At 48.1% G+C, this 72,089-nt stretch overlaps 1 long non-coding RNA gene across 1 annotated transcript; it reads left to right on the top strand.

Annotated features, from left to right (window-relative positions):
- The first annotated feature begins 17,606 nt into the window (after positions 1 to 17,606).
- On the top strand, positions 17,607 to 37,692 carry LOC131915907 (uncharacterized). The gene is made up of 3 exons (XR_009380469.1): positions 17,607 to 17,695; positions 32,446 to 32,512; positions 37,348 to 37,692. It is a non-coding gene; the product is annotated as an uncharacterized LOC131915907 (long non-coding RNA).
- The last annotated feature ends 34,397 nt before the right edge of the window (positions 37,693 to 72,089 follow it).

The following is a 72,089-nucleotide window of genomic DNA, read 5'->3' as shown; positions in this document are numbered from 1 at the left end:
TGACTGTTGGCAGAGGATCTCACACAGCACACTGTGGCCTTCTAAGAGAGAAGATAGGGTGTAAATACCCCAGCCACCATCCCCGTCTCCTCAGACTTACCTGTTTCCTCATCAGGACCTACAGGAGCTACAGGAGAAGGAACAGCTTCCCAGAGGCACAGAGCAGGAGGGCAGAGAGTAGGGGTTGTAAGGGTCTAGACAATCAAAGGAAGCTCTCGGGACCATTGGTGCCCAGGAAAGCTGTTGTTACTTTGAGACTGAACATTTTCCAGGTAAAACATAAGTTTGGAACCCCAGGGATAATGGTATGTTTTTTGGATTGTGTGGAAAGTTAGCCAAGGCATGCCTATATTTTTCTGGCAAACTTGGATGTCTGACATTGTCTTCTGTCTCTCTACATGTTAACCCACTCAAAGTGAATTGTGTCTTGATCCCAAGCTTTCTCTATGGCCATGCTCTTCAATGCAAGAGATAGCCTAAGAGGATTGCCAGCTCCTTCATGTCCCTCACAACTGCCTTGTCTTCACTTATGTTCATTTCATATACACAAATAAAATGTGACATTCTTTAGTATCTTTGGGAGAGTTGCTGACATGTGCTGAGCCCTCCATACCAAGATCTGTACATGCTCTATTCCATGTATATGTATATGCAGTACTACATATAGCCTCATATATCTTCCCATGTTTGTTAAGTCACTTCTAGATTCCCTATAGTACCTAATGTAATATAAATACGCATATATAGTGATTGCACTGTATTATTTAGGAAATAAAAATAGGAAAGAGTCTATACATGTTTGGTAATGATGCTTTTTTTTCATATATTCTTGACATTAGGTTGAATCCATTGATTCAGGAATCATAGATAGAGAGGGATGAGTGTGTCCAGTTAAACTGTGGAACGCCCCCCCCACACACACAATGACATGTTTTATTTGTCTCCATATGCCCAGAACCTGGCACAAGGCTGATATATTGTAGAATACCAATAAGTATTTGTTAAGTTTGTATGTCTCTGTGGTCCTCAGATTCCCAATTAGGTGGCATTTATTAAGCCCTTACTACTTCTCAAGCATTGTCTCGGGCCATTCTCACTTCAGTATTCTAATTTAATATTCCCAATCACTCTAGTTATATCACCTTCACTTTTACGAATAAAGGAACCAAGCTTCTAAGAGACGAAAGAGGCAGAACATGGTTTTAATAAGTTTTCTGGTCGCTTCCCTGCTTAAATGTTAGGTCCTTTTCTGCTCAGAAGCCGTCTCTGGATTGGTCACTGAACAGTTACTTCATGCATATGCATGGGCTGACAGCATGAATGAGCCCCCAGAGCCTCTGTGCATGTATGCTTTGTGCATCTCTGAGCCCATCATTGAGTGTGCTAGCCGGCTGGCAGTTGTAGGCCTACTTTTTAAAGAGCAGTTAAAATAATTTCCGTTAACATAGTTAGACTTGACTGTGGGCTGTGGCGTGATATTTCGATACATGTATACAATGCGGCCTGGCTAAATCAAGGAGTTCCTGTTTCCTTTCCCATCATTATTTTGTTTGAGCCTTTGAGCTTCTCTCCACTAGTTATTCATACACCAGATAATGGATCATTGTGAGGTGCAGCCATCCCCTGCTGCAGAACACTAGCACTTATTCCTCTGTCTCAGTGTCTTTGATGCCCAAACTGCCCATGCCCTCTGATGTGTGCTGCCAACAAGGGCTTTGATAGTGTCCGCCCAACAGAACCCATTATGCAGCATGAGCTTGAGATCAGCGTCAAGGTGGACGCTGGCTCTACATTAGATGCAAGGAGCCTGGCGCTGTCATGGTTGGCTTTCTCCCATTTATTCAGAACACACACACTGCTGGCAGTTTCCTCGGGGAATGGTTGAAATATAATTGTCAGCTGCCTCCCGTGTCAGTGTACTGAAATGGAGCAGCCAACATATTGGCCAGTAACATCCACCTGTCTTAGAAGAAACACACACACACACACACACACACACACACACACACACACTCATGGAGCGGGAAGCGGGGGAACAGGGTAGGTAAGATGGCTGAGCAGGTAAAAGTGCTTGTCATGTAAGCCTGATGACCTTAGTTGGATCCCTAGAGGAAGAGCCAACTCCCAACAATTATTCCCTGACTTCCACACAGGAGCAGTGGCATGCACATACCTGCACTGCACCCCCCCACTAATAATAAACTTAAAAATTTTTAAAGAGAATAAATATTAAAAGTTGGTCCTTATTGTACACAATCCACATGCCCCATATTTGCGTATAGTTTTTTCAACTCTGAACATGGGGAATATTGTTAGTTGTGTTTGGGAGACAATGGACCAGAGGCTTTGGGGTGTTACAGCAGTGGTCCACAGGGCGTACCTGCATGTCTGGCTCTTGTCATCAGATGGGACCAACCCTAGACTCATTGTCTTCTGCCCTGTTTTACTAAGGATTCAGAGAAGGTTTGGACCTGATCTAGAAAAAACGTTTTCCTAACCTTTGGTAGGTGGTGCAGGATTAGAGCAGGGAGACAGGGAGGGGAGAGTCTACTTCTAGGCTGCTCGGTATAACCTAACATGACAAGTGTTTCTTTTTCCTACTAGGCTTTAGGACACTCTCCCTGCACTTTTATGTGACCCTTGTCCCAGACTGCCCCTTATCTTCCTTTCTAGGCAGGAGGCAAGTTAAAGGCAGGTCTGCATCGAATCTTTCTTTGTCCTCTTCCAGGCTCTCAAAGTCCACCACGTATTTACTGAGCTAGCTGAGGAGAAAGCAGCATATCATACATGTTCGGAGCTGTGATTGCTTCTTCTCTGGGACAGTTTAGATGGTGTAGACCATAGGTGAGCGGAGAGGGGTGAGAGAACTTGCCCCAGGCCACGGAGATAGCAAAGGGGGCTGGCTTGAGAGTGGGCCTGCCTCTCTTCTCTAAAGATCTTTCTGCAGCCTCCCACAGGCCAGCAGGTGCTCAGCCAAAGTCAGTAGACGGATAAGGGAAGGACATGCAGAGAAGAGAGGATTGGAAAGTGTGGAATCCAGCCAACTACGAAGAAACAATCAAGTCTTTCCAAGCAGCAAGCTGGTAGAAGATTAAAGGAACGGATCTAGGGTCTCATTTCCTCTCTTCTGAGGTTGCAAGAAGAAAGTCACTCACCCAAGGTCAGAGGGTAAGACGCTTACTCACGGCGTGACTCTTCTACTGGGTGTTGTGAGGGTGGAAGCAGTGTGTGCTCTTCACTGAGACACTAATGTTCTGTGCCGTGAACTTGGACATTTTATATTACAATATGCATACGTGAGTGTGTGCAGTGGAGTTAGGACTCATGTCCACATCCCAGCACTACTGCTTCCTAGTTGCAGGTTTAGGGCAAGATTCCTTACTCAGAGGACTGGAGCAAACAGGCAAGCCCTTAATATGGAAGCCTGACAACCTCAGTGTTTCCCCACATCACTTCATCTCACTACCTCACATTTATGTGGTATTGGAATGGAACCTGGGCCTTGCACATGCTATATTAAGGCTCTACCACTGAGTAACAGTCCCACTCTAACTAATTCATTAGTTAGGAATGAATTTATTTAGTAAGGAAGGGCAGAGAGTGTCTTTTGCTCCTGACCCAACTCCTGACTTGAGCCCCAACACCTGGTGCTATTCAGCAGAGTAGGGTGCTGCAAACTGGAGCCAGATGGGGAGAGCTTAAACCTGCCTCTTCCCGTTGCAGGGTGGGTAGCCTGGAGCAACTTGCCTAACCTCTCTTTGCCTCAGTGTTCTCCTCTGTGAGGTGGGGGAGAACTTGGACCTTTTTCTTAGAGTTCTTAGATGACTGTGGTCCCTTGGAAGGAGATGTGGAACAAGTGTTCAGCAAGTGTGAGTCGTTAGAATGCCATGTTCTTCTGTGGTGTTTTCCTCTGGCTATATGTCATGGTTGTACTGTCCCTTCCCCAGCCTCCCCCACACTCCAGCTGCTGAGCCAGAGAACCCAGATCTGCAGGGCAGCAAGGAAACGCCTCTTCATATTGTCATGATGTCAGGAGGGCTCCTTATCAATAATGGAACAGTTTTTCCAGGAACCCAATCTAGAGAGCGCAGTGTCCTGGCTGCTGCAGGGCCTGGCTGGCTGGTGTTCCAGGAAGACGCTGGGCAGAGAGGAGTGTTATCTGAGGGTGTCTTGCCTACTATGTGGGCAGAGGCGGGGTATGCCTGCCTTGAAACAGGGCTCTTCCATGCTCCCACATCCTGCTACAACAGCCTCAGAAGGACAGCCCTGTACCTAACTCAAGGCAGTTGTTGTGCTCAAGGCAATCATTCTGAGTCCCTTGCTGCTCATTCTCAAGCCTTCAAATCCAGATGACTTTGTTTCAAATGGATCCCCCATCTTCCCCCATCTCAGTACAACAGATCTCTTCCAGGCATGCCTTGGTGTCTAGAACAGTATCACTTTGCTTCCCTGATCTCCATGTAACCTTCTCCCATGTTCCACTTCAACACGCACAGCATGTACACCCACACAGATGCACATGCATGCAGACATATACACACTGTTTTCAAATGTTCAGTCTCACTGCTCTGTCCTCAAGACCTGTGGTCCACGTCTGTCCATCATTATGCTAAGCCCTTCTGGTATTCCTTCATGACCTCTGGCCATGCTGCTCCTGTTTCTACCTGTCCCAGGGTGAGCGAGGTCTAACCTTTGGGCTTTGCACTTGTTTTCTTTGCCGTGGCTGACTCCTACATATCACACAGTTTTCAGGTACTATCACCGCCTCAGAGGAACTTGCCCTGTTAGTCACTTCATCTTTTCATCTCTTCTGCCTGATGGAGCCTGAATATTTTTACCACAAGGCTCATCTCCAGCAGAACCTGCTCGCTTGCTTTCTTAGTCTCTGTCTCAAAGTGAATCCCTTGGGGTTCAGGTCTATCCCTCTTAATTACAGCTATATTCTAGTATCTTTACTAACTCTCGGTATGTGGCAGGAGCCAGCAGGCTGTGTGGTGGAGTGGAGTGTGTGCTGGGCTTCAATCCTGCTCTGAGATCTCAGCTCCACTGCTTCCTGCTGTGTGAGTTTGGGAAGGCTCTCACCTCCTTTCCCTGGGCTCTTAAATGGAGATGGAATCATCCAGATTCCATGAGAGGAAGTCCATGCATGTAGGTGGATTTGGCACCGTGGTGGGGAGGGGCCTCCAAATACATTGGTTATTTTCACACTGAGGCTGAAAGACCCCTTGTGCACCCATGGGAGTTAAAAGTTCACCGCCAAGTCAGAAGTCTAGTCAGACAGTACCCTGCTTTGCACTAAAACGGGACCAGTGCCCAGAGGGTTTGCTGACTTCAGAGTTTTTCTTCGGCGGTGGCTGCCAGGTTGCTCAGAGAGACCATTGCCACTTAACTCGAAGCTCCTCTTCTCCTGCATTCTGCTGTCCATTATACAAACACTTTACAACTGGCTTTATAGGGTCCCCCTCCCTCTCACCAAACCAGAGAGCAACAGATTGGAAGACGTTGCTGCGGTGAACATATGCCTCGCCGGAGAGACTTTATCACAGTATGCTAGGAAAGCTGACAGGAGGAAAAGAGGACACATAGCATGTTTCTCCGGTGTCAGAGCTGGTGGTGATAAGGAAGGTGCAATGTGATGTAACACTGAGAGAGCCGGGAGAATTTGGATTTTATGGTCCTGAACGCCCAGCTATAAAAACACTTTCAGTGTTGGCATTCCTACAGGAAAAATCATTTTCATTATTGTGACTTAAAAGCACTCTCATGTACTCCCCAACCAGTTTTCCCCAGTCCCGTTGAAACAATTTATTTTATAGCTGTGAACTTGAAGTCAGGGTTGCTCTGCCTATAAAACCAGAGAGGACCATCAGCGCTTAGCAGATATGCTCTGTCTGGTTGCCAGAATGCTGTGGGCCATTTTGTCCTTGAGAAAAGCAATGTGGATGGAGCACTTAACACAGTACCCTACCCACAGTTCTAAGCATTAGCTCTTATTCTGACTCTTTTCATATAACACACTTAGTATGATCTGATGCTCAGTGGCATGGATTTGGTTCCAGTGCAGGTGACCTTGAACACAGTCATTTCCACCTACCAGGCCATGCCTGGCTGTACCTTCTAACACAGTAAGAAGCCCCTGATTACATGGAAGGAGGGAACACACATAATAGACGTGAATGCCTGCCACATGCCTCCAAACACCTTACAAGAGTTAAGTCTCATGGCGTTCTTGGAAGGTGGGGTGGATTCTCCCCAACTTGCTGTCTGAGAAACTGAGTCTTAGCATACTGTAGTAATTCATTATAGGAACTATAAATTGGCCAGGCTGGACTGGAGCCCAGATCTGACTCAGGACTGAGATTTTCTATGTTCTGGAGTAGATTCACAAGGCCTGGCCTCTCCATTAGGGGTCTGCAGGACTTATGAGCTCCCCAACTCTACATCTCTTTCACTGGAGAGAACCTTAAGCTGCTGCCTGCTTCTCTGTGTGCATCCCCCGGTGGTGGTCAACCCTGCGCTAGCCCTTTGACTTCCAAGCCTTGGCTCGTCAGGCCTCTCATCTGTAACCCAACCCACGACCCTAACAGAATCCAGTTAAAGGAAGCTCTCTGCTGTCAAGACTGCTTAATATTTCATGGTGTCCTGGATTGCTCTTCTCTGGGGGCAGGCAAGGCTGCTAATGGATCAGCCACAGGCACCAGATGTCCTGGAGCTGGGGACAGATAGATGGCCCAGTGGAGAAGAAAATGGACAGTGGGTACTTCACACTAGGCTTCTTGTGAAGGACACGTCTGTGTATTTACAGTGATCAAATTACAAAATTCTCAATTTAGGTGGATCTTTGAACCTAGATGTCAAGGAAAAGCTACTTTTTATTATCCCTATATCAACTTCCTCCACACAGTCTTTTAAGGAGTATGAACCTGTACACACACACACACACACATACACACACACACATACACACACACACATACATAGAGACACGCACACACACAGGCATGCACGCACACACGCTATAGAAATTGGCCAAGCACCCCAATCTGCTGATGGGAAAACTGAGCCAGAGTTAACCTGAGGAACTCTGGATCACCCGAGGAGGTAATGAAAACTTTCAAATTTGGCCTAGTGTTTTCTGTCCCCACCAAATCTGGCCTAGTGTTCTCTGTCCCCACCTCATAGGTTACTGGAAATAGTTTGGACTACGAAGACAAAGGAAACGCAGTTTTTCTTCTATCATCCACTTACTGCCTATAGCAAGGTCACTGCTCCATCTGAGCCCCAATTTCCATTTTCTGGGTAATTCTTGGGCACTATGATAGCATTGCCACACTGGTTTACTCCTTTAGGATCAGATTGGGTAGGAGCATTGGTGGGGGAGGGGAGATGGCCAAGGGAGATGATAAGGCCCTTCCAGGTCTGTGTCCAGGATCTTGGCCTAGAGAACATAGTCACCATTCCTGAGCCAAGAAATGAGAGACAGACCAGGCCGCTGCAGAAGTGCTGCTTGTCTGTTTTTTAGGAGTTCATCTGCAAAAAAAAAAGCACGCTGTTGGAGGGGGGCACTTGCCAGGGAGGTTACATCCATGAGCCGCAGAATCAGGAGCCAAGGAACCTGAATCCCAAAGGAGGCAGACAAAGAGATCTGAGAAGCATCTAGGTTGCATTAGAACCCCAGCTGTCTGCCTATGGTTTGGAAATGACTTATTTCGTGCCCTCTGTATGCTAGGTACTGAGCTAAGTCCTGGAGGTGTGGAGTGAAGAAGTCAGACACACCCCTGCCCCAGGCCCGTGTTCTAGTTCGGGAAAGAGTTACTGTTTCCAACTAAGAGACACAAATGAGACCCAGGGGCTCTGCAGGAGACAGAAAAGATGGGATAGAGTGAGGGCCATAGTTAACAGGGAGGAGTGATTTTTGCGCTGCTGGACCTGAAGGATGCCATGGGATCAGTAGGAGTCCTGCAGAGACAGCACGGGGCAGCTCTGAAGCAGAGTACCAGCTAGGACATCCCCCACTGAAAGGAGCGGAAATGTCAAACTCGCGATGGCTTCCATAAGAAGGCCACCTTCATCTTACCGAGCTGGGAGTGCTCCCGTGGAAAGGTGGGCAGTGGGAGGACACAGCTCAGCCCTGACATCGTGGTTCTAGGATCCTCTTGTGCCACCGCCCTTCAGACTGGAGCAGCACCCCAAGGCTGAGTCCCTTCATGGTACTGTGGTGTCAAAGGGAAAGAAGAACGTCTTCGGCGCCTTTTGTGAAGGAGTGGATTTCTCCAGTGTTCCTCACCCTCACCAGCCCAGCCCCCAACCACCCACAGATAATGTTCATCTTTGTACTGGTATGGCAACACTATTTCTTTAAGGCTTATCAAGACCAAGCCTTGAGAGCCTGGCTAGTGTGTTTGAGTCATGGTGGGATGCTGAAATTTTCAGCCTCCTGTTAAGAAAGCATGCAACGCTCGCTCCTGGAGTCTGCTGCTTGCTGAGGATGCAGTGCAGCGGAGCACAGGGGCCTCTGACCCTGTCAGCCCACCATGGCGGGTGTGCCATCGTTCCACCCTTTCCCTCCTGCTGATAGAGGAGAGCTGAGACAAAGCCCCCTCAGAGACGCTAGAAGCCAGCCTTGTCCCAACTCCCCTTCAGAACCCAGCTCCATCTTGCTGCCTCTGCGTTAACAGTCTGGAGATAATGGACACCACTTTAGACCACTACACAGGGCCGAGGAAATGTCGTGTCCCTCCCCACCCCCCCACCCCTCGTCTGTCACATGCCGCCAGATGAACCTGCTATTTTAGTTGCAGGCACTAATGCCTCCATCCAAACCTCCTGAGGCAGCAAGGTACAGAATGTTTTGAATCAATTGCCTTCTGTTTTCCTTCCTGTACGTGGGCCTCGGTGCCTGTTTCGGATAAGATTGACTCGAATCCTTCCTGAATTCTGGCAGCCCTGGTTTGGCTTGGAGTTAATTATCTCTAATATGCTGTACAATTCCCTCTGTGCCTTTTATGACATGGAGCCGAGGCATAATTTATCCAAGCCTATCATTGGAGACTTCAAGAGAAAACAAAATATCGTGCAGGCCTTATGAAAGCTGGTTCAGTCAGTCGATTGTTTATTTGCTCGATGTTTGTGAGGAGTTACCTCTGGGTCTTACAACTCATCACCAAGCTAGTGTCCCTCCCCTCCCCCAGCCCCTCTCAGGTTGCCGTGCTCATCATCCAGCCGCAGAGAGGAGGAGAATGCTAAGCTGAGAAGGAAGAATCCCTGGCTGCCCTGGAAATTCTCATTTGCTTCCCTGGATCCTCTCCCCACCCTTTCCCCTCTCTCTGTTCCAGGCTACTGTGTCCTCCGGGCTCCCTGCCAGTTCAGCCAATGGGAGGCCCTGGCATGGGAAGACAGAGGTCGAAGGTTGTTCTCTGTCCTGCCTGGCTGGTGTCACGTGCGTGCCCCTCTCTGTGTCCCTCATGGATCAGTGTCTCTCTCACAGGCTCACTTCCAGCACGCCTTCCTTGGTTTGCCCCTCACCCTCACTGTACTCCTTACGTGTTTTCTTTCTCTAAACCATCTGCAGTGGGACTTCTTCCTCTGGAAGTCTTGTGAGAGGCGATGGGACTGGTCATGGGGTGGGCCTTGGTCACATGACATATCTGCCCACGGTCCACGTCATTTTGCCCTCCCACCCTGTCAGATTCCACTAGTACTGGTTTAGTTTTAGATAAGAAAAAGATAACTTAGAAGAAATCAGACCTTTTCTAGAATCTTCCAAGGGTATGTATTTGCTTCTAATACTCTATTCAAACTCTCCCAGGTTGAAATCAATTATTTGGTTTATTTGATTCCCTTTGAAAGACTTTTGTCCCCTGTAAATCCAAAGGTGAAGTTGTATCAGGTAGCTACAGCAAAGGACCACCAATCTGAAAACAACAGAAACATTCCCTCCCACTTCTGGCAGCCAGAAGTCTCCGGTCAAGGAGGGCCATGTTCCCCCCAACCCCAGTCAATACCTCCTTGCCTCTTGCTGGCTTCTGGTGGCAGTTGCCAATCTTGTGGTTTCTGGGCTGCAACACTGTCTGCCCACTGCCTCAGTTGTCCCAGAGCACCCTGCCTTCGTGTTCACGTGTCTAGGGCTCGTCTTGTCTTATGATACACCAATCAGATTGGATTAAGGGCCCACCTACTCCAGTATGACATTATCTTAACGAATTATGCTCCATGACCAAATAAGCCATACTTGGAGGAGCTGAAGTCCAGGACTTCCAGCAAATGTTTCTGGGAAACACATTTTAACCTATAAAAAGAGTGACTGCTAAAAACTGATAACCATCTTTGTTGGGGAAATCTGACCTCCCTGAACATTATTTAAGAAAAAGAGATCCACAGCTGTAATAAAGCGGGCAGTCTCCTCTTTCTATTTACTTATTTTTAAGGCCACTGAACAACGTTGTTTTCAGAGCAAAGCAATGCTTGTGCAGATTGACCCTGTCAGGGGTGCTGAGAATGGTGATGGGGGAGACTTAGAGCCATGAATGATTCCATACATCCCCGTTCTCATAGGACTAACAGGGCCAGCGGGTGCACAGGGATGCTTTTAAGACCTGCTCATTCTTGCCTTTCTTAGTGACATTTCTTGTTCTGCACCAGCCTGTACACTATATAAGAATAGGAGGGTGCCACGGTGGGGAAAACAGAGAAGATCCTGGGGTCTAAAGAAAGAGGCTTTGAATGCATTCTACAGGGTGACAAGCATCATGAACATGTCTTCCTTCCCTCCCTCCCTCCCTCTCTCCATCCATCCTTCTACTCACCCTTCTCCCCAGCTTTTCCTCCTCTCCTTGACTGGCTCCTGGTATGTACCACATCATGATAGCATATAATCTTTCCAAAGGAAGATTAGGTCTTAGATATTAGCTGAATGGAAACAGAAGTGGGCCCACTGAGGTGTGCGGCTTGGGAGGCTGTGAGAGTACAAGGGACTTTTGTGTCCAGCTATGACATGATGTAGGCACCTAATAAATAAATGCCAACGCATCCCTAGGACCCCAGGGCAGACCCTAGGATGGAGCGGGAAGGAAGGAACCTGAGTTCCTGGTGCCTTTTCAAGACCTCAAAAGCTGGGCCTAGAGACACATGGCTGGAATCCCAGTGCTGGAGGGGCTGAGGCAGGAATATGGTGAGACTGAGGTCAGCCTAGGCTATATCTCCTAAGCCTACAAGAAGAGTCTTCGAGGAGGGGCAAGGCTGATGGGAGCTGTCAGAGCTTGTAGCTTTCCATCAGTATAATGAAACACCCATGATAATCAACTCTACAGAGAGAAGAAGGTTCACTCTGGTTCACGGTTTTGATCAGATGGGCCCGTTGCTAGGAGACTCTGGTGGATGAACCACCTGTCGTTGGCTGTTTACTGCATGGGCAGAAAACAAGAGAGGAAGGAGCCAGAGTCCATAATTCCATTCAAGGTCACAGCGACCCACCCCCAAATAACCAAAGTACCTCCCACTCCTAAAGGTCCCACACTGCCTAGTAATACTGCCACCACCCAAGGGACCCCGATCAGATGGAGGCGTGGACGCTGCTGGACTCCCCTATTGTCACGGTTGTTAACGGAGTGGGCTGGTGAGGAGCGGGTGATAAAGTCTATGAGCTGGGCCTGTGTGAGACTGTGGAGAACGGCAGGGCTTGAGAAGACTAGAAAGCCCATCGATCCAAAAGGACACTGCGGCCCCAGCACCCACGGACTCTAGTTCAGGGTGGCCAGCTACTCTTACTTTTCCCCAAAGAGACTTAGAAGTTGGGGTTTTAGGCACAATCTTCCATTGTAAAATATTGAACATGAGGTTTTTAAATCTCTTGCCAAACAAAGCAGAGGAAAATGACCCCCGCAGAGAGATCACCAGCTGATATCCTGTGTTTCGAATTTTAATGCATACTAAATGTTTACTACTGCTTCCGTCCACAAAATCAAGTGTCCAAACTTTACTGCGTCTGACTCTCTGGTATGGCTACAGGTGGAATGAGGCAGTACCTGCTGGAAGGGAGGGTGTAGATCACCAGACTGGATGCCCTCGGGCAGGGGCTAGGCCTAGGGCTGTGGATCAGGTCTGGGTCACGTGTTAAGACACAAAACTCTGGAGCATGCTACACACTTAAACATTTTTAATTTTTTGCTTCATTTAAGCAGAAGTGTGGGGAATACGTGTGGGAATGGATTTCAAGGGTGTGGGGTAACGGTGGAAGGAACAGAAAACTGGATCAGGCTAAGCCTGTTGATATGGCCCAATGACAGAGATTCTAGCTTTGATATTGTAGCTTGTATAGTTGAAAACGGTGCCAAGCATTTGATTGGTTGGCTGAAGTGTTTGTCAAAAGATGGCCCACTGAGAAGAAGCTAAAGATGCCAGATATCCCTTGGCTTAGAATTGATCAAGGGATTTTAAGGCTCAGGGAAATTGCAATGCTGGAGTAGATTTACTATGAAAACTTAATCCGCCATATGGGTGTGCCCAGAAGACATGCCCCTCACTAATAAGACATAAAATGGTAGGAGGAGCACCTTCACATTTGAAGAGTTTCGTGGCTGTTCTTCTCCTCATGTCAGTTCTTAGGACAGGTGATGCGGCTACTTAATTTAGGACCCTAATTGGGAGAGGTGAGGTTTTTGTTTTGTCTTGTTTTGTTTTGGCTTTTTCAAGACAGGGTTTCTCTGTGTGTAACCCTGGCTGTCCCAGAACTCACTCTGTAAACCAGGCTGACCTTGAACTCTCAGAGCTCCACCTACCTCTGCCTCCCGAGTGCTGGCATTAAAGGCGGAAGCAGCACCTTTAATCCCATGGCCAGGTGTTCTTGACTGAACTTAGAGTCTAGTTTTAGGACTTGGCTAAGCTCCAACCTAGTCCCTCCTCATTCCCGAGCCCCTACGCCTTCCTGTGGCCATGCTCTCTCTCCCTGGCCAGTGTGTCCCCACCACAAAGATAAATGTGTCTCTTTTTTCATGAAGCGGGTGTTGGCAAAGTTGGAAAGCTAGCTGAAGGCTAAAAGAAGGCTAGGTATAAACGTGATCCTGCAAGAAAGGGTGCAAGATTGGGATGGGCCGGGAGGACCAGGTCAGCTCACTGGCTCCTTGACCTTGCAGTTGAGGTCTTTGGTGTGAAACACACCTGCATCCATGGCAAGCTTCTGGAACCAGAGTTGGGGTGACAGAGTAGGAAATCTTGCTCCTCTTTCTAAGCTCATTGTCCACACCTCTACCCAGACCCCTTCAGGAGCCAAGCAGGCACCCTCCTCCAAAACAATCTCTTGTACATACTCATCAGCAAGACCCTTCATACCACCTACCTTCAGAGACCTGCCCGCCACCTCTCTATCCCGATCCATTCTCTCCCCAGCACGACAGCCCTGCTCGGTCTGTACAGCACTTGGCACAGTCTAAAGTCACCTCACCCATTTCTGTGTTCACCCGATTTCTTTGCACCCTGTCCCTATGGAATGTGAGTCTGAAGTCGTGGGGCCCTGTGTCAGCCTTGTCACTGCTGTGTCTCCAGAGCCTCCAGTGGGTCTGACACCTGTCAGTCCTCAGAAACAGTTGTTGAGAACAGATGGAGAGAGGAGGGGACCTCAGTTCTGCTCTGGGTGGTGTCACTGCCTTGCTCTCCATCTCTGGGGTTCATTCTTCTTTCCACACTGGGGGGTGGCACCAACTCAGGAAGTGTCCAGGTGTGCTCTGGGGGTGGCACCAACACAGGAAGTGTCCAGTGTGCTCTGGGGGGTGGCACCAACTCAGAAAGTGTCCAGGTGTGCTCTGGGGAGTGGCACCAACTCAGGAAGTGTCCAGGTGTGCTCTGGGGGGTGGCACCAACTCAGGAAGTGTCCAGGTGTGCTCTGGGGGGTGGCACCAACTCAGAAAGTGTCCAGTGTGCTCTGGGGGGTGGCACCAACTCAGAAAGTGTCCAGGTGTGCTCTGGGGGGACCCTGGAAGGTAAAGGCAGCAGAGTCACGTTCGGGTCTTTGCACTGAAAACAAGAAGACCTCTGGAAAAGACCCAGCTCTGGAGTCCAGGGAGTGGTCCAGAGGCCTGACAGATGCACAAGCCGGAGAGAAATGACTCATTCAGACTTATCAGAGACAGCAGATAAACTTACATACTCTCGGTGACAGACAAGCCACAGGTGTGGAGGCTGCAGCAGCTTTCTGTCTGTCTGTCTGTCTGTCTCTGTCTCTTTCTCTGACACTGATCCCTTCCACTCTGCTGTCGTCTGCACTAGATTAGACAAGACACTTTTTAAAATTTTAATATTCTGGTCAGTCATCCTTGTAATATATAATTAGCTCATATCAATGTATCACTTACAAGAATAATAGTAGATAAAAAATTGCACTCTTAGAACAATGTACACCACAATACTACAGTAAGCTAGAGAATTGCAGAGGACTAAGTAGGGTTAGGGGAAGACAGATTGCATATGCTAAGACCAGGAGGATGGTCAGGATATAAACAAGCCATCTGGTGAGTCCAGTGCTTATCAAAACCACACATATGGTTTCTGAGCCTTCTAGTAGCAAACCATGATAGCGCTTGAAATGTAAAAAGAATACGATGCTGTAATACATATGTACATATATTATTTACACATACCACAAAAAACATACTAATTTCTCAGGAGAAATTGGAACAAAAGATGAAAAATGGCCCATATATTTAATATGAAATAATACTATTTATTTTAAGGAAACAAATATACATGTACATAAATTGTGAGGGGCTAGAGGAGGCTGAGGCAGGAGGATAGTGGACTTTGAGGTCAGCCTAGGCTGCACAATGAGACTCTGTTTTGAAAAAAAAAATTAATGGAAATAAACCAGATCTTTGATCATCAACAATTCTCTATGTGGCAAAATGGCAGCTTTAGTAACTTGAGCTCCTAATACTCATTTAAGTTCTCCAGAATGGATGGATATAAAATTTATATTCAGAAAACAATTGTGATCAGAAAAATCCAATGGGTTGTTTGAAAATATTTTATTATGATAAACTATTTGTACAAATATGATACAATTTATCATTTTAATGATTCTTAAGAGACATAAAGCAAATTCTGAAGTACAGGATGCAGGCCCAGTGCTGAGCACTGAGTGTACTTAATACAGAAATGATATTAAAGGGCTGTATGAATTTGGTCAGCAAAGCAGAAAAGGCTAAGAACCTTGTCATTAACAGTTTAACACTGGAAAACAGGGAGGGAAGAGGCGAGGGCTGATTCTCCTGTTCACTTCCTTATTGCTCATAGCAGAAGACCACATTTAAATCATCTGGGTTTTGACAGATTCTTTCTGTGAAGCTCCAGCTTGAATCCTCCTGCCTCCGCCTCCCAGGTACTGGGATGACAGGCGTGAGTCAGCATACCCAGCATGAAGACTTTCTTTTTTGAAATAATGGTATTTTTCAATGCTTTAAACTGTGTATTTTTCCTAACTGTTAGGAGATTTTTCTAGGATCACTATCATAGGCTGGCACGTAGACACTTTTCTACACTGTAAGGTTTTTTTTTTTTTTTTTTTCAATTTATTTTCGTTTGCTGAAATCCAAATAGATTTAAGTAATTTGAAAATTCAAAGTCAGTATTGTCCAATATGTTTTTCAAGTGACATTAAATACATTCATAACGTGCCAAAACATCACCACTATCCATCTTCGTGATTCATTTCGTGTAGCACAGGGAAACCCTACGACCTGAACTGTAGATCCCTCCATCACCACAGCTGTCAGCCACACTCCTGCCTTCGTGATTCTGATCACTTCTAAGTACTTGCTGTGGGCTTTTATGATGTCACATAAAACACCACACCGTGTGTATGTTCAAGCTTTTAAAGAAACCAGAAATCAGTTGATTGGCAATCATTTTATTAGAATTAGACTGCGCCACTGACAGAGGGACCATGTGGAGGAAAACAGGCAGTACTGTGGATGTAGCAATAGTGTGTGTTCGTATTTAGAAGGATACGTTCATCCAATAGTCCCGAGTAGTACTGTCAACGCTTCTCAGTAGGAAAATGAGTGAAATGAGCTTCAGTTTACTAAGCACAGGACTAAAAGAGTGCAGTGCCACAGACCTGAAACCTGGCATTATCCTCCCAGCAGGGGAGCAGTGGGCAGTCACTCCATGCCAATCAGTCTCAGCAGACACCCCTGCAATGAACTACAGTTTAGTAAGAGAAAGGCCAACACGCTGATGTAATCAAAGTTTTGCAGGCACAGGGGTCATACTGGGACTCTAAGCCCCAGACTGAACTGTCCATTTTTATGCTTAGCCTCAATAAAGTAGGGATAGCAAGATACCAAAGTGAATGGGTCTGAATTATTGCTAACAGGCCAAGTAGGAAAACCAACCAAACCTGTCTGCTCAGAGCCTTCTGGGCCCCTCCGTTTTACCATTTCCTCCTCTCTGGTATCGGGCAGGACTCCTCTGGAAGGAGGGTCTTGGTTGGTTTGCTAGTCTGCTGTCACGTAGGAAGGAAGGGAAGAGTTAAAATAGTATTTTTAGACTTCTTGACTGACTTTTGGAAGAAGTTCTGGTACATAAGGCTTCCATGAGGACAGGGCGTGGGGGCCAAAGAGGGACAGAAGGCCAAAGAGCAGCTGGGCTCTGAGGCTTCATTTGAGGTGTCATTTTCTAAGCCCAACAGTCCCATCAGGGCGAGTTCAGCCAGTTCTGTGCCCTGCAGAGATTATGCAGCTCTTACCACTGACCCTTGTGATCTGGATCCCAGGGTACAACGGGCTCTTCCTCGCTTAGGTCAGACCATCACGTGTGTGAGTGATGATGAGACCCCATTGTGATTCACCCTGAACCCAAAGGCACGGAGCTCACAGGTTTCACACTATGATGAATACACATTAGTGAAGAGTCCACATCAGTTTCAGTGGGGAAACTGATGAATGTATCAAGATGTATAACATGGTAGTCATCTGTGGAGGAGAGTAAGAAAGAGAGAGGGGAGGGAGGGAAGGGGGAGGGAGAAGGGAAGAGAGTTGAAGGGGAGAGGAGGGGAGGGGAGAAGAGGAGAGGAGAGGAGAGGAGAGGAGAGGAGAGGGGCAGGCACACTGCCCTAATGTTGCTGGGGAGACTGGGAGAGGAAGGCCTCCCCAATTTCCAGATGGCCATCTGCCTTGCAGTTTCCTCCTTTCCCTGGCTGGCCTCTGTTGCCATAAAGCCAGCTTCACTGGAAGACACATACTGAAAACTGAAAAGCTCTTTGAAGAAAACACTCACAGAATATTTTATGTCTACTCTCACTCTTAAGTCTCGACTTTGAGTCCTGGAGTCAGGTTCAGACAGTGACCTTATCAAGTTCCTTCGACAAGTTCCTTAGCCCCTCTAGCAATAAGAGTGCTGAGCCCACAAGGCCACTGGGAGAGTCAACTGAAATGCTGAATGTTACGTGTCTGGCACACAGTAAGTGCTTAATGGATGGAGTTATAATTATCCCCTAGCTTAGCTTACAGCCCATCCCTGAACCAGTCACACTCGTCAGGTGATGTCATAGTCTAGCCAACCAGGCCTGGGTCATAGAGTTATATTCTGAACTGATTGCAGTAGGACTAGACATTGCAGAAAGGTCAGGATATGAACGGGGAAGACAGAGATTCAGAGCCGCTGGTGATTGTGGTTTCAGGTTCAAGAAGCCTGCATCTGACTTCAGGTGAGCTGCAGGAAGCAGAAAGTTCTCAGTTCCAACAGCTCCTTCTCTGTGAGATGAGGAAGGAAGACCATAGGTCGATCAGCATCACCAGCAGGTCCCCTTCCTTCCCCCAGGTCAGACCACCACATGCTGCCATCCTTGCCGTGTGTATAGGACAATGCAAACCCATAGAGCGAGGGCGTACTGTTACTTGAGTAACAAGTTCGAGCGTCCCCTGACAGGCATGCTTACTGCATGCCACAGACAGTCCTTAGGGCACACTGGAAACTGTCTTGCCAACCCCTACCACCCATCCTTGATTGCAAACAAGTCCTTGGGTTTCAAAACAGGAAGTACCAACTGGGGTTGCTGCTCTTCCTGGTAGCCTCCCTTCCCTGTGTAGCCCCTCCTCTACACAGGGACAAGTGGGCTGTTCTGCAAAGAGCCCTAGGGCGGGAGACACTTGGGGCAGGGGCACCAGGCAGGGGCTGAGGGCAGAGGACAGCGAGGCACAACTGCAGCCTGGCCTGCCACCTTTGCACAAGGCACATGGGGTTTGAGAAAGGAAGCGTCAGACAAGAGGGGAAGGGATGCCACAGGCAGTGTGAGTTGGCCACGCGGGCACTGGAGAAAGGAACCTTGGAGATTACCATCAGTGGTTCTGAGAAACGGACATTTTATTTCCCATTTGACATGGTCTAAGTTACCACAAAGCCCCGGCTTTCTTGGTCAGTCTCCTGGCTCGCTCCTCCTTTGCAATCTCCTGTGCCTCCAGCTGATTGCCTTTCTCTCCATGGAGTGGGAGGAACCAGTGGGAAAGCAATCTGAGACCACCAGCAGCCACTGGCAGGAGATAAGAACCGCCTTCTAACTGTGTACACACAGGCACATACGCATGCACTTTGCATATCGTGGCTGGTAATGGAAATGTCAGGGCTTATCACCGTGAGCAGGCTGCCATTCATCACACCGATTCCCCTCTTAAATTAGGACAGTCTAATTTCCTTGAAGTCAGGAGGCACTTCTATTGGTTTCATCTTGCTCACCCAAAGCGTGCTAAGACATCACTATCTCACATGTGGCAGGTGCTCCTGTAAGGTGCTTTAAATGGAAATGAGTGGGATTGTATGTTTTTATCTGTGCCCCACAGTTCTTTGAAATGTAAAGGATGGTCTCATCAATGGTAAAGAGCTGCAAAGTGGAATGTTCCTTGAAACTCCAAAGGAGCAGAAACATTAGTTTGAAAGAGTATAAGGCCATAGTATTCATGCTCAGACACAAGGCATATGTGTGCCCGCGCGCGCACACACACACACACACACACACACACACACACACACACACACACTGTTTTCCATTTTGGCTTTGATGTGAGTCTGATCAATACCCAAAGGTCTCTCCAGCCTAAAGAAGCTTCTCTCGCCAGAAAACCAAAGTTCCCATCCATTAATCATTGTCTAGTCCCTACCAGGCCCAAAATAAACCATTTGCCTGTAAAGATGTCTCAGGAAGCTGCCAGGGGCTTCCGGGAATAGCTAGTGTGAGCGGGAAAGACATAAATTATCATGAGATGGAGCAGAAGAGGCATAGAAAATGGGAGGCCCCTGTCGGTGCCTTTATCTAAAACAGTGTGATTTGGGGTGGGGGTGGAATAGAAGTCATAGTGAGGGCAATACTACTTCCTAGCTCACCCTGAGTTGGAACTCAAACAGTGGCTCCCTGTTTTCATCTTCTCCTGGAGGCAGGATGTGATCACAAGTGAAGCGTGCTGACCAATCCAAAGTCACTTGCCCTCAGTTTGCTGGCCAGTCGGGAATTCTCTGGAACCCTGCTTTTGTTTTGAGTTATTCCTTTGAGAGCTTGGCACCAATCTTCCTGCAAGCATTCAAGCAGAGTGAACCAGAAAAATGTCAAGAAGGACAAAGGGACACATCATAGAGTTTATTAGTTTAGTGAGAGTGTTGTGCTACACACACACACACACACACACACACACACACACACGACTCAAGCAATTTTTTAATGATCCTGTTAAAACAACTTTATGATTGCTGTTCTGTTCTCATGCTAACTGATCAGGACTTCATGGGTTATTAAAGAGGGTAGTCAGCCTGGCAAAGGTAGGTGTATTCTCTTTGCTTTTAAAAAGGGGGACGGATTTATTCACCTGCTTGTGCAGTGACATATTAAAGGACCAAATCCTGAATGTCAGCACAAGGCTGAGGCTGCTATTAATAACAGTCGCTAGGTAGGAAATTCTTCTGCTGACTTTAATCAGGAATTTTCCATAGTAACCCAGGCGGCCCACGGGTAGCCGGGCAGTAGAGCTTTTAATTCCATCACACACGTTTTTGTGTTCAGCCTAGCACGGGGAACATTACTTAGTGGAACACGTGAGCTGAGCTGTGCTCGCTTTAAGTAGAAATCTTGTCATTCCTCCTCCTTGGGACAATTCCTCAAAAAGACCAGAAGACATCCTCTTGCAAGGAAGAGGAGGGGCCAGTCTCACCACTTGGGTGTGTCATGGTTAACTCCAGGCCCCCAAGTTGTCCTAGCATCCCTCTGTTTGGGCATATAAATCTTGTCATGAAAAGTAGGGCAGTTGTGGCAACCATCATGCTTATGTGGACCCCAGACTGTGTCTGCACAGAGGTGTCCTACCCCCACTAAAAAAGCTTCCACGTCTCTTACGACCCATGGAGAAAACCTGGACGTTTTAATCTGATGTTCAAGCCTGTTCCCACTCTAGCCACAAACTGTTTCTGACCCCCTTTCCCTTTTTTTATTCTACCCCCAGCTAGACCCCAGGTCCCCAGAGTGGCTTTTGGTATAACAGAAAGCCCATCTCTCTGCTTTAGAACATCATTCTCTGTGTCTATTGAGCAAAAATTCTTTCCCTCTTTTAGGGCAAAGCTCAGATGGTATCTGCCACAGGGAGTCTTCCTTGAAGACTGCAGGAGGGACATTGAGGCCACTTCAGTAGAACTTTATGTAGTGGCCCCGGGCTGAAGCATTTATAGTGTAGATGTGTCATTTACAACTGCTTTTTAAGACATTCCAGATAAAATTGTGACTCCCTAGAGCTTTGCTGCTCCTACTAAGGCTTGCAAGAATGAGTGGGCATCATCTGGGAGTGAGCACACAACCTTCCATGGTGACTGTATTTCCAGCCATGCTGACTCAACCAACTACAGATTGACATGATTCAGAAAAACACAATTGTGTTCATACTGAGCATGTGCAGACTTTGTGGGTTTTTTTTGTTTTTGTTTTGTTTTGTTTTGTTGTCATTATTCCCTACACACTATTGAACAGCAGTCATTATATGACATCTACGCTGTCTTGGGTGTTATAAGTAATCTAGAGATGACGAAGAATGCACAAGAGGCTGTGCATGTTATATGTCCACATAATGCTGTTTTACAAAGGGGCCTGGAGCGTCTGCAGATCTGGAAACCCATGGGTCTCCTGGAGCCAGTTCTCTGGGGTTACCACAGATAACTTTATTACAAATGTCTAATACCAGATTTAACCCAGATCCACCAAATCATCCTGCACTGTGACCAGATCCCCAGGTGAGCCCTTTCTCCATGATTGAAGCACTTTCTGAGTGGGCCCAAACATCATGAAGACCATCTTCAATTCTTCCACGCCATATGGCTGTTCAGCAGAATTAGGACAGGACACTTTTGATATCACAGGTGCCAGGGCCTGATCTATTGCTCAAAACCATCCAGTGGGGATGGGGTAAGCCCAGAGCAATGCCTGTCTTCAAAGATGATGGGCAATCTAACATGAATAGCAGTGAAGACAATTGTTGGTCAAACCTGTTGGCCTTAGACTTGAGCTCTTTGGTAGACTCACCCTGGCTTGTTCAGACCTACTGCTAGCCTGACCCCTAAAGTTCTGCTTCAGTTGAGCTGCAGTGGTGCTGAGAATTTGCATTCTGTCAAGTTTCCCTGTGATGTTTGTGCTTCTGGTAAGGAGCCTGGAGCCATCAGCTCACAGGAAATACTTGGTGGGTGTACAATGGAAGGGGAGACTTGAAAATTGTGGATACAAGAACTGTCTGCTGGTTTGTTTCTCAGTGACTGGGAAGAAGCCATTCTATATGTTAGGCCTTAGGGCCCTAAAATAACAACCCCTGCATATGTCTGACTTCTCACCGTTGGGTAGACTGCCTGGGCTCAGAGGGGTGGTTCTCACTCCACACAGTGGAGCTGAGAGTACTCATGTAAATGCCTTTTCCTGGAACAGACTGGAGCTTCAGTGACCAAGATGGCTTCCATCCTTCAAGGTCCTTCCCCAAAGCTGCCTTTCAAGTGGGAGAAAGCAGAAACTGCCCATATTTTAAAACCTGTCACTTTGACACATTATGTTGTTCAAAACCAAGTGTCAGGGAGGCTTAGCCTAGGTGAGGGCAGTATTTGCTGGGAAGAGGGGGAGATAATTCATAGCCCACATGGTTAGTGTGTTGCAGAGGGCAAATCAAAGGGGCTGATGGGAAATATGTCAACTCTGCCAGGGCAGTAGTCTCTACTGAAGCCATCTCTCACTCCCTGTGCTGGACCATCATGGCTGAGGATTCAGTGGTGGGCACTGGCTCTGCTCAGCATTCCTGTCTGCTTGTAATGTCCTTCTGCGGGTGATCCAAGCTTCCCTCTGAGATCATCTAATTGCCACAGATGGAAGGGGTTTGGAAGAATCAGTCTGTGAGTATCAAATACCAGGAGGACTCTTCTATGAGGTTCCAGCTCTAAGATAATAAGGGTCTCCAATAGGGCAAGGCAAATTGTGGTATCCCCCAGCCCCCAAACTTTCTCCTTAGAGAAATGGTTTTTTAAAAAAATTAAGGGAATTAATGAAAAGTGGGTGGATGGCAGTAACACAGGACTCCATCAATGCTCCCTCCATGGAAGCTGTTTCTAGCTACTGTTTTATTTGTGTTATGCTAGCAGCTTCCGGTGTGTGTGGAGAGCGCTTTCCCAAGGCTTTATCATGTTTGCTCCTTTGCAGCCATTCATTGGTGCCACCATTATCCTCGTCCTGCAGATGAGGAAACTGAGTTTCTGAGAGTCCAAGTTCATCAAAGTCATGATAATGAGGTAACTGCTAAGATTCAGACCCAGGACTTGAAGCCACAAATCTTTTCCATGATCGTGTTTTAGGAAATTCTTTGAGGAAAGAATTGTACTGAATAGCCTAATAGGTCTGGAGGAGCCATTATAATGAGAAATCCACGGAGTCTGTTTAACAAGTAAAGGAATTTATTAGGGTGAAAACTCATTGTACATAACAGAATAGTTGCAGGTTCTGGAATGCTGTTCTGGCTACCTGACTCAGTCCTATCCCCAAAAACTACGAGTGAGAAAAGAGACCTGCCTAAGTGCATCTCAGGTCTTAAGGTCGCTAGTTTGTGGCCTAGAGGCCACACCCCAGGCACATGTACTTCAAGGTCATAGGCAGGTGGAGCAGTTGCCTACTGCATCTCTAGGGGCAGTGCTTCAAGGTCATAGACAGAACAACTACCCACTACAAGCCATAGTATAATTTAGATCAACACAACTTAAAGCATGGGAGGGTTTTTGCTTTGTTTTGTTTAGAAATGCTAAGCAGATGCATTTTAAGAAGATCTCTTTCACTCAGGGTGGTTGGAAAGCACCAGAAAGCACAGTGTGAGAGTCAACTGGACAGGGGTCACATCTTGCCTTTGACACCTACAAGTTGTTATTCTCTGAGCTGAAGTCTCTTTTTCTGTCAAATAATGATTTTTAAAAAGCATCCGTTGCCCAGGATGACTGCTAGAATAATGCAAGTCAGTGGCCCTAAGGAGCTTAGCGGAATGCATGGCTCTCTGCTCTCGCTCAGTAGTGTGAGTTACAGTGCATTATGGGAAATAATAATCTTCCTGATCAGCCAGCCAGAGAGTTCACAGTTCCCTATGTGAAGGATATCTCTCTCTCTCTCTCTCTCTCTCTCTCTCTCTCTCTCTCTCTCTCTCTCTCACACACACACACACACACACACACACACACACACACACACACACAGTGGAAGAAAGCACAGGACTTTGGTCCTTGAGTAGCTCAGACAATAAGAAATGGAGGACGGAAGTGCAGAGGAAACAGACAGCAGCTCCTTCCATGGAGCCTCCTCACGAAACCCATGCTCTGGCCAGTTACAAGCTGTGTGAGGAGGTGTCACAAGGAAGGGTGACGGTTTGCATCTTTACTAACCCATGAGTCAGTGGCAACAACCGCTGAAGCCTGAAGATGAAAATACACAGGCTCAGTCTGGCCAGGGTGCACTCCCTCCCCCACCCCACTCCTGCTTAAGAAAGATGCTTAAGGACCCTGGGTCCACAAGCGCAGTGTGGAAATTGGAGCTGGTTCCATCTGGGTCAACAGAGACATCGGGGACTGCAAGGATGACCAACTCCGAACTTAGAGGAGACTGAATGCTGGGATCCAAGCTCGGGGCAAGCCTGTAGTTTCTAAGTGGGAGGATGGTGGGGATGGTGGGGATGGTGGGGATGGTGGGGACAGTGGGGATGGGGGGCATGGGGGGGACGGTGGGGATGGTGGGGATGGTGGGGAAGGTGTTGATGGTGGGGATGAGGGGACGGTGGGGTAGATGTTATGGGTTAAGAGTTCAGTGGCTGGTAAGGCCTCTGAGATAAGAGTGTTACAGACATCATGTACTAGAGTGGCATCAGAGTGCTGTTGAATGTCCTGAATTATAAAAATAGCATTTATCAAGGGCTTGGTATGTCTTAGTCCATTTTCCTTGCTATAATGAAATACCAGAGGCCAGATACTTTATAAATGATTTTTTTTTTTTTTTAAATTTCGGTCACAGTTTTATGGGCTAGGAGTTCGTCCTGTCTCTGGAGACAACCCCCTTAGTAACATCATGGCTCATGGGTTCATGGTGGATGGCACCAGGCTGGGAGGGAGAACTAAGAAGAGTCCTACACTAATTCCTTCTAAGGGCAATAACTTCCCATCGGGCATCACTTCCCAGATTTACCATTCTCAGGAGCTGTTCCCACACGTGAATCCTTAAAGCACATCCACCAGCTACATTCCTCAAGTTACAGTGGTCTGGAAGTGTAACCCCCCCTCCTTTTTTTGTTTTAGTTTTAGAAACAGAGTCTCTCTGTAGCCCAGGGTGACCTAGAATTTGCCATCCTCCTGCCTCAGCCTCCTGGGTGCTGGGATCACATTACTTCACTCAGTGTCTGGTGCCACCCTCACAGTATATGAAACCAGTACTCTCCTCCAGGTGAGGAAACTAAACTAATAGAGATGTCAGAAACATTTGCCCCGCATCGCCTAGCCAGTAGAGCTAGGTAATGTGGTTCTGGTATCCAGTGCTCAGAACTATTCAGTTAGACTGATGATTGGCTTGTCATCAATGCTCTCTATAGAGGGAAACTACTGTGTTACTGGACCTGTTTGTCTTAAAACATCTGGATGAGAAAAGAGTGCTATAACTTGGGACTGGGGGGATGACTTGGTAGGTAATGTGTATTGTTGGTTATTTTTTCTCTTTACTCTTTTGGGAGGCCCAACACCCAGCACCCAAATAAATCACACATGGAGGCTTATTCTTAATTATAAATGCCTGGCCTTAGCTTGGCTTGTTTCTAGCCAGCTTTCCTTAACTTTAAAATATCACCTCTACCTTTTGCCTCTGGGCTTTTTCCTTTTCTTACTTTTGTAATCTTTCACTCTTACTTCCTGCTGGCAGTGTGGCTGGGTAACTGGCCGCTAGCACCCTCTTTTCCTTGTTCTGTTGCTCTTTCTTCTTTCGTCCCAGATTTCTTATTCTATTTATTCTCTCTGCCTGCCAGCCCTGCCTATCCTTTCTCCTGCCTTGCTATTGGCCATTCAGATCTTTATTAGATCATCAGGTGTTTTAGACAGGCAAAGAATCACAGCTTCACAGAGTTAAACAAATGCAACATAAACAAAAGTGACACACCTTAAAATAATATTCTGCATCAAATGTGCTTGCTGCACAACCATGAGGATTTGAGTTCAGATCACCAGAGCCTTGTAAAGCTGGACATGGCAGCATGGGTCTGAACTCCCAGCTCTCCTACAGTGAGAGGGGAGGTGGAGCTATAGAAGACTATCAGCAAGCTCACAGGCAGGCCAGCCTGGCCTAGTCAGCAAAGAACAAGACACTTTTCACCTAAGGAAGTGAAGACCTAGTCCAGGTAATTGTCTGACCTTACCAGGCATGCTGTGACAGAAACACCAAATTCACAGTACTGCACACATGCGTATATATGCACACACACATACACACATTGTACACACAGAGGATCTTTGAAATTCAGAATGAAGAATGGGTAAATCTGTGATTCTTTCTTTTGAAAAGGCATCTGCCCCAGATATGAGCTCATCCTAATTTCATTTTTCCCCAAGTTTCAGTTGATGTGGGCCAGACAGTGACCAAGTACCTGTTCTGTGTCACACTGTGAGCCAAGTTCTGGAGGATATAGTTGACAAGGACTGAGTTGAAAGTCTCAAAGCCACCCGTTGAATCGATTAAAAAAATAGCATGGTTGAAAATGAGATAATATATGAAAAATAATGCACATTTTCTTAATAGTAATTGACAAGAATCATTTTAATTAGCATTTACTCTGTACTTTCTACATGCCAGCCATTGTTCTAAACATCTTACATACCTTATATTGAACTCTAGCAAAAACAAAACAAAAATGTATGAATAAGACAATTACTTAGCAAAACCTATGTTTTCATAACATAACAATGATCAAATCTCAGGGATTTAAACATGCTCAATTCATGCTCAACATCCTTTGTGATCTGAAGGGATCTCTAGTCACTGTACACCAAGCTGACCACCTGGTGGTTCTAGTAAGCAGGGCCTGTGCTGTGTCAGTCAGCTTCCCATTACTGTCCCAAAGTCCCTGAGCTAATCAGTTTACAAAGAGAGAAGGTTTATATTGTCTCACGGTTTTGGGGGATTCAGGACAGTTGCTTTGAGGCTGTAGCAAGGCAGTGCATCATGGTGGGAGTGTGTGTCCGAGGAAGCCCATCCATGCTCTGGCTGGGAATGAAGGAAGAGAGACTAGGGATCACAATAGCCTTTGAGGGCACACTCTCAGTAACCTAAGGGCTCCTATCATGCCCTCCCAGCTCCCAATGTTGCCAAGCTGGGGGCAAAGGCTTACCACCTGGCCCTCTGGGGACACTTGAGATCTAAACTACAGCATACATCAGGGAACACCCCCACAAGTTCTGTCGGGAAGTGATGTACACCACTCCCTGTCCAGTTCCTAGATCCAGGCAAGTCACAGAGCCACACCCATCCAAGTTCAAAGGTCAAAAGATGGTGGCTAAGTAATTTAAACTTTGTAAAGTAGGGCAGAGGCCATCAACCTCTGTCTGTAAAGGGTCTGGGAGGGAGTATTTTAGTGTTTGAACCTAAAACTACTTATTACGGGCCAACATCCTCAGACAATGTGTAGACAAGCAGGCAGCCTGGCTGTACTGTAGTAAAATTTTATTTGCGAAAAATATGGGTGGGCCATATTTGGATGTTGGGTCCTGATTTATTGATCCTTACCCAAGAGTTCTTTGCTCTTGACCTCAAGGTCACCTGAAGCTTGGAAAATTGTGAAATGAACTAATGCGCGTTGTAACTCTTCTCTGTTAAACATCTCCCACATTAGCCCTGCTGCTGGTCAGGATTAAAGGATTGCACAGACCCACATGGGTCACTTCACTGAGCAACCAAGGTCAAGGGTAACCGGCCTCTCACTGGGGCCTGGCTAATTATTACTGTCCAGGTTTAAAGAGAGTAATAGACCGTAATTGTTTTCCTAAAAATGACAACAGGAGCCCTAAGGACTGAGCAAGCTGTTACCCCCCACCAGCTGTATGGTGTCTAGTGGTACAGCACCAAGGGGCAATGGCCTATGCTATCCAGCCAGAGAAGTCAGTGAGAATCTCTGGGCCACCTCACCAGGGACCTTGTTTTTCCAGCTGACATTGCCTGTGTCAGCTAATTCCTGCTTGGAAATGCATTCCAGGGCAGCTGGGTCTCTAAAGTCACTCTGCTTGCTCACTGAGTTATTCAAACCCAGGCGGCTTTGCGCTTTCCTAACGTGACCAGGAGATTACCGGCCTGGATTAGAAATTGCTCGAATACCATAGAATCTGGATTTCCAACCGGGAAGGCAAGGCCTGGGGTGGTTTTGTGGCCTTGTTGTTCCTAAGTGACTCCAGTTCTGCAGTGGCATGGCTGTGAGTAGGGGTCAGTAGAGGGGGAAATGGAGGCCACTGGCAGCTTTCATCATCCCCCACCTCTCCTAGCTGGGCACGCATCATCCAACCTCAGTTTCCCCATGTGGAAAACTAAACCAAGGTCAGTTCACATGGTGTGCCCTGAGGGTAGCAAAATGTGGGTACCCGGAAGACACCACTCTCAACACACACACACATACACACACACACACACACACACACACACACACACACACACACACACGGCAGTCGTCATGGAAGCAGGAAGGCCTGAGAATTAATCAAGCTAAAAGTAGCTACAAATTGGCTCTGGAGAACTGGCAGAATCTAATCTAAACTGGGCTTTCCAGTGCTAACTTGGAATTAATCAGGAGAAACAATAAACAACTAGAAAGGTGTGGAGAAGCAGCTGAGGGAGCCTGCCTACCTGGGCCTTGCTAGAGCCCTGGTCTCCTCAGCACCTACAGGAAGCAGGGCCAGTGAGGCAGCTGATTGCACTAGACAGCATAGCTGGGCACCCACCAGAGGCCTGGGGAGATCCATGATGGGGCAGCAGGGCAAGGCAATGGGGTTGGGGAAGGGGCACACGTCGTGCTGGCCCTGGTCCTCAGCAGCTAGCTGAGCAGCATCCAGGTAATTGGAAGTTTACACCCAATGGCAGTTTCAAGAGCACGGCTGGGATCTGCAGACTGATGGGGGCTTTCCACCCTCTTTTCAGATTAGAAAAGGTTAATCTAGCCCAGCTGTGGTGACTAGTGATAGTCACTGTCATCTAGCCGTCACTTTAAAAACCAGGACTGGACACCCTACTTAGAGTCTGGTAACTGAATGTGGGGTCACAATAAAGTCTGGCAATGGTAAGAGATTTCTGATCACACAGGGACCAGCGTTAAATCAGGTGAGTAGTGAGTGTGTGGTGTTTCTGGCATGGCGACCTCATTGCAGACTTGGTTCTGAGCACTTTGTACTGCGAATGTGTTCACTCCACACAATGCCAGTGACCGATGTCTGAACACCTCGGCTCGGAGCTGAGACTGCCCCGTGCTCCTACTGTACAGACAAAGCTTTCTTCTCTTGCAGAAACAGAGTGGTTTAATTACATAAAACAAAGACTTTGGAGATTTTCCACCTGTCATGGCTCAGCATGTTCGTAGCCAGTCAGTACAGCTTTGGCTTATGATGTGTTAGAAAGATTGATTATAAAATTTACTGTTTGAGTTACCTTTTTAAGTTTCATAAAAATAAATAAATAAATTCGCAATAGTAAAATTATTTGTGTATGTATTTGGTAAGAATTACTTTAAAATAAATTTATTTATGATTTACAATCAATAAATGCTTGATTTTCAACTCAATTTATATACCTAGGGTTATATAAAAAAATCTTAAGTACAGGGGCTAAAGAGATGGCTCAGTGGTTAAAATCATTTGCTGCTCTTTCAGAGGACCCAGGTTCAATTCCCAGCATCCACATGACTCAAAGCCATTCATACCTCCAGTTACAGTAGATCTGACACCTTCTTCTGGCTTTGGAGGGCACCAGCCACACACACAATACACATGCATACGTGTGTACCAGAAATTCATACACATAAAATAAAACAACATATATATGTGTGTGTATGTTTCTTTTTTAAAAAGTTTCTCAAGTACAAAGAAGTCCCAAGTGGAGAAGGTTTAAAAAGCTGAGATCTAGATGGCAGGATGGTGGCAGGCCAGAAACTGAGCTGTCTACCTGCTGACTGCCCACCGATGTCTCAGTGGGCCTAGGGGTGGAGCTCAGCAGAGTATGTATGCTTAAGAAATGTGAGGTCCTGGTCTGGTCCCCAGTACCCTCAAAAAGAGGGGAAGTAGACACTGCAATTGTAAGGCCTGTGGCTACATTTAAACAGAGGGTGGGGGCAATATTCTGAGCTACTGCAAAGGTGGAAATACACTGGGACCCTCCCATTCCCTCCAACCCTAGGCCAAGCATCTCTACCCAGTGGGAGAGATTATCTCCTGGGCTGGAACCAAATATAACTGTTGTTCTCACCTGACATGCTTGTAGAAAAATTTCAACTTCTGGCCCAGACATCTCCTGACTGTGTTCTTGAGAAAGTCATTGCCCTGTCTGAGCTCTGACTGCCAACCCTCTCTCCCAAAACAGACCAGGATAGAACTGGGAATCTTTTTGGAGACTGCAAAATGTTAGATGGGTGTAAGGTTTTAAGCAGAAAGATACTGTTTATTTGTTAAGCAGTTAGGGCAGAGAGCTCCCAGTTGATAAGAGGTAGGTCTCTGTTGTTTTTTTAAAGGACACAGGGTAAGCCACCATCAGACGCCATGGGGACCTGGAAGCCCCCGATTGTCTGATAGTCTCATTGTAACAGTTGGCGTGGGGTCAGATAGGGTCTCAAAGTCTCCTGAAATGTGTGGTCAGTTGCATTCCAGGCCAGCTCACCAATCATTAGCCACGGACTCCTGTTTATTCTGCCCCAGCCTGGAATTTGGCCTCTTACAAAACCCTAGCTTCGGGAGATCAGGTTGGGCCAAAGTGTGTAAAGGCGGCCCCCCAGGAAGATGCTATGTGCTTGCTCAGCAGACTCCAAGCCACGCCCAGCACAGAGAGCCAGCTAACTTCTGTTGACACCTAGCTGAGGGCTGGGCTGGAACTGACCCCCAGAGCGCCTCTTCCAAATCTGGGTAGCTCTGCAGGCTGCGGTGGAAGGCAGGGCACCATGTTGACCACAGCGGTTCTTTGGCTACGTCACCTGTGATTGAGTAATCTCGAAATTTCTCTCCTGCAAACAGAAGCTGGGGCTCTGTTCACAGAGCTGTGAAAATGGAGCAGTCACCAGCTGTATCCACCTGCCAATTAGGGCTTCACCCCGTTGCCCCTTCCTTGCGAGAACAAAGGCGGCGCAGCCAACAGAGGTCAGAGGTCAGGGTTTTAGCATAGATTTTGAAGGACACATGCACTGCTGGGGACATAAATACATTCGTGGATGGAAAATGCTCAGAACTGTCTCCACATGGCCATCCAAGGTCATGTGGTCTGCTCTGATTTTACCAGGGTGCTGCCTCGCTGCTGAGTTAGCCTCGCTCTTAAGCCTGATTGATAGAAACAGCCCCCTGAGTTTCTATGTTCAAGGTTTGGGCAAACTGGCAGTTTCATACTTAAGGGCTATGTCCGTTTGTCTGGCCACTCTTCTAACTACAGTGTTGGGTAGTGCACCTTTAGAACAAGGCTGTCAGGGTGGAGTTGGGGTGGCGTACATTTTCAATCTCCTCGCTCAGAGGCAGAGGAAGGATGCTCTCTGAGTTCAAGGCTAGCCAGGGCTACATGGTGAGACCCTGTCTCAAAAAACCAAGTAATAATAATAATAATAATAATAATAATAATAATATATATATATATATATATTAAAGCAGAATAAGGCAATTTGGCTCCAGCAAATATAGGAAGTGAGTGTATTCGTATGGTATCTTGTGTTAGACAGCTGAGCCTGCTAGGGGTCAGGGGTAACTGAGTAGGTACCCCGGTTTCCCATCTTTCCTCCAAACTTCCCTAAGAACTGGGTGTTCAGAAACCTCATCAAGGCAGTTTTGGGGGAAGTTTGGTCTCATTTTCTGAAGCTAAAGCTAGATAGCTGCTTGATGGCCGTGTTCAGGGGTGGGCTTCAGATGCTGGCTGTGTTCAGGGGTGGGCTTCAGATGCTGGCTGTGTTCAGGGGTGGGCTTCAGATGCTGGCTGTGTTCAGGGGTCGGCTTCAGATGCTGGCTGTGTTCAGGGCTGGGCTTCAGATGATGGCTGTGTTCAGGGGTCGGCTTCAGATGAAGGCCATCTTCGGGGGTCGAGTGGAGAACTCAGGGCAGTTCTAGACCTGTGTTTCCACCTGTGGCATAGCCCCAGTAGGCTCTGAGACTTTTTCTTTTTCCTTTTCACTACCTTCTGCCAAGTCTAGTCTGCTCTACACAGCCCCTGCTCAGTCATTGCCTACTAGAAACGAATGTGCTCAGGCCCCGTCCCAGACTGACTGAGTTAAACACTGGGTTGAGGACTACAGTGTGACAAGCCTTACTAGAGGGGGAGAATGCCGTAGTGTCCAGACCCAAAGGCAGGAATGTCTCAGCTCCCATTCCTCATGCTGTGTGTGAAGCGGCCCCAGGACGACAGCGGTCCTATGAAGACAGCACAGCTGGCCCCACACCAAAGAGGAAACCATGTGGGACCAGCCACAGAGCTGCAAGACTGTCTCAAAAACACCCAAGGCCATCATATAATTTCTGAACCCAGGTGGCAACTGCTCACCCACGCAGGCCCGACTCATGCTCAGCTCTATTGCAGGTTGACAGCTGTCTTCAAAGCCCGCAGCTCTGCTCCTGCTTTCAGGAGAAGTCCTGCATCCACTTACCCATTCCAGATTCGGCTTCGAACCCATGCCAGCCCCAAGCTGGGCACTAGGGCTAAAAAGATAACTAAGAATTGATTGTCACCCGCAGGAAGCTCACGGAAGAGTCAACTTGGGCCTCGGGGAGCCATGCAGCAAGACAGGAACAGACTAGATTGGTAAGCAGGGGCCCTTGGAATCCCCAGGAACTCGGTGGGAGTGAACTGCCACAGGAGTGCGGGGATTTTCCAGGGTGGCAGCAACTGTGGTTCAACGCCATTGCTATTTCTTCATTGTTGGTTTCTCTGAACATCCCATTTTCACTGCTTTTGAACACGACCATGGCCTCATTTTTATTTTTGTTACCAGCTGAGCTCTGACAGGCAAAGCAAGGAAATTCCCAGAGTCATCTCTTAGGGATGGGGATGTTAGGATGCTTGGGGAAACAGAAACAGACGACATAGGATTTCGCGAGGCCTGCTCTCATGGAGCCTGCACGTCTACTTGGACTTCTTGCCTCTTGAGCAGCTCAGTGTTGGCTCTGTTAGGAATGTCTTTGGCCGCAGGTAACTGAAGCATAAACCCAGCAGCTTATTCTCCTCCTTTATAGCAAGAGCCTAGAACAGGCAGCTGGTAGGCTGGGTCCAGGGACTCACAAATGCCAGGCCAGTGACTCAGACTCCCTTGGCCTCTTCCCTCATGTTTATCTCTCAGAGTCATATGATGCCAGCCAGAGCTGCCCGGTGACACAGGTCTGTAACCATTGCTACTCAGGAGGGTGAGACTGGAGAATAGCATGTTCAAGGTCAGCCAGGGCTACAGAGGGCAAGACTAGCCTGAGCAGTTTAGTGAGCCCCTGTCTCAGAATGAAAAGTAAGAAGTGCTGGGCTGGGCGCGAAGCTCTGAGGTAGAGTACTTGCCTGCGTTCGTAGGGTTCCTGGCAAACAAAGAATCCTTTAGTTTTTTGGTGGTGGGGGGGGGAGGTGTTATGAGAGCAGAGCTAGGTGTTTGTTTTTTTTTTAATCGGGGCAAACAAAAGCTTCCCCAGAAACCCTCACAGCACACTTTCTCTTAAGCCCCATTGGTCCAAGCTGCATCACATCACCTTAAGGCAGCAGTTCTCAACCTGTGGGTCGAGACCTCTTTGGGGGGGTGAATGACCCTTTCATGGGAGTCTCCTAAGACCATCATAAAACATGGATATTTACATTATGAATTATAACAGTGGCAAAATTAACACTTACGAAGTAGCAACAAAAATAATTTTATGATTGGGGGTCACCACAACATGAGGGACTTTATTAAAGGGCCACAGCATTAGGAAGGTTGAGAAGCACTGCCTTAAAGGCCGCTGGAGGAAATGTCAGTGGCAACTACCTCCAACTCAAAAAAAAAAAAAAAAAAAATTACCTCCAACTCCTGGATTCACCAGCATGGCCTGGCCTGCTGCTGTTGCTAGGGAACAGGAGCCGTGACAACAGCAAGAAGCTAGCTCTGGACATTACAGTCACCAGCACCCCCTTCATTCTTGTTGTCACTAGCTAGCCCATACCTGTACAGGGCACTGCTGTGGTAGCTCCTTGTCTACAGAATGGTCCTAGGTACTCAGTATTCTGCTATGCTGCTCTGACCATAGGAAGGAGGCTGTGAAGTCTGATGGCCTGCCCAGTAACACTGTAGCTCCAGAGTGGGGAAAGGGAGACCTGGAGAGAGGCCGTATGTTGCTGAAGCCCCGCCATTCCTGCTTCAGGACGCTGGGATGCACAGAGGGATGGGCATGTTCAGGAGAAAGCAGCTGTGTGGCACCACCCTTGGTGGATTCTACAGGACTCTGTCCTCCCCCAGTCTACTCCACAGCCGTTCAGGACTCCATCGGAGCCTTGCTTTCACAGAGCAAGTTCATCACTGACTGTGTGGGGGCTGGGGGAGTAGAGGAAGAGGAACCACTTCCCAGTACACACCCTTCCACCGTCTCACTTCCTCCTACGTCGTCGTCTCTTTCCAGTCTCTGCTGCTCCCTCCCTTCTTCCCAATTCCACAGGGATTTCAAATTCTTTCGCTTCTGGGGTGCAAACACTGCTATGGTTTGGGTGTGATTAGAGTGTACCCCAAGGGTTCTTGCATTAGAAGCCCGGTCCCCAGTGTGAAGACATTAAGAGTCAGGTGCCAGGGGGCTGTCAGAGGGAGCAGGGTAGTTCTGTGGTATTTTGATAGTTCTTGTGAGAGCAACTTGCCATTCCCCCAACCCACCACGCCGTTTTCCTGTCTGTCATGTGGGTTTCATAGCAGTCACAATGATATGACGTGGCCAAGGAGGCTGCTGCCAGAGCCATGCCACTCAGACTTCCAGCCTCTAAACTGTGAGCTGGATGGCCCTCTTTTCTTTATAAAGTACCAGGATTCAGTTATGGTAAATGGACGTGGGTAGCATACAGTAGCAGCTGTATGGTGGATGGAAGCTGAGATCATGGTTTCGTTACATGCTTCCTGTTGTGGACTGCCTGGTCTAGCCTGGTGCCCAGAATGGGTCTGCTCAAGGGTGGATGGTCTCATGCAGCTTTGGTGCAGTGTGGCCACCCATTACTGAAACCCACAGTCCTTAAATCTACCCACACTAGCCTTTCTCAGACACTTGATGTCCCACACTGGGCCTCCGGGGAACTGCACATGCCTCTCACACTGTGCGCCACCACCCTCATTTGCCTGGCTGCTTCCTTCTGCAAAGGCTCGGCTATGGTTCCTGCACCATGGTCTTGGGCAGCTGGGCACCAGCTTCCCTTCCTGCCCTGCCAGGGACATGGTCTCAGCCCCTCCCTGGGGTTTCTGCCTTGCCCCTTTCCAGGGTTGCCACTTGCAGAGCTGGAAAAGCCAGATCCTGTGTGGCCAGTTGGTCTTGTCCTCTCACTGCCTGCAGACATGAGGTGAAGAGTGGGGGCCCCCAGGAGGAGCAGAGCCCCCTCCCTCACCTCCACTAGCTCAGGCCTTCCTCCAGGTTGAATCTTTCAGGTGAGCTTCACAGGTGCTGTGCTTTGACTGTGTGTTCCCCCACAAACTCGTGTGTTGAGAATGCAATGCCCCGCACAGATGGTGTCTGGAGATGTCCCCTGTGTGAGATGACTCGGATTAGGTGAGGTCCTGAGGGTGGACCTCACGATGGCACAGTGCAGGAAGACACACCTGGGGTGGCACACCCATCTGACTCACAATGTTGTCGCATCAGGAGGGCTCCCCGGATGTTAAGCAGATGCTGGTGCCAGGCTCCAAACCTGTAAGCACAGAAGCATGAGCCAAACATTTTTCTTCTTTATAAATGATCCAGTCTCAGGGATTTTCTCACATCAATGAGAAATGTGCTAGTACCATAGATTATAGCCAAATAACAACAACAAATCAACAAGCCCAACAGGGGCCACTCTGAAATGGAAAACCAACAAATAGTTGGCATCAGTTGCCCTCCACAGTGCTTGGGGCAGAGTAAAGGATCTCTGCCTGACAGTTGTCATCCTCCTACAAACAAACAAACAAACAAACAAACAAACAAACAAACGCCAGTCAGTGCCGGAAACAACAATGATTTCCCCTGCATCTCTGGTCAGTGATGACTATTACTCTGTTAACTGTCTGCCCAGCTAGCTGTGGACGAGAAACTCAACATCATAGCCACACTGAGTGTCAGTTTGTAGGCCTAGGCCTGCTTCAGGCCACCCCATGACTGTTTCTCAGGAGGTGAGCTTCCTTCTCCCCAGCCTTACCACCCTCTCCTGCCTAGTGACTGAGTGCTCTGCCCATCAAACCACATTAAAATAAGTTGATGTTAAACAACAGTGAAGTTCCGCTTTTACCTGTTCTGACAAACTACATAAACTTATAAGATCTGGTGTCCGAAACCACTGACAACAACTTTGTAGTGAGCTGTAGGAGTTGCAGAGGGTGCCCACAGCCCTTGATCTAGGGTGTGACACGGAAATAATTCCCAAGAGGAAGAACTGTCAGGTGCGTGTTTATTGTAGTGATGCCTGTAATCGCTCCAAATTGACAACTGAGAAATCAAAGGAGAGGGAAGGGTGAAGGAGAACTCAACACCTGGAAGCCGGGTGATGTCATGCCGTCATTAGAGGTGATGAGAAAATTAGGCAGTTGCAAGCACCAGGGATGCTTGGAATGTGATGCTCAGTTAAAAAGGCGGAGAGTACCAACTCATCTTTCTGCAAGTTCTCACCATCAGACAGGTCCCATCTATCTGCTCCTCCCTCCCTGTCTCCATGGTCCAGGCCCGTTCAGGCCTCACTGCTGCCGGTCCCACGAGATGGAGTCTGTAGTACACAGAACTCAGTAGTGGACATGTCCACATCTGGCTCTGCCTGTACCCTGCTGCCTGGCTCTTAAGACCTGCCAAATTCAAGAGTCAACGGCAGGAGTTCAGCTGTTGTTCACTGAGTGCCTACAAGACAGCTGCAGTTGTGACCAGCATTATTCTGCATGTATTATTTTGCTTTATTTTATTCTGAAATAATGTATGTAATCGGTACTATTGTTATTCTACCCATAAACGTGAAAACTGGAGCACAGAGGATTTGTCAAAGGTTCGAGTCTATTTAAGTTCATGCACTTGTTAAGGGGAAGTGGGGCGATGGGAGCTGAATCCAAGTCTGGTTGGATTGAATTGCTTTATTTCAAGCTCTCTCTGTCTCTCTCTCCTCTCTGTCTGTCTGTCCCCCCCCACCGTGTGTGTGTGTGTGTGTGTGTGTGTGTGTGTGTGTGTGTGTGTGTGTGTGTGCGCGTGCGCGCGCACCTGTACCTGTGACTGAGAAGGAGAAAATGTGGCAAAACAAAACTTGATACTTTTCTCTTGAGTGAATGGGCGAATTCCTCCCTTTTGTGTTTCTCTAAGTGTTAAAAGCATGCTTCAAAGAGAGATACCCTGCGAGGTTTCCAGCTTTTCTGAGGTTCCCAGCAGCCCTCCATATCTTTAAGCCATGTTGGTCATTTAATCCCCTTTCTGTCTTCTTGCCAGGGCCAAGAGAGGACACACAGTTCCAAAGCTTGCCTGGGTTGCAGGAAGCAGCTGCTGTGAGCAAGCATGCTGCAGACTAGGCCCTTTGCACACGGCAATGACTTGCTCACATCCAGGCACTGAGTTCTTGCTGCCTGTGGGAAGCCGGGCTCTTGTCTGTGGAGCTGGTGCATCACAGGGTGAGTGCGCTGGCTGAGGCGAGGCACATGAGCATAAATGGAGCATGCGCGTGGCCACCATCGCTATGGAAATCATGACTCTGAAGGCTGATGCCGCATCTAAATGAGCTGAAATGAAATGCAAAGAGCACGTCCATCACATAGGTTCACACTGCTTCGGGCTTGCATCTCATTACTGTACCACTCTGCCTATGTATTATGAATTAATATATTTAATAAATCCTGTAATTATCTTGTGAACAGCACACAATTATACTGGTTTGTGTTTTGTTTTCAGTATTGAAAGCAGGAATTTGGTAAATGTAAATGTTTAAAATTGATTTCAATTTTCTTAAACTTAGCTTACGCATGTTTTTGTTTTTTGTTTTTTGTTTTTTTTAAAGTTTACTCTAAAAAAATCCTCAGAACTTGAAGAGCTCCTGCCCTTTGTATCCTGAGAAAAGGAGCCCAGGACACACATGAGCTCAAGGGTCTCACCTCATTTTGGAGTGCTCTGCTGTGTTTGGAGATGGAATCCACTCTTTACACAGAAAATAAAATAAAAACAGGAAATCTGAAAAGAAAATGTAAGAAACAAAGTCTTGTTCCAAAGGCAGTGGGGAACTTTTATTTAAAAATCTCTTTTTTCCCAACCCCCACAGAAAAGATCATGGGATAAAAAGGGGGAGACGTTTACACAGACAAAGAGCATGGGAGTTTAGATATGTCAGGTAACTTCTGTAAAAAGGGAAGTGGGTAATTAAATAGTAAGGAAGCAGTAACCTAATCTCTAAGAGAAAAGCCAGAGTGCCCAGAACACGACAAGACTTAGGAGCACCCGATAGCTCTGCAGCTGGATGAGGAGTAGAGGAGAGTAGGGAGGGCGGAAGGAGCAAGAGACACCACAAGCAGCACCAGCAGCACCCATAGCACCGCCACAATCACCACTGCAGCCATCAGCACCACAGACACCACCACTGCAGACATCAGCACCAAGGACCACCACCACTGCAGCCATCAGCACCGAGGACCACCACTGCAGCCATCAGCACCACAGACACCACCACTGCAGCACCACAGACACCACCACTGCAGACATCAGCACCGAGGACTACCACCACTGCAGCCATCGGCACCGAGGACCACCACTGCAGCCATCAGCACCGAGGAGGACCACCACCACCGTCACCAAACCCATCGTTGCTGCTGTCACCACAGTCACTGCCACCGCATCTATCACCTCCATGAGTGCCAATCCCATGCCAACATCACTCTACCCTACCAGTGACTTCAAGCACATGTTCCTCTTTTCACACTAAAACCCTGATGCTTGTCCTTGGAGAAGGTGAATTGGAGTCTCTAGGCACCGTGCTGGATAGGGGCTGTAAAATACAAGCTGTTTCTCAGAGGAATGTTGAGTGAGTGTTATCTGAAGTAGTGAGGTTCCCACTGGCTGCTGGGGGCATAGAGTCCAGGCAGGAGCCTGGAGAAGTCCTTTCCAGGATGCTAACAAGAACAAACCCAGCTCACCACTTTTTAACTCAGAAGTGAGATTGGCTAGCCAACAAGTTCGCTCCAGAGGCTCTAGACAGCTTCTCAACTCTCAATTAGAAACCTCAGCCTAAGTCAGTAAATAACCACAGCCTCCACCAGCACCTTCATAATAATGAGGAAACAGATGAAGAACCCAAAGGGAACAGAGAGGATTCTGGGAACAAAAGAAAACTCCCAAGGAAATGGCCAGCTACCCAGCCCAGGAGTCGCAGAAGGCTGGCTGGCTATTTTAAGTGCTTCAGGCTGATATGTGGCCCAGGGTTGCATCTCAGTGTTTAGGACAAAGATATGAAACATTAAAGATAAGCCTTTGTCATGTGGAGCTCTGGGCATGCTGTGTTTTCATGGCATCCCTGGAACTAAAAAAAAAAAATACTGTTTTTGTAGTAAGTGGTTGCTGGGGCCCTTTCAATTTATAGCAAAATCGTACATCAACTGTGAGTGTGCATGGGCATAAGTGACAAAATCACACCACTGCACCACTCCAGACCATAAACCAACAGAGAGGGAGGGGGGGAGGGAGAGAGGGAGAGAGAGAGAGAGTGTTGGGGGTGTGGTGCTGAGAAGAAATCTCCCTGCTGACTCGGTTGCTGGGCTGGCTCGGTGCGGGTGCGTAGGAAGAACTCTATGCAGAAAGGCAGAATTCCTTTGGTTCTGAGCAACAGGGAACTTAAAAAACAGCTTTAAAAAAAAAGAAGAAGAGGAAGAAGAAGAACCATTATGTCCTTGCAAAATGCTAGCTTGACTACTTTTCCCTTACTCAGTTGGGTAAAACCTTTGAGGGGAGTACAAGGTTAGCTATAATTTTTTTTAGTTATTCATCTTACAGATCAACAAATCCTCTTCGCTTATTACCCCCAAGAAGACTCTCATTTCCATAATTACAGTTCTCATTCTGAGCAATGAAAGGGAGGGCCCCTTTGTTCCTCTGCCTACCCCGTGGGTCCAGGCTTAGGGGAAGGAGAGAGGGTGCTTCTCCTCCTCTCTTAATTCTTCGGGCTCCTCTGGTCCTCTGGGTAGTATAGCTGTGGTAGGCAGGATACGAATTTTGCTGTTACCCTAAATGGAAGGAGAGGCCATATGGGTTCAGGTCAGGTCAGAGATGTGATCTTACATCTTACATTCAAAGGGTCACATTGGTTGTTATTTGGGGGATGAACTGTTTATAGGTGGGTTTAAATCATTGGGCAGGGGAAATACTCATTGGGCACCAGTAATAGCACAGGATTGGCTGCCAGGAAACAGTATGGTAGCAGCAGGACTGGACGAACAGATTCTGGGTGTGGCTTACAGGCAGGACTTGCTGGTGTGTTGAATATGGGATGTGAAAGGAACAGAAGATAAAGATGGCGCCAGGGATTTTGTTTAAGCAATGGGGACCTCAGTTGCTGGGTAAGGCTTATGTATTTCGTAAATGTTAGGTTCATCCCTTAGAATGCTGAGTTGGACATCTCTGTGACAGCACTAAGTAGGAGAAAGATACTGAGTCCAGACTGAGGGAATGGCCAGAGTGAAGACAGGATAGTTCTGGATACATGTGTGGGAGGGATGTCAGAAGTCTGGCTGAGGTCTCAAGAATGAGTGGAAATAGAGAAAAGACTCTGCTGGGCACTGAACCTGGTCATCCAGAAGACAGGCAGGCAGGGGAAAGCCAACAGAGGAGGCTGAGAGCAAGAGAACCATGTAAATGGTGTCACTGGGGACAGGTAAAGGTGAAGCCAGGAAGGCATGATCACTTGTGACAGCTAACATGTGCTTGTTAGGTTTAGTAACAGGAAGGTCACTTCAGGGTTGGGAAGGGACTTGACCTACATGGGACAAGACCAAGCCTACAACCTTCCTTTAGGAGTAGGCGTCACGGGCTCTTCTAACCTCTGCCTTGCTGTGTTATTCCAATGGCTGTTTAGTTAGCACTAGAGGTAACAATAGCAAAGATTTCACCTTCATCCCGTGCATACCACATACAGGTATGGGCTCCCACGAGTACTTCACAGGGCACTCAACAGCCACCTCAAGAGACAGGAAAACTCATTCACATTTACGTGGGAGTCCAGGACATAGCCCAGGCTTCTCTCCCTGGAAGTCTGGGTCCTCCCCTCCCCCCCTCTCTCCTTTCCCCACCTCTCCACATACACAACCCTCTATCCAGATCAGGAGTATTCATTCCACTGCATGGGGATGTGCAGGGCAACGGAGGGTGTGAGTCTGTGCTGGCAATCTCTTCTCTCTCTCTCTCTCTCTCTCTCTCTCTCTCTCTCTCTCTTTCTCACTCCCTTTTCTCTTGCTCTCTCCTTTTCATATAAAGTTGTTAAAAAATAAATAGCCTCATATAGCACACAGTTTGCCATGGTGGCTATTGAAAGTGTAGTTCAATGTCCTGGTGCATCCCCATGCTGTACCCCAACCTGCAGAACCTCAGCTTGCCACCATCGATCCCCAGGCAGCTCCTCCTTACTCCCTTTCCCCAACCTGGCAGCAGTTGTCATTCTGTTTTCTGTCTTTACTAACTTGGTTATTTTAGAGACTTCATTTAAGTGGAATGACGCAGTTTTGTCTTTGTTTGTTTTGAGAGGAGGTCCTGCTGCATAACCCAGGCTGGCACGGAACTCGCTATGTAGCCCACGGTGCCCTTGCACTCACCATTCTCCTGCCCTGGCCTCCCAAGTGCTTGGGTTAGAGGTATGTGTCCCCATGCCCACCTGTTATTTGTCTGTACGCTGATTGGCTGATCTCAACATAACGTGTTCAAAGCTCAGGTAGCTGAGGCCAAAGCACTCTTCCCTCACCAGGCTGAGTAACATCTAGTTGTATGCAGCAGTCATTCCACATTTTAGCTGTTCACTGGTGATGGGCATCGGGTTACTACTTCTAGCTTTATGCTCTTGTAAAGAGTGATGCTGTGAATGTCTGTGTGGAAGTATCCGTTTGGACACCCGCTTTTAAGCCATTTGTTGTTATATATCTCATCTATTGTCACTTTAGCCATCTGAACTTATTACATTGCTTTGTATTGTTTCCAATTTACTTCCCACCTCTAACCTGTAGTCTTAAATTATTTAAAGATTCTATTTATTTATTTATTTATTTATTTATTTATTTAGATTTTTGTTTTGAGACAGGCTTCCTCTGTGTAGTTACCACTGTTCTGGAACTTGCTCTGTAGACCAGGCTGGCTTGGAACTCAGAGATCTGCCTGCCTCTGCCTCCCAAGTGCTGGGATTAAAGACATTTGTCATCATGCCCAGCTAGATTTTTTTTCTTATTTATGTGTATGTATGTGAACCTGTGTGAGTATATTTGCACCGCATGTATGCAGTACCTTCTGAGGTCAGAAGAGGGCATAGGATCCCCAGGGACTGGGGTTAAAGGCAGTTGTGAGCCACCATGTGGATGCTGGAACTCAGGTCCTGGGCAGGAGCAGCAGAGCTCTTGACCACTGAACCATCTCTCCAACCCCTGCCCTGTCATCTGGTTGAGTACAGGAACCACACCTATTTGGTACCTGACTGTTCTCACAGCACCCTAACCATGCACAGTCCACTCAATCAATAGTTTTCAATGGATGAATGAATGCTGGCATGCACAGGCCATCCTGTTGCCCCCAAGCCTATCTATCACCTCTTATAAACTGAGGATATGTCTTAAACCCTAGAACACTTACAGACATTATTCTCAGGCATCACTTTAAATATTTTTCTTTATCAGATTTACTATGACATTTTCAGACCAGCTCCTTGGTCTGGAAATAAAAGGTAACTGCAGTCACAAAGCAGCAGGAACCGAAGCATGAGGCCAGTTGGAGAGGAGATCAGACATGGACATGACAAAAGCCCGCATGCAGCTTGCCACATCATGTGATGGACAGAATGCCTAAGACAAGGGATAGGCCTCAGTCCCAGCGTGAACAAACCTGTGTTCTTCACTCGGCCAGCCACTTGGGACCACTGTGAGGAGAGGAAGCAGCTCCCAGGTTCACACTGTGCTGCTGTCCAGGGTGGGGACAAATGGGTGCTATTGACCTCTTTGCTGGCTATGCCCTCACCACTCCCAACCCCTGCCTCCTGCCTCCCCAGCCGGTCTCCTAGATATTCTGGGGTGTGTGTGTGTGTGTGTGTGTGTGTGTGTGTGTGTGTGTGTGTTCTAGTTTGCTTTATCTCACTGTGATTAAACCATCTATCCAAAACCAACTTGAGGGAAAGGGTTTCTTTGGATCACACTGCCAGGTTACAGTGCATCACAAAGGCAGGGCAGGAACTTAAGGCAGGAACTTAAATCAGAAACTGGGATGAAACGATTCTTACTGGCTCTGATCTTTCTGACTCATGTTCAGCTTTCTGGCACAGCCCAGACCCACCTGCTTAATGCCCATGGTATGAGTTCTCCTTTCTCCTATATCAACCAACAAGCAAAAAAAAAAAAGTCTCATCCACATGGTTGCAGGCCAATCTGAGGTAGGCAATTCTCTGAGGTTGTAGCGTGCATACGTGGAAAGAACCAAGCACCACACTCCATGGCAGAGGACACTAATTGTTGGGGATTCAGGATTTGGGACTGGCTCCAAGTGACAGCTGGCTGCTACCCCACTGCTCCAGAAAGAATCCTAGAGCCCATCCCTAGCCTAGGACAAAGGCGACAATGTTCATGGAGTGCCTATCATTTCGGCTCCATTTTGAACATTGAAAAAAATCATAGGCATGGCCAGGTAAGTGAAAGAAAAACTTCCCATTAGTAGATTTGGAGATGAAGCAGATGAATGCTTTTTGAGTATCCACATGGTGGCCTGCAGATAGTAAATGCCAGCAAATGTGGCTGCCACTTGGATCCTCTATATGTTATCTCACGAAGTCCTCGTGGAGAATCTAGTCATTCACTCCCTGTCAGCTAAATCATCTCTGCTCTGCTTCTCCGGCTGAGGGGTGTATAAGGAGGAGACGGTGGGTGGGAGAACGGCAGAGGTGCTTCTATGTACCGAGCCCCAGGGTCACCGTTTCTATTTCTGTTCCTGTCTCCTCACTGTGGTCCTGTGAAGTTGGTTTTCTGATGCCCAGCTTACAAATGAGGCGCTAAGAATAAGAGGCAGCACACCAGCCACATAGCAGAGCTCTCTTTTGACTCTGGCCCAGGGACATTCAACTCCACCACTCTCACACTGCAGAAAGCTGAGGTAGCTGAGGCGGCGGCCAGGAGGCTGAGCAAGGCACAGTCACAGCGGGGGCGAGAGTCCTAGAGAGGAGAGAGGGTGGTGTGAGATTCGGAGGCCCATGGTGGCCCTGAAAAGAGGCTGTCGTGGGTTGAAGCTGGAAAGACAGACAGGGAGGGAGCCAGTCACACAGGGTCTGAGCTGAGTGGAGGGGCTTGGGTTTTAAACAGGGAAGTAAGGTGGCCAGATCTGAGCCCATGCAAGCCATTTTTGCACAGTCAATAAACATAAGCCAAGCCTAGAGCTGCCAAGGAAGATTCCAGAAGAATTAAGTATGGCCCGGCCTGAGAGAGTGTCCAAGGAAGCAGCATTGGGAGCAGTCTGGAATGTCACACTGATCACAGCCATATCTGGGGGTGACAAGCAGGATTTCTGAGGATTGGGCTGCAAAGTTTCTCTTAGGGGTGGTGTAGGCATCATGAACACATGCCTGCGGGTGTCAGAAGGACCTGCGAGGGCTCCCTAGATGCTGTGTGCTCCTGCACATGCTTTCTTTCCTCCAGTATTAACTGTGTTCTAGCCTTCTAGAAGGTTCTCAGTATCGGCTGCCTCTCTGGCTCCAGGAAAGAGAGAGAAAACCATATGCCTTCTTGTGCCATGTGACAGAGGAAGATTTCCCTAGGACTGGGAAGATGGTGGGGGGCTGGCAGTATCCAGTGGAAGTGGCCAGGTGACAACCCAGAGTCTAGCTGTACAGGTGACACTGACCACCAGGGAACCTGTAGGAGGGATGAGGCGCTCAACAGCACTCAGTTTGGAGTGCAGCTGCACTTGGGGTGGGGTGGGGGGTTGATGCCTGACAGTTCGTTGTCCTAAAGAAAACCCTCCCCCACCTCTTCTTCGGTGTGTGTGGGGGTGGGGTGGGGGGGTTGGGCATGTCTGGCTTTCATCAGCAGGAATGTCACTCAGGGTCACATTTCTTTTGACCTCCGGGAAATAAAGTAAACATGGCATCCTTGGGACAGTTGAGTTTGTAGAGTGGATTCATAACCAGATGTTTCTCAGTTGGCTTTATACCTCAGGTTGTCATGTAGTGCTTGCTACAACAGCTTAAAGCTCAGAAAAAGTCACATGACAGGAGAATATCGAAGAGGGTGCGGAGCACCTCAGTGGCAGAAAGGTGATGGGCTTCAGAGAAGACAAAGGTGGGCGGCTCTCCTCACTCTTCTTTTCTGGGGCTCCCTCTGCAGACTGCACTGCCCCATGGCCACCCTCACTCCCAGTGCCTTCCAGCAATCTGCAGTTGAGTGTTTCAGGTCTCAGCTCCCTCCCAGTCCTCCACTACATCCCCTGGAGAAAGCATAACAAAGGGTCTCCCATCTCTAAAATAGCCACTTCCCTGACCGAGAGACCATCCTCATCCACAATCCTCCTTCTCCACTGAGTAGGTACAACATGTCCACATCGCTAAGTGACCCAGGCTGCAGACTTCAAACCGACATGAATGACGGACGGACAGAAGCTCCTATCATCACCACGGAGCCCAGGCAGAACCCAAACCCACGGAAGCTTCTTCATCTGTATCTTATATTCTTCATCTGTGTGTCAGCTCTAAGAAACCTTCCTGAGTCTGCTGCGTAGTATTTCATCAGCAACACACAGCGCCATCTCTTCACGGGAGCTTACAGTCACCGCATGTAAATATGGATCTATCGCATACATAATAAGGTAGATTAAGTTTTGTTCCTTTTTTCCCTTGGAGAACTGAGTTATAGCACTCCCAGCTGCATGAGATGATCTGACAAGTGTGGGTCCTCATAATGCTGTTTTCTCACCCACATTAGAGTGCTAATCAGACCCGACCCCTCAGGCTGATGTAAGCGAGGCTGGGATAAAGCACGCAAAGTGGTCAGCAGAGTGAATGAATGAATGCCTCTTAGAACCTTGTCACCAGGGGCTCACACTGCTTAATTGTTCTGGTTTCTTGGTTTCAATTCTCCAAAGGATTCATCTCCTTGGCTATGGAGTATGTTCCTCCAGGATCCAGAATCTCCCAAAATCTCCCAGAATCACATGGGCTAGAGGAAGGCTCTTATGAAACAAAGAGGACTACAGAAACCCACCATGGGGCTGCTGAGAGAGCAGAGGTGACTTCCAACAGGTTAGGTAGGCCTGTGCTGGATCATGTGTCTGGAATAGTCAGGAAGAGAACTCTGGACCCCAGAACTAGGAAGGCAATGGCTATCCTCCGGCTGAGTAGCAGTCATTTTTACACATTTAGAGAAACATGGCGACCTACACAGATCATCAGTGAGGTAGAAGTGGGATTGCTTTCTCCCTGCCCCTATGTGCTACTCAAAGGGACAGGAGTGTGGGAGACCAGCTCCCACATTTTACCCCAGGGTACTCTTGAGGAGAGAGGGATAAGAGATTTAGATAGAAGGATAGAGGGGAGAGAAACAGATAGAAACACAGGATAGCTCGGGAGGGCCTGGATCCTTATCCACCGGCCCCTCCTGTCTCTTCTAAAGGGCTATTTATAGGAGTGCCAAGGGGTGGAGCAAAAGACCTCCCCCTAGCTCAGCCAAGTATAGACCCTTCCAATCACCTAGAAACCAAGCGAATGGTCAAGCCATCCTCTAATGCAGCTCTGCTGGGTAAAGCAAGCTCAGATCTCACTAGGAACCTTTGTGGGCCTCCACACAGGAGGCCTGCTGGGTGGAGAGGGGCACCCTCGGCACACTGGCCCTCCTACCTCCCAGGCCTTTCCTCCAGACCTATGACACACCTCACCCTGCAAATGCTCTGGAATCCCAGGCTGCAGGAAGCACTGGTCTCCTGGCCTTTCCCACCCAGCCCTGGCACCTGTGTGAGCAGGCTGTGCCTACTCCTTCCAGCCCAGCAGGTCCGCTGGCCACAGGAATTCCCTCTCCTTAGCTCTGCCTGTGCTTCTCTTGACCTGAGGCCTTCCACTGGAGACCGCCCCTTGCCAGTGCCCCTCCTACCACCCATAGTCTGAATCTTTCCTTCTTCAGGCCACCAGGGACTGAGGCCAGACGAGACTGTGGGAACATGTAGAGGAGGCCCTAAGCAGAAGCAAACATGTAGCGTTGGACCTCTCAGAGTTCTCTGTGGGACAGGCTAGATGAGGACCATGAAATGTGGTTTACAAGATGGCAGTCTGAGGGTCAGAGAGGCAGGTGACTGGCCTAAGGCCACCCAGTGGGAAAAAATTCTCTCTCAACAGCCACTTCCTACACTGTTGAGCTGGGAACATTAGAGTCAGCTCTGGGGCCCCCAGGCACCCGCTTTGTATACTGCCCAGCCTTTCCCAGCCAAACTGCCCTCACCTGAATGCCCTTCCTGGTCAGAGTTCTCTCCACTCAGCCCCACCTGGCTCTCGCCTTCTCTCAGATTTTCCCATCTCCCTCATTTTCCTCTAATCTGAACACACCATGCAGAGACTCTTCCTGTATCACACTGCGGTTGAATGCCTTTTACACTAAGAAAGTAAGAACCCACTACAGCGTCGGCAACTTTGTGAGAGAGTGAATCAGTGAATGGGTCTCTTTGCCTATCCTTGGACGTGGCTGACAGAATTCATCTGGGTAAGAAGACTCACGTAGGTCCCAGCACAAAGCTAGGCAGGTGGCCCCAAGTGTTCACTGACACGAACCACCCGAAGCAACGCTACCCTCCATGCCCCACCTGCCAGCATAGCTGGGCTTTCTGATCAGGCCAAATGCTTGCACAAAGGCCCCAGTGGCCTGACGCCAGGGGACTGCCCACTGGCCTCTAAAAAGAGCAAAGTCTGCCTCCAGCCTGCTCTGCCAGCTCAGCTGCGTCTACACCACCCGCCCAGACTCCCAAGCCTGCAGTGCGGGGAAGGAAAGGAGGAGGAAATCAGGTCAAACCAGATGGCAAAGCGGTTCTCTTGGTCAGCACTGGGAGCTGGAGGGCTGGCAGCAGGAAGTGTTGCTGCCAACAAGGCAGAGTGGCTGCTGGGTAAGGCACAGCCCTGCCTTGGGGAGTCCAGCCCTGGCCTGTGTGTTGTGACTGGCCAACCACGCTCTGAGGCTTGGATTCTCCGCCGACTATGGCATTTAATCAGTAGACAAAAGCAAGTCCCACATCACTTTGTACTTGTATAGTGGGTGAACCTGTTTGTGCTTTATATAACATGTGTGTGTATATGGTTGGCCTTCGTTCTGCTGTGACTTCAACCAGCCACAGATTGAAACGCTGTGAAAACCAAGAAGAACACAGACAGACTTTTTCTCTGTTCTTTTCTTTAAACAATCCCCTACAACTATTCGTGTGGCGATAACCTTGCATCCTGTGCGAAGTGATGTGGGCATAGCTGTCATTGTACAGGAAGATAGGCTTCATAAGTGCTATGCAAACCCATGGCCTCTTTATAGAAGGGACTTGAGCATCTTCAGATGCTGGTACCCATGGAGGGACATCCATTCCTGGAGGAGACAGTAGGATCTAGTAAATATTTGTCAACAAAATAAAACAATGAATAGACCAGTGGCTCATTTAACATCTTTCGTTGCTATGACAGAAGGGGACGGGTGGTCCTATGTCCACTTCCAAACTGGAGAACTGAAAGAGGCAATGAAGCCCTCATAGAAAATGTAAAGTGTGGGCACCATCAAGGCCACTCGGGAGAGTCACTGAGTGGTTATGGTGACACTGTACCTCCTTCTCTCTCCTCCATCCTCTCCCCTCCCCTCCTCAGGACTGGCTGTCCTCTCTGGGGCTGTCTCTGAGCCCTGCCAGACTCATAGCTTCCCATCACACTTCCCCTATGCTTAGTCAGGAATCCTCGGTCTTCTCAACTTCCCTAATTCACTTATTTTCTTTTAAGATCCCAATGAGGGACCTGGCTAGCCACAGGGCTGGCCTGCCTGGGGACAAGGGAGTCTTGCTAGGTAGGCCTAGTCAGGGTGTTTGCTTGCTTTTATGATCACAGGTCACAAATGGAAGAAATCTAAGGTGGGTGTAACTGTTCCCTTCTCACTCACAGACATATTGTCCAGAGAAGGCCAGATATTCAGTTCTGAGGATCTCTGTGACAGGGTGGCCTGGGAACAAAAGCCAGTGGCTGATACCCACTGGCCAGGGCTGGACTCAACAGCTTGAGCCCAAGGTACTAAGTAGTCTCCAATGTGAAGCCCCGAGAGGCTTGGGCACTTACTTGAGATGGCACCTGAAATAGTGAAACCAAGACCCTGCTTGCTTTCCCCTGAATTCCCATTTGGCACCTTCTGGCCAGGGTCGGTGGGGCTCTGTCCCTAGTCCCTGCATCCCAGAAGGCCCTGCTCTGACCCATCCAACATCAGGAGTAGAGTCTTAGGGCTGAAGGGATGTGCCCAGTGTGCGGTACACACTTCCCTCCCCGGCACTCTAAGCCCTGGGCCTCCAGGGTTCTCTTTCTGAAGTTAAGCTTCTCTCCTACTTCCTCAGTGTGGGCCACATGGCCAGGGCATGCCCGAGGTATAGGCATTGATCAAGGGCAGTTGATATGTGGGGTGTGCCCAGAGCTGGAATGAGGGCTTGGTGTTCAGCTCTTTCCTGGTGCCCCATTGTAGGTTCTGGGAAATGAAGAAGTAGCTGTCCTGTCCTGGTGTGGCACCCAAAGAGCTGACAGCCCCACCCAGGCTCTGGGTCCTCAGGAGGCCAGGAGGAAGGACATGCTGTCACTTTCTGCTGTCTGGGAGCCACACATGGCCCCAGCACAAGCAATGGAAAGAGGGGACCTTGTGGGCTGGGCAGAGCATCATTTGGGGGTGAGCATGCCATCTCATAGCATAGCTGTGCTCACCCTAGACCTGAGGCCACATGACTTTTATAAAAAGATATACTATTTTTAGTGTGTTCCTGGTATCCACAGAGGCCGGAAGAGGGTGTTGATCCCCTGGATCTGGAGATACGGATGGTTGTTATCCTCCGTCTGGGTGCTGGTAACTGAACCCAGGTCCTCTGCAAGAGCAGCAAGTGCTCTTAACCACTGAACCACCTCTCCAGACCCAGGCTACAACACTTTTGAGGCTGACAGTAAAACTCTGACAAAGGTCACCCAGCTGGGAATCTATGACCAAATGGCTTTCACTTTTCTCGTGATGATAAGTTTGAAGTGTCAAATGAAGGAGGAGAAGAAAGAGGTTTTGAATTTGGGAGTAAGGCATGGCGGGGATCCTTGGTACTTGCACCATTCTTGGCTGGACACTCCCCTACCGACATTGCCACACAGTTTGGGTGACGGGGGGTGTCTGACTACTAGTAGAGTCCAAGCACCTACCCCTGTCTTAACTTCTCAGAAGAGACCTTGATTTAACCTTTATGGAAATATGTTCGAGTTATGATTCTTTCCTGGAAAGTCAGGCTCTCTTCTACCTCTCCCAGGAGGCCAGAGTCCTCCCGGAGTCCATTTCCTAGGCAAGGGAGAGCCTCACTCAGTCCAAGCTTGTGCTTCTCTGTTTCAGAGACGAGCTGGTACAGAAGGCTCTCTCAGGCCTCAACACAGTCCTATTAGAAACGTGAACAATGGTCCCGTCCACTCTCCAGCCTCCCCTCCCCACACCCCAGCCTCCACCCAGCCCTTTCGTACAGCCGCTTCTGCCAACTCTGCCCCTTTCCTCTTTTCTTCAGGTCTTCCCATTGAGGCCAGCTCAGTCTTGGCTCGTCTTGTCTCTGTATTCATCTCCGGATGTATCTGGCTCTCTCCTGCAAAGGATTCTGTCTGTTCTGCACTGTTGGCTGCAGGTCTGATCTGTCATGGTCGAGACCTCCCCACCGACTATTCTGTGCACAGATTGCATTGGGCTGAACTTTCCTCTCGTACTTGAGCCAGTGTGTGGTTCAGACCATCGGAGCTCAGACAGCTCAGACGTATGCAGGAAAGACCTGCTAGGGGCAGAGTCTCCTCTCAAAGCATAGTCTTCAACTGTGGGCCACCCCAGTTCTTTCCACACCCCAGCGGGCCTGTCTCTGTGAGTGTTGAGACATGCTGAGCAAGGTCAAAGGGGATTCTGCTGACACTCTAGGCTTAACTCTTGGGTCGCTGGTCTCTGGAGCTTGGGGTCTTTGCCAAGCTGTCCTGGTCTTTCCCTGACTGGGTGGGGACACAGGGAGACAGCAACACTGCTGGCTGAAAGGCCCGTCATAAACACAAGGCGGCCTTTGACATTTTCTCAGCAGTCACCAGACTTTGCCCTGGGCAGAGGAGGACTAGGGAAAGGAAGGGCTGCAGAAATACTAGAGACCCTCTCCAGGGGGCCTGGCAGAGACTGGGCAGGCAGTACTTCTAAGCAGAAGCTGGGCAGCCCCAGGGACACAGCGGAGCAGTGGGAAGCAAAGGGAAACTTGTTGCAAAACCAATCGTTGCTGCTGAGTCACGATTCATGCGGCACAAGGAGCCACAGTTGAGGCTGCAGCTCAGAGTGCCTGCTTGGCATTGACTGCTCTGAGTTCCCAGCCCTTCTGCAACTGAGCCTGCTCGGCTGGCCTATCATTTGCAGGGCACATCTGGAGTTCCTATTTGCCCAGCACCCCACTCTTGCTTTGAGTGACACACCTGTGTTCCCTAGAGATCCCCTTCCTCACTCCTAGCCCATTTGTGCTTAGGGTGAAATGGTGGGGGAGGGAAATGGGGAGGGTGTCTTTCCTTTCCTCTGTCTTGGCACCTGGGTTGAGATGGTCACATGGCCCAGGCTTAGCCAATCAGTTTCTTGACGGCCTCTGGAACAGGAACATTCAGGAAATAGGTTTCTAGAACATCAGGAAAGCGGGCAAAAACACCATTTGCATTCTTACAAGGAACCCACCAGGCCTGGGTGGCTGGGACCAGGGTAGGTATGTACAGTGGTTATCTGAGGATGAGACTACCCCGTGGTTGGGCAGGGTGACAGGGCCATGAGCCTCTGACCTTCCCAGCTGTGGGGCTGATGCTTTCTCTGCTTAAACACATTTCAAGTTGGTTTTCTGCCATTTCCAAATGTAAGATTTTTGCCTATGCTTCCAATGTCCCATCCTCTCTATTTTTTTTCCCTTGGTGTAAGACTTACCACTGCCTGAATGGCACCTGCCTTGCCTTATTGTGCCAGATCTCGGTTCCCAACAGCACAGAACAAAGGTGGTGGTGGATGAATTGCCATGTGCATGTGATCTGTAGCCTTTACAGCTGCCTTGCAAGGTGCTAATCACAGCTACTGAAGAAGAGACTGAGGGTCAAGGGGACGGGGACTTTGGCTTGATTGGTAAGCAAAAGAGCTAATGTCCCGCTCAGACCTTCTGGTTCTCTTTTCGGGCTTCTCTGAGAGATGCCACCAATTAGGCTTGCTAGTGTTCGTCCCTCCTGTAGCTGGAGTGTCACATAACCTGGGCTTCGTGGAAAAGTTTTATGTCTGACTCTCCTTTGGTCCGCTGTTTTCCTCCGCCCTTGTCTTTTCCTGTCCATGTCCAACACTAACATGGCAGCTGGGCTCCTGCTGCTCAGGCTTGGCCACCAGCTGGGGCTGGGACTCTCTGGGGCAGGACAACCATCTGATCAGGTTGCCTTGGGCCACTGACTCTGTGCTGTGTCTTGGTTAGTCCCACTCAAACTAGATGGGTGGACAGGGGCAGGGCAGTGATGGTCTAGAGGAAAGCACAGCGATGTTTCCAGGAAGGATACCCACTCCCCTTAGCCTTCACCTGCATCCCCAGCAGTCCAGACAACAGTCTCGGTGTGGCTCTTAGTGTGGTGTGCCTGAGGCCCAGGGCTGGAAGGACATAGCCGAGACTGAACAGAGCGTTGTCCAGGTGGAGGGGAGAGCTCCAAAAGCAAGTGGGTCCTGGACACGTACCTCCAGAATGCAAGGGACCCTGCACAGCCAGAGAAACAGGGAGCACCATGGGAGCACTCCACTTCCCATTGAGGTGCAGAAAAGGGCCCGGTGGGGAGGTGTTTTATTGAGGACGAAATATGGGAACTGTTCTCCAAAGAGTATGTCAATTTCTGTTAGGATGAGATGGAAACAGCGTCTCTGTCAGAAAGGAGCAGTGATGCAGCGGTGGGAGAGAGCATGGCTTAGCAACAATGTAAGCTGGGGAGGGGGCGGGGCTTAGAGGAGAAGAAAAACAGAGAACCAATCATGAGCTTTCAGCTAAGCTTTTCTGGCTAGCCAGGGGAAATTACCACTTCTTGGTCCCAGGCTTTCCTTGGAAGCAGAAGGGTTATTCTGAACAAGACGAAGAAATGCTCTGGAGAACTCAATATGTAGGAAAGACAGGGTCGCCTAGGGTCGGAAGGGAGGGTAGGGCTAACTAAAGGGCAGGCCAATAGCTGAACCAAGAAAACCAGGTCTTGCCTCACACTGAACCTTGGAGTCCAGAGATCAGGCTGGCTGGGGAGACACACAGGAGAAAGAGGACAGTATGATGGGCAGGAGGTCATAGGCATGCTGGGAAACCAACCCCAGCCCAGGGGCTTAAAGTTCCTTCCTGGAGGAGGTGATACTATGGCTAGGCGCTAAGGGATGGATAGGAGTTTGCTATGGGATGAGATGCTCTCAGAGCACCCCCTCCCATCCCCTCACCCAACGAAGCCTGAGCTTGTAACGGCTTGTCTGAGGCTGTGTTCTGCTAGGTGCTGAGGGTCTCATGTGGCTTATTAGGTCATCAGACGCGTTAGGTCATCTGTGGTACGTAAGGCCCTGTCCCTACTTCCATTCTCTGTGAGTTCTCAAAGTATTTGGAAAAATCCCAGAGACAAACAAGAGCTAAGTTTTAAATAGCACATTGTTATGATGATCCTGGTTTGTTATTGGTTGTTGCTAGTCTCTTATTAAATTAAAATTCATTGCCAGTCTGTCAGGGGCAGCGCTGGCATCTCCTGAGGGTTCACCCAGCAAGGAAAGGGGTATCTCAGTCCTCAAGAGTGTGAGGCATAGTTTGTCCTCAGAATGCATGTGAGAGGGCAGCCATTAGCGAGGCTCAGCTGAGGGCACCATGGGCAGAAGTAGTGACTGGGGTACAGTTACAAGGCAGGGTCTGAGGATGACCTTGATCACCCTTCTGAGTGGTCTGGACTTTCTCTTCCAAAGGTGATAAAATGCATGGCCATTTATTTATTTGGCAAATATTTATCAAGCTCTTACTATGTGCCAAGGGGACTCCTTCCTCCCCTGGTGTCTGCCCCTCTATAGGAAAACAGAGGTTGACTTGTAAGCCATTAAAAAGACTATCTTTTCAGCTAGTGAGGAAGCCTTAGACAGCTTTTCAAACGCAAACCCGGGTAAGGGGCTTGGTGGGAGGAGGACAAGCCCCGCGGAGTTGGGAGCAGCCGGAGAAGCAGTACGGGCTCCAGAGGCAGAGCGCCGGAGTTCACAGCAGCTGGTATGCCAGACTCTACCTATGTCTTACACCAGGTGTCCGTCCGTCCGTCCGTCCGTCCGAGGAGTGTCAGCTGCTTCCAGCACTGGGAAACTTAGGTCTTCCATTTTCTTGTTTCTCCTCTTGTCATTTTAACGAAGAAAAAGAACCACACATCTCATACCACTTTAAACGTGTGTGTCTATAGTTAGCAGTGACATATTGTGTATTTCAAAATAGCTGGTAGAGGGAGAGGATTTTGAACGTTCTCATCGCAAAGGATAAATGTTCGAGGTGCTAAATACGCTAAGTATTCAAATTAGATGGTAATGCCCTGTTTACAGCATGTATGGGACATCACACAATACCTCATAAACAAGTCCAGTGATGCCCATGAGAAGCCCTGAAGATGATGTCTTTCTAACACGCAAATTTATCCATCCAGAAAAATTTAGTATCCTAATGCTCACAAACATGATGTTTGTGCATGTGCTTTTCCTGGGGTGGGTAATGGGGAGAATAGCTGCTACGGTTTGACGGTATCTTCCACAAGTTCACATTTGGGAGCCTCAGTTCCCACGGTGCCCTTGTAGGGGGCGAAGCCTGATAGGAATGTCTTAGTCACTAGTGCTGTTCCTACAGACCGTTTTGGGGTTAGTTTGCTTGCTTTCCTTTGTGTGTCTTTTGCTCGGGTTTTTGTTTGTTTTTGAGACAGGATCTTGTTTTGTAGCTCAGGAAAGCCTTGAAGGTGTGGCAGTCCTCCGGCCTCTGCCTCTCAAGTGCTGGGATTGCAGGGACGTGTCGCTGTCTCTGGCTGTGGACTGGTTTTGTTCTCCGTGAGATGGCATGCTAGAAATTCCATCTTTCCCTCCCATGTGTGTTTGTTGTTTGGTTTTCCCTCTTATTCATGGCTTTGATTTCCACACTGCCTTCCACCACACTATGAATCAGCTTGGGGGCCTTACCAGAAGCCAAGTAGATGCTATCACCATGCTCTCTGACCCCAAAATGGAGAATCAAATGACTTCTGAACTTTCGTCTTTTGTGGAGGTGGAGAGGGGTGTGTGTGTGTGTGTGTGTGTGTGTGTGTGTGTGTGTGTGTAGGCGGTCATGGTAGGCATATGCAAAGGTCACAAGAAGACACTGAGTGACCTGCCCCATCACTCTCTACCTTCTGCCCTTGAGACAAGGTCTGTCATTGAACCTGGAGCTCACTTTTCCACTAGGCTGCTGGCCGGTCAGTTCCAGTCATCTCCCGTGTCTGCCCTCTATTTCTCCACTCTGGGGTCACGGGCAGACACATAGCCAAGCCCAATTTTTTTTATGCAGATGTTAGTGCTTCAAACTCAGCTCCTCAAGAACTCTTAGCCACTGAGCCATCTCCCCGCCCTAACTTCTATACTTTATAAGTTTGTGCTATTCTGCCATAGCAGTAGAGTGAGCTAAAGCCACATCTCAGGTGACATGGTGATCAGTTGTCGAGCATGTACTGTACATGCTCACACAAAATGATGAGTACAGTAGAAATGGGCATTCAAAGCTAGAAATGGCCTCACAAGTATATATCCTCTCCTGCCTCTCCTATGAAGAAAGTAGGACCACTTTTAGGGTAAGCATTGGACTTCCTAAATTTCATTTCATGAGAGATTTGGGACAAGACTGAAGACACTTTTTGATTAATGGTCACCCTGGGACAATGGTGAAAGTAGGTTTGTGGAGAGGGGGCTGAAAGTTGGGAAAAGCCAGCAACACGATCCTGAGAGACAGTGTCATAGTGAGTTCCTATTGTCTTACTTTTCTATTGCTGTGATAAGATGCCATGACTAAGGCAACTTACAGAAGAAAGAGTTTGGGGGGGGCATACAGTTTCAGAGGGTTAGGGTCTAAGACCATCATGGCAGCAGGCAGGCATGGTGCTGGAGTAGTAGCTGAGAGCTCACATCTTGATAAATAAGAGGCAGAGAGAGCTAACTGGGAGTGAGGTAGACTTTTGAGACCTCGGGCCCACCCCCAGTGACACAACCCTCAACAAGACCACACCTCCTAATCCTTCCCAAACAGTTCCACCAACTGGGAATTAAACATTCAAATATATGCGCCTATGGGGCTTTTTCTCACTCAAGGCACCATACTTATCAACACACTGGGAAGATGGAACTCTAATTGAGGAATTACCTCCCTCAGATTGGCTTGTGGGCACATCTGTAGAACATTTTCTTGATTCCTATTTGGCATAGGAGGGCATAGCATACTGTGGGTATCCCTAGGCAGGTGGTCTTGGGCTGTATAAGAAAGGTCTCTAAAAATGAACTTGGGAGCAAGCCAGTGAGCAGCATTCCTCCATAGCCTCTGCTTCAGTTTCTGCCTTGAGACCCTGCCTTGGTGAAAGACTATCAACTAAGAGTCAAGTAAGTCCCTGCCCCCAGGTCAGTATTTGATCACATCAAAAGAAAGCAGAGTAGGGCAGGTGGAAAGCGCTGTGTAGAGCTGTGATGGAGATGGAAGAGGGGACAGCCTGGAGAACTATTGGGGATAATGATGAAATAATGAGATGTCAGTGGGAACCAGCTGGGATGTGGGCCCTGAACACAGCTGCTGCTGGTATACCAGACCCTCCAGAGCTGCCACCAGGTGAGCTCAGATGGCTCCTAGGTTTCTGAGTGCTAAAACATTCCAGCAGCCTGCCTGCAGTTCCTGTGGGTGATGCCCTCTCCACAGACTCCACACACTCACCGAGTCCTAGGCAGTCATCCGTGCCTTGTGACCCACTGGGGTTTGATGTGGTTTGTCCTCCAGGACTTCCTGTCTCAGAGACTTGTTTCATACACTGAGTGGTGGGACCTTGTGGGAGGTCAGTAGGGACAGGACACTCCGGAAGGGTTTGAAGACATTCTTATGTGAACAAGTTGATTCACACGAGGCCCTCTCTAGCTTCATACCTTGCTCTTCCTCACATGTGTTCCAGCCACTGTGATGCCATGTGCCACATGGTAAAGAGGTAGCCAAGGGTGCTCACCAGAGCTGGTGACATGGCATTGGCCTCTCAAACCACTCGCTATATGACCATCCTTTTTTTTTTTTTTTTTTTTTTTTTTTTTTTTTTTTTTTTTTTGTAAGTTACCCAGCCTCAGGTATTTATTGTAGCAATGTAGCACTGACTAGTACAAGAGTCACTGTCAAATCTATTCAAGGTAAAAAGCACAGACTCCGATCTATGGAGAGCTTGGGGGAGAGCAGGCAAAGCCATGTAGGCCTTGGGCTCTGGTCACTGAGTACTTGTGACTTGTCGGTGGCTAATGGAAATCTGTTTGGGTTTGGTAGAAATTACTGTAAACCAAGTAGGGCTCTGACTGTGTCTTGGCAAGGAAGGGAGGTTGATTATCTCCAGAAAGACTCTCCTCTAACAGATTGTGAATGAATTTACTTATTTATGGTTTTTGGTTTTTTTGAGACAAGGTCTCATGAGATGGGCCAACTCACAGTCCCTATGTGCATGAGTCTAATGATCATGACTTCCCCGCCTCCAATTTCCGAGTGCTGGAATCACAGATGTGACCCACTGTGCCTAACATGGGTTTATTTTTGTTTATGTTGTTAATTAGACTGGGTTCAGTTCATCCAATGCTCCACCTTCCTGGGGGCCAGGCACTCTTCTGGGTACTGGAGAGCAAAACAGACCTAAATCCTTCTTCTTACAGATTTCATATGTTGTTTATCAGAGATGCTTCAAAGCCAAAAAGGGAAAGTGGCTGCCCTTTAGCAGGTCAGCTATCCCCTGTGGTTTTCTTATGTCAAGAGGGCTGCAATGAGCATGTAACAGGGAAATGTGCAGTTTTCACATCCGAACAAGTTAGGCTTCTTATTTACCCATGGAATCAGAAGGAGGCTTGGTCTAGATGTGTGCCAGGCAGCCAGCAGCATGCAAACACTGGAACATCCATCCTAAAGATGAAGCAACAGACCAAAGACCCAGGCATCCTGCTCCCCGGCTGAGGTGGTCCCTACGCTGTCACGCCTCCAGACTCTGTGTTTGTCACAGGTGCTGTGAGCATCTCATGGCCATGATGCTACTAAGTGCAGGCTTTGGTGGAGGAGAAAGCACATTGGTTTCCTCACTCCACGCTTGGCATGCTGGAATGGTTGTTTGCCAGATTCCACCAACGAAGTTGCAGGACTCCCAATTAAATTTTAATGCAGTATTTGTGACATATTTATAGTCACAAACCAATTTGTCTGAAATTCAGATTTACCAGAGTATTCTGTGTTTTATCCGGCAGCCCCAATTCTGCAAGTCTCAGAGAGAGGTGATCAGCGTTCCCACTGGGTCAGTGAGACTCCACAAACGCCCTCCCCGCCGCACTGTTCTATAGGAGGTGGTACTTTCTGGATCTCATCTTCAAAGCATGGAGCGTACATACTCTGGGGGAGGCCAGAGAGAGAGAGAGAGAGAGAGAGAAAGCAACCTGTGCAAACCGTGGGCAGCAAGGCTTTCCAGCGGAGAGCTGGGCCAGGAGGACGCTGACTCGTCTTTGCGACTAGCACCCAGCCAACAGGGCTAGAAGGGCAGGGAGCCATCTGGAGCTGCGCGCTGAGTCACAGGAGGGAAACAAGAACATTGTGACTCCTGAGCAGCAGAGAGGCATTTCCCTGGAGATGGCAACGGGCACCAGAAATAGAAACCGCTCCTCTGCCGCAGCACTGGAAGGTTGAAGTCTCTAATAATCCTTGATCCAGTGACCACAAGGCCTCCGTTCAACCCTTGAAGGCTCCGAGCGAATGCATAAGAAGGCTGATCAGCTGGAGGTGGAGTTGCCTCCTCTTAAACCAAAGAAAACTATTACTGTTTATATGTTAGCAGAGTCTGTTCAACCTCCCACCCCCTCTTCTTCATTTTATTCTTGCACCTCTCTCCTCTAGCTGTTTCCTGAACTTCCCGAATCTGTTTTTCTTCAGTGATAAGAATCCTTGTCACATCAAGACAGCATGATGTGGGACTGGAGAGACCGATCTTTTGAGAGGACATGAATTTGATTCCTAGCACCTACATCAGGCAGATCACAACCACTTCTGACTCCAGCTCCAGGAACTCTGACACCTCTGACCTCTGTCAGAACCTGCACTCATGAGCATGCCCCCCCCCCACATACATATAATTCCAAATAAAAGTAAATCTTAAAAAAATAGAGAACATGAGGGGTTAAATGAAGTCCTGCAGAAACCCCTCTGGCTCCTGCAGATCTGACACACAGCAGGGAGCCAATGAATGGTGGGTCTCATTCGCCTAGGGATACCAGAACAGCTCCCTGGTGGGTTGGTGTGGGCAGCACATGGCACCATCATCTTTTTTCATTAGGCTAAGCTCCCAGGGAGGTCTGAGACCGGCTCTGACAGCAGTCTGGTTGGGGAGGCTTCACACATCCTAGAAACGATGCTAAAATCAGCCATTCCTGCAGTTCCAAAAACATTTCCTTTAACATTGAACCCGCTGCTGGCCCACTCTCTGTTAGAAGGACAGAAGAACAAAATTAAGACCAATGCTCCAATGCCATCATTTTACTGTGTTTTTCTATGTTTCAATTATAATTTTAATTTTTGATATTCTAATATAGTTATTTCCTTCCTTCCTTTTCTTTCCTCTAACTCCCCTCATATGCCCCCTTGGCCTTATCCAAATCCATAGCCTCTTTTTCTTTAATTGTTGTTACATTGTATATAATACATGTATTTATATGTAGCTCCACAGCTCCACGTTTTGATTGGTTGTGGTTTTCTGTAATGGCCTCTGTCTGTTGCAGAGATGCTTCATTGATGAAGGACAAGGTGAGGACTACCCTTACCTGTGAGTGTAAGGACAAATGTCTAGATTGTTATTAGGGGTTATGCTAGTCTAGTAAAGTTGTGGTTGTAGGTTTCCTCCAAGATCCACGGGTGGTTCCTGGATTTCCAGTACCAGGTGTGATTTCCCTCTTTCTGTTGGTTACCACCATGTATGTACCACTACGGTACCATCGGGGTTATTGAACCATGCTGCTTATTGCTGTAGTCCATAGATGTCCTAGCTAAGTAGGACTATCGGTTTCTTCCTCCTTTGGAAGCTTGCATGGTACCTTTGGTACCATAAAAACTAGTCCTCAGGGAGGCGGCTTTCAGGTCAGGTCCAGCTTGGGTCCTCCAGGTCCTGTGTCCAAAGAGCATGTTGTCTCCAGCATCAAGGACTTACTTTCCACCCCTGAGGGTCAACCAAGGCCAACAGCGATAATGTTTTGGGGACTCTCCTGGATATCCCTGATCAACAATTCAAAAGAGGGCTCCTTATGCCTGGTGTTTGGGAGGCAAAGTCATCATTGTTTAAAACTTTTATTATTGTGTGTTTATGTGCACACGTGCCATAGCACGTGCGTGGAGGTCAAAGGACAATTTTCGGTAGTCAGTTTCCTCCTTCCACCACGGGTTCTCATCCCCTAGAGGGATGGAGCTCCGGTCTACAGGCTTGCACAGCAGGTGCTCTTCTCAGCTGCACCATCTTACGGGTATCACCGGTCGTGATGAGTGCACCGCCGTAGGGGCTCCGAATTCTCACAGCAATCCTCTCAGCCCAAATAGCATAAGGCCCATTCTGTAGATGGGGAAAGTGATGCCCAGGAAAGTAGACTCTGGTGTCTCCAGTGCTCAGAGCTGGTCAGTGAAGGCTCCATTCCAGCCCTGAATCCCCTAGATGTCTTGGCTGTGGTACTGTGGATAAGCTTCTGAGGGGGAATTGGAGCTTATTATGGTATATGAACTGGATGGCAACGAGAGCCTGGTAACCAGGACGGTTCTGAGCTGGAGGGCATCCTGGGGCCTGGACCACAGAAGGGGCTTCTGAGAAGATGAAATCGGCTGAGCACTGTGTACTTGGCCTGCTAAGGGTGGGATTCAGGGGAGATTAGCTCGCTGAGCCCATGGTGAATGCTGGACAGCAAAGGGAGGGAAATGGAGTCAGTGTGTGGCTGAGGTAGGCTCTTCAGTTACAGATTCCACAACCAAGAAACGCTGGCCTGGCAGGAGTGATGTCTCTCCCCTTGCCCACTCTCAGCTCAGAAGATCCCCACATAGCACACATTGTAGCTGATCAGTGTATGCAAACCTTGGCAGAGAAAGGAGGCCTGATCAGTCTCACCCCATGGCCTCCATGTTAGCTTTCCTGGGTAAGAGGTAATAGTGACATTCCTCCGCCTTCGAGGAGTCTACTAGGAAGGCCACAGGTGAAGGATCATTAAAGCACACCTAGAGCTTTCTGCTGGTCACTCTGGCAAGATGTGTCTGGTGGATGAAAGCTCTGCAATCCTTTGATCCTGCAGTCTCTGGCCAGCTGTGACTCACAGGAAATTGCGGGGGGCGGGCACAACTGTGCATGAGGACTCCCTGAGGTATGTTGCACCCCTTTACAAGACGAGAGGGAATGTAGACAAACAAGTAGAAATGTCCACCCAGCGTGGTTAAATGCTAGGATACAGCCATCGCACATCCATGCTGCCACTAAAAGATGATGTGACCGTATCTTAATGAGTTAGAAAATTCAGTTTCAAAACATCAAATAGAGCCGGATCTCAGCTTGTAAATACAGTACTCTAATTCATGAACTTACTAAATAATTAATGCATGTGCTTGTGTGCCAAGGACTATTCTGGGAACTGGGGAAGGAAGTTTACTACTTGGGGGAATAGACGATGAACACAGAAACTTAGAATGAAACAAGGTGATTTCCAAGAGAGATGACCCTAGGAGCTGACATTTTGATTGAGATGCACACACTGAGGGAAAGCGAGCCATGAAGGTCTGCAAAAGCATTTCATCTGGGGCAGAGACAAAGGCCTTGAGAAGCTGTGTACTTGGAGCGCTGAGTGGAGAGGAGCGGGACAGAAGAGATGGGAGAGGCAGGCAGGGGCCAGGTCACACAGAGGCTGACAGTCAAGTTAGGGGTTTGTAAGAATTTTCCACTTTATAGGCCTGGAGAGATGGGTCAGTGGCTAAGAGCAAATGCAGTTCTTGCAAAGGACCCGAGTTCAGTTCCTAGCACCCATGTTGAAAGGCTTCATAACTTGCCTGGGATGCCTTTCCTGAGACATACAATACCTCTGACTTACACACATGTATGTGTGTACATGCATGAATGCAGACAGACAGACAGACAGACACACACAATTTAAAAAAAATAATAAAAGTAGGTCAGGCATGGTAGTGTATACCTTTATTCCCAGCATGAAGAAAAGGAGGCAGGAGGATCTCTATGGCCAGCCTGGTCTGCACAGTGAGTTCCAGGACAGCCAAATCAACCCAGTGACACCCTGCTGGGGGTGGCCGGAAGGTGGGAGTTGAGAGGGAGAATTTTGTACTTTGTTCAAAGTGCCCTGGATTTTCACCATAGCAGTTATTATATACCTGTGTCCAGAAGGAAGTGTGCCAGCGGGTCGGTCAATGCCCTTTGAGTAGCGGGGGAGTGAGCCATTCTTGTTTGTTTCCTTGTCCTGTTGCACAACTCTCCAATGGTTGTCCTCCAAAACTACTAATAATTTTACTTTCAAAGAACTCCCCAGAGAGTGTCTCCAGTTCCTCAAATGTTCCTTCCTCCTGTGTGTCGAGAGCCCGTGGCCTCTTCTCTCTCAGTCACTGTGAAACACCTCCGTGGTTGTGAGGCACAGTCACTTCATGGTGCTCCTGAACACCAGGGCTGCCTCCTCTTACATAACTGGGTTTGCGGACCCCGTACCCACCCTCTCTCTATTCCCCATCCTTCTGCCCATCCCAGACTGGCCATCATGATTACAGCTTGGTTATGAAGAGCTCTCTGGAAAAGGCTGATGTATTACTGAAGGGTTGGTCCCTGGTGCTGTCCAGGTAGTTAATGGGAACTTATGAGGTGGAGTCTAGCTGGAGGAGGGAGGTCACTGTACTGGCTGCCATGATGTGAACTGTTTTGTTATGCTGTGTCTTCCCACTGTGGGGAACCAAGACTTTGAATAAAATAAATCCTCCTTAACCCCACCCCACCCACTTCCTCCCTTCCCTTGTCTTCTCAGACATTCCCGGTGAGAGAGGCCACCACCACACGCACATTCTACCCCCTGCTTTCACGGGGTCAAACTTTTTAGTTTCTCCACACACCACATACATGTAGAGAATTATCATGCTGTACCCCTAATGTTATGTCCATTTAAATTGAAACTTAAATGTCAACTTTGAAAGTAAACTCACCTGAGAGCAGTGTGCAAAGCAAAGCAAAACAAACAAAAAAACCCAAAAAATATAAAAAACAAACAAACAAACAAACAACCAGTTCCGTTTCTGAGGGGCTTCCGTTCAGTTCAGCTTCTCACTACACCATCTCCTCAGAACCTCACTAGAACCCCATAAACTCAGCCACACAATCTGGAGGAGTCAACTGAATTTGGCAAATGCAGAGACTTAGTCTAAAAGAGAGATGGACTGGAAGTTCTACCGCCCCAGCCCGAGCTCACGGCTCAGTCAGAGCCCTTAAAGCTGTCCCACCTGTGGGAGGGCGGGCATGAGCCTGTAGCTCCCAGCTGCATCAAGGATGAAAGACTGAAGGAAGGATGCTGTGCCGGCATGGAGATGCAGATACTGTTCAAGTGATGCAGTCATTTGCCTTTGGGAAATCCACTCGGGAGGTGGTTCCACTGATCTGACAGTTTAGGAGCTCTGAGTTCTCTGTAAGACAGAGATAAGGTCTGTGCTCCATCTTTACATACAGCGGGGTGATCGAGTGTGGGCTTCACTGGGATCCACCCTATCACTTACAGCCGGAGCCTACTGTATTAGTCAGTGTTCTCTAGAGAAACAGAACTGATAGGCTGAATCTATAATACATACAAACCAGATTTATTAGAGTGACTTCCAGGTTATGGTCCTACTATTCCAACAATGGCTTTCTCCTGAACAGAAGTCCAAGAATTCTGTAGTTGTTCAGTCCACAATGCTGGTATCTCAGCTGTTCTTCAGTATATGCCAGAATTCTGAAGAAGTAGGCTCTAATACTAATGAAGGAATGAACTTGCTAGAAAGAGCCTCCTTCTTGCATGTCCTTTATATAGGCTGCCACCCAAAGGTGTGGTCCCTGCTCAAACTGGATCCTCCCACCTCAGAAGATCCAGATTTAGGGTAGGTCTTCCCACTTCAAATACTTCCATTGAGAAAAATCCCTCACAGGTGTACCCAGCCACTTGGTGTTTATTTAATTCCAGATGTAGTCAAGTTGACAACCAAGAATATCCATCACACCTACACAGTCTTCTTTCTACCCCAGTTTTCTAACCTGTAAAATGGGAGTGACAATACTTGCCTTCTGGGATGGTTATCAAGAGTAAAGGGATAAAGAAGTGGCTTGAAGAAGTCTTGAAGTGATGCGTATGGTCCTTACATGTCAGGTATTACTTATGTTGACTTTTCAGGTTGAAATCTGAAATTCAAAATACTCCAAAATCTAAAGGTTTTTGAGAATTATCATGATGCCACAAATGGAAAATCCCGTGCCTGACCTCTGATAATGAAGTTTACACATGCTTAGTTTTATGCACAATAGTGTTTTTAAGTACTTGTGTAGATTTATCCTGATAAAGTTATGTCTTCTTCTTTTCCTGTTGTTTTGATAAAACATTCTGACAAAAAGCAACTTAAGGGAGAAAGGTTTGCTTTGGCTCACAGTTCAAGGTACAGTCCACCATGGTGGGGAAGTCAAGGCAGCAGGAGCTTGAGCTGCTGGTCACATGACATCCACAGTCAAGAAGCAGAGAGCAGTGAACACAGGCAGCTGCTTAGCTCTCTTCCTCCACTTACACAGTCCAGGATCCCAGGGAATGGGGCCACCTATAGTGGGCAGGTCTTCCCACTTCAATCAGTGCCATCAAGGTAACTGCCCAGGCATACTTTGGAGCCCATCTCTCAGGTAATTCTGGGTTCTGCGAAGTTGGTGATTAACACTAGCCACCACAGGCTGTGTGCACAAAGTGTATGGGAATGAACATTTGTGAATTTCATCTTTGGACTTGGGTCCCATCCCCAAGATGTCTCACCAATATATGAAAATACCAAACCTGAGACAATGGAATGGGAAAGAGCTGTTGAGACTGAACAGGCTGTTGCAAGGGTTCAGAGAGAAGTGCACAGCTGTATGTGATGAACTCAGCCCAGATACTCAATGAGCAACAGCTGCCACCACTGGCCAGCCTCTCACCTCAGTGCCACCACCACCACCACCACCACCACCACCACCACCATCACCACCACCACCACTACCACCACCACCACCACCACCACCACCACCACCATCACCACCACCCCCACCACCCCCACCCCCACCCCCACCATCACCATCACCACCACCACCACCACCACCACCACCACCACCACCATCACCACCACCACCACCATCACCACCACCACCACCACCACCACCACCACCACCACCACCACCACCACCATCACCACCACCACCCCACCACCACAGCTGTAGTAATTACACACAGGAAACACACAAATGCACTGGACAGCATTTTATTTAGAAGAAAGACATCTGGACCCAGGAGCAGGGCCCTTTGCTAAGTTCAACACTAGGTCTGTTCTCTATCATGTCAGGAGGTTTCTGTCTGCTCACGGTCACGGGACGGGTCCCCTGGCCTTTTCCAGAGTCAGTCTCTGATTCATCCACTAAGCCATCTTTTCCGTTTCAGCCTTGGCGTCTGCCTGGTGAGCGGTGCTTGGACCGATGGCCTCTGACCTCCCATCCTATTTCCCAGCCTCAGTTGTTGAAAGCCTTAGACGGTTTTGCCATAGCTGTAGACCATATGCTGTATGCTTTATTATCTGTCTTTGGTTCGCCTTGCATCGAAAACTTAAAATACATTTCTCCGAGTGGGAAAGTTACTCACCACCGTGAATAGAAAGCCAGTACCACCTACTGTAGATAAAAGCTGCCCATAAAAAGAAATGTCATGAAATTAAAACAATGCTATTAAATTATGGAGAAATAGGGCTGCCCATCAAAGGCTCTGGGCTTAGGGCCTGGGCCTGTTTGATTTCCATTTAAGAGTGAAATTTGGAGAGGTGCCGTGTTTTTCAAAAATGTTAAAAGCATGTCAGAACCAAAGAAAGATTTTCTTCTTGATAAATGAGAAATGAAAGAAAATATAAACAAAAGAGGCTGTCAAACCACAAAATTCAGTGTTTTTAACTTCCCTGTCTTCTCACTTTCTAGAAACTTCTCTTAGTACAATCTAGTTCTTTATTGAAAAGAACTAAGGAGAAGATCGCTTTCCACTTCTTACATCACTTCAGGAAGACCAGTTCCCTGCTTTGAAGTGGGAGAGCTCAGTTAAGAAACATTCTTCTCTGAGGAGCTCCAGGCCCTGAAAGTCTGTAAGGTTTCATCCGAAGATGTGTTTGCCACTGCCTAGGCCCCTTCGGGCTGCTGTGGCAGAGAACCAGAGAGTGGGTGAATCCATGCTTTAGCAACAGGAGCTGATTTCTCAAAGTTCAACGTGTGGGCAGGCTTGGTGTCAAAAGGACTCACTTTTGATGTTCATGGGCACATTTTTCTGTCTTTTCTTTAAAAAAAATTTTTTGAGACAAGGTCTCACTGTGTGGTCTTAGCTGCCTCTAACTCTCCATATAGACCAGGCTGACCTTGAACTCACAGAGATCTGCTTGCCTCTGCCTCCCAAGTATTAGGATTAAAAGTGTGCACCACCACACCTGACTCCATAGATGCCTCTTCTTGACAAGGTCCTCACAAGAGTCAAGTCTTTAGGAAGCACCCTGGGTCTCTTTCATAAAGACATCAATCCCATTCCTGAGGTTCCACATCATGAATCAATCTCCTTCCTTCTCCTAATAATATCACCTTAGGAGTTGGGCTTCAGTGCAATAATTTGGGGGGGACATAAACAGTGGGGTGATCTGTTTATGTAGTGGGGTTGCTTTTTTATTTTCCAGTGCTGTGGGTGGAACCTAGAGCCTTACAAGTGCTGGGTAGACACTACTATGGAGCTATATCCTCCACCCTTGTTGTTTTGAGACAAGGTCTCACTATGTACTGAGGCTAGCCTTGATCTCACTATGTAAGCCTGGCCTTGAACTTACTCTGTAGTCCAGGCTGGCCTCAGTACTCATGCTTCTACTTCCTGAGATACTTGTAGGTGCCACCACACTCTGTTGGAAGCATGGTTAAAATTCCCCAAAGGAAAGCCCCAAGGGATGGACTGGGTCATTGATCCTCACAAGGGGTGAAACGGTGGGGTTCATCCCATAGCCACAAAGAAAAGCATACTTTTCTGGAGGTAGATTTTCTGCCTGCTGAACAGAGCAGATGGCCTCACTTGAGATGGGAAAGGAAATTGCTAACCCTGTCCTCTGGCAGAGAATTGAGGAAGAAACAATTGACTGATTCACCAGGCTGGGCTCCATCCCCTCTTCTGCAGCCTCTGCAGATTTCTCCTGCAGATGCATCTGTCATCAGAGAGTCTTCGGGGAGCGCTGCCCCCCATTCCCTTCTCCTAAATGGATGGGGGTATGCCTTACCTGTGCACTGCACCCAGGTTTCTCAGCTGCCATCCCCGAGCCCCTGCAATTTGTTTGGAGCAGCAATCCTATGGCACCCAAGATGTAGGACTTCTTCCCTTGAATTCTCTGTTTCTGCCCAGTGGGCTACCTGGCACATAGGAGGTGTAAAGACATGCTTTCAGTTTGCTGTATTCATACACACATCATCCATATAGCCATCCATCCATTCATTCATACATACATACATACATACAGCCATCCATCCATCCATCCAGCCATACATCCATACATACATTTTGAGAGTGGCCAAGTGAATGGTGTTTGAATCTTCCTATATGCTGCACATTAACTAAGTGGCCACTGTCCCGATTTGTCTGTGATTTTCTCAGCTTCAGCCTCAGCAAACTGGCATCACTGGGAGGCTTACTGGTAGATTCCATATGTTCATCTTCATGGTCCCTGCACATCATGGAAGAAGATGGCATTAAACAAATGAAATGAGCAGCCTGCCCACTGGATTAGTGGGCTCTGCGTCTGCCGGCTTAACCAGCGTCTGACTAAAAATGTTCAACAGAAATTGCATTTGTACTAAAAACGCAGACTCTTTCTTTCCTGACATTGCTCCCTAAAACCACAGACAGTGTAATGTTATCTCCATCGTATGTGGGGATGTGCACAGGGATGCTATTACATCTACGTAAGGGTTTGAAGCATCCTGGAGGAGGGAAGACCTACTCTGAATGAGGGCAGGACCATTTCATGGGCCACAGTACTGGACTCAAGGAAAGGGGGAAAAGGAGAAAGACATCTGAGAACCAGTCTCCATCCCTCCCTACGCCAGTGATGTCCCCAATGCCACCATGCCTTCCCCGCCATGATAGACTGCATCCTCTAAGCCATGAGCCATAATGAGCCTTTCCTCTGACACACGATTCTGTCAGGCACTCAGCAGTGAGAAAAGTAACTAATATAATTAATCTAACTGTAATGTGCTCAGAAAAGACACCAACCCTGGGAGAAGGGCCTCCATCAAGAAGGACGCAGCTTGTCCAACACAAAGTGATGAGTGTGGTGAACTGGAGGCCTACAGTCTCTAACACCCATACACATGGCACTGTTTGTATTTTAATTGGCATTTCAAGCACCAGAAGCATTCTCTGATGGATTAGATAAAGGTCTATTGAAAGGGCATTAGAAGGAAAAGCTGAAAAGCCAGGTCTTGACAGAGAGAGAAACGTTGGTTACTTAGGGAGTTGGAAATGGTTAATGCCAGGACCAGTGAGTTCCCTTCTGTTTCCATTACAAAAGCTGGCTGCAGCCATTCAGTGCCCTTGGGTTTCTCTTCCCAAGTTTCTTTGTGGGTTTGGTTGAAGATTTTTAAAACAGGGTCTGGATAGCCCAGGCTAGTCTCCACTTAGACTGTGTCAGGAGGATGACCCCCAGCTCTTGAATCTCTTGCCTCCACCTCCCAAATGCTGCGTTTACAGGTGTGTGCCTGCACTGGGCTCCTGCCTGTTGTTTTTATTACAGGAAGAGAGAGTTTGGTGTACAAGCTTGGGTCTCATGCCAGTCCCTAAGTCAGGCTAGAGTGACAGTATCATCAGAAATCCTAAGACTACTTATAGATCAGACATTATCAGAGAAGTGTTTTTGTTCAGTGGACAGTGGTTAACACAGAAACACACACGGGATCAAAGTGAGGAAAGTGAGCCACTGAAGGGTGATCAGCCACAAATGGGATATCTGTGTCCCAGTCCCCCTCCCCAAGGCTTGGGGACTGTTGTGGGATATTCTGATTGCACTCTGACACTCCCAACACTTGCCAATAAAGTTAAAGCTTGAATCAGGGGGCAGAGCCAGCGACTAGCTGACCAGAATTGGCCATAGAGAAGCCAGCAACTTGGATAGAGAAGACACACGGAAAGGAAAGGGTGGGGAACTCTAGGAAACGAGAGTTTAAACTTCCTTTTTGGTTTTGGGACTAGGGAAGAGCCCTGTCTCTTGGCAGTGTCTCCAGCCAAAAACCCAAGTCAGCTAGTTGCTACTCAGCCTCTCTGAGCTGACAGGTTTTCACCCCAAACTTGGACTCCAAGTTTTATTGATAAATAGAATAATAGCGATTTAATTTAAATCTGCATATCATAGCTGTTACAGAGCCAGGGGCCATGGACCAGAAGCCCTACCAGGCCTCAGCCTGAGTGGCCGGCAGGGCACTGTCTGTGGGGTCCACAGACAATAATTAAAATATCAATAGATTCATGTGCAACGGCTAAGCCAACAACAAAACATCAGGGGACCATCTCAGTAATGGGATGGAAAGACGTTAAGAGGCAGAGGTCCGGGAGGACCACAGTTAAACAGTGTCTGCATACGACTGGACCGCTGCACCAGTGAACTGATGGCCATGGAGGTCCCCTACAGGAGATCGGAACAGGACCAAGCCACCCAACCTTCGAGCACGGAGTGGGAGGCGGTTCATGAGCCCCAACCAGGAGGAGCTCTGAACAGCTAATGGCTGCTGGAAGAGGGAGAGACGGTTTTCCTTAAGGCTGTGGCCCCTGGTAGGTGAACCATGCTCCAGCTGATGGCCTCACACTCGGAAGTAGATGGGCAGCACACAATAGAATTGATGGGCTAATAATAATAATAATTTTTAAAAAAGGACACAAAGTTTGGGGATATGGAGGAGGGAGCAGATCTGAGAGGAGTTAGGAGAGAGGAGTGGGGTAAATATGATCAAAAATACACTATATGGAATTCTCAAAGAATTAATGAGAGGAGCTGGAAAGAAAGAAACCCCAAGACCATGCAGCAGAGTGAGGGGTAGGTGCTTAGCCCAAGCAACGTAGGGAGAGAAACCACACACAACCTTCTCTCATGCTCACCAAACCTAACTTTCCTTCACTATAAAACCTGAGAAATAGTAGGTCCTGCCTCACAATTACGTATATATACAGACACACACAGGCATACAGCTCCTCATCCTGGGCATGACACATAATAATGAAATCTTAGTATCGTGGCCAGAATTGACTTCAACACCAACCTGTCCTCAGGCTTTGAACTCCTAGGGACGGTTCACTGTATGTGGATTTGCCCTTTGTTCTCGGTGTGACACCTGACACCTGCTAGGGACTTGGTAAATGGCACTGGCTAGTGGCTGGAGACTGGTACCCTTAGGGACACCCACGTCTTAGTCAGCACCATGTGACACCATGGAACGCTGCCAGGAATGCATGTGACTCTTTGTTATTAGTTTGGACTGTAATCCTAAATGGATCAAGCAGCCTTCTCGTCCAACAGTGAAGTGGTCCCAGGTATGTTTTCCCAGCCTTTGTCTGCAGCTAGAAGCCTTTCCCTAACCACACCATAGGCAATTTGCATTTAAATTGGTTTTTGCTCATTACAGAACTCTTGTAGGTCAGCTGGAGTTTTCACTCTCCAGAGTCGGTTTGGACATTCCATTTCCCACTTGAGGGTCCCTCATGCCACCTCCCCCTCCCTGACATTGAGATGGAGTCACAGAATCTCATGGTGGAAATTAGATACCGGAAGACTGTTTCTCAAATCACACCTACTCTTAAGTAAGCAGGGATGAGGAGACCAGAGGAGCCTGGATTTAGAAGTCTGGTCTCATTTGTTCCCGAGCTGTCCACAAAGCATGCTGCTGAGTGCTGGGCATGCCGGAATAAATGGGACACATCTGCTGCCCTCCATGGGCTCCCTGTCTAGTAGAGGAGAGAGAAAACTAAGGTTTGAAACCAAAAACTCCCATTATATTCAAAGGACTGCTTAATAAATGTCAGAATGAATTCTAGCCAGACTACAGGCTTTCAGAAAGTGTTTATCATGAACTGCAGTAGCACACACACACACACACACACACACACACACACACACGCACGCAAGAACGTGTGCATGCATACACACTCTCCACTATCTCTCCTAAACATCTCCTGAGACAGGGCTTCTTAAAA

Source organism: Peromyscus eremicus, chromosome 8a (assembly GCF_949786415.1).
Source record: "Peromyscus eremicus chromosome 8a, PerEre_H2_v1, whole genome shotgun sequence".
Classification (NCBI taxonomy): Eukaryota; Metazoa; Chordata; class Mammalia; order Rodentia; family Cricetidae; genus Peromyscus; species Peromyscus eremicus.
Note: the sequence above shows the minus strand (reverse complement) of the source record. Positions and strands in the feature narration are given on the sequence as shown.